General features: G+C 39.7%; 7 protein-coding genes and 1 non-coding gene across 11 annotated transcripts in view; 4 read left to right on the top strand and 4 right to left on the bottom strand.

Annotated features, from left to right (window-relative positions):
• LOC145484377 (monocarboxylate transporter 4-like) overlaps positions 1-6,656 on the top strand; it is a 19,847-nt gene extending 13,191 nt beyond the window's left edge. Inside the window, exons 2-4 of the mRNA XM_081462993.1 lie at positions 2,712-3,334; positions 4,222-4,591; positions 6,460-6,656. Of these exons, the coding sequence (XP_081319119.1) occupies positions 2,712-3,334; positions 4,222-4,591; positions 6,460-6,656 (1,190 nt within the window). The remainder of the gene's footprint in view (positions 1-2,711; positions 3,335-4,221; positions 4,592-6,459) is intronic.
• Positions 6,657-12,289: 5,633 nt separating this feature from the next.
• LOC145483312 (BTB and MATH domain-containing protein 42-like) lies at positions 12,290-13,502 on the bottom strand. Its single transcript, XM_081461803.1, has one exon. It carries the CDS (start codon positions 13,500-13,502, stop codon positions 12,738-12,740), a length of 765 nt encoding a protein of 254 aa, XP_081317929.1. The 3' UTR covers positions 12,290-12,737.
• Positions 13,503-13,912: 410 nt separating this feature from the next.
• On the top strand, positions 13,913-18,242 carry LOC145483309 (monocarboxylate transporter 4-like). Of its 2 annotated transcripts, XM_081461801.1 has the most exons (5): positions 13,913-14,250; positions 15,655-16,271; positions 17,022-17,085; positions 17,263-17,391; positions 18,052-18,242. In XM_081461801.1, the coding sequence occupies exons 1-5, from the start codon at positions 13,929-13,931 to the stop codon at positions 18,240-18,242; spliced, it is 1,323 nt and encodes a 440-aa protein (XP_081317927.1). In that variant the 5' UTR covers positions 13,913-13,928. The 2 variants fall into 2 exon arrangements, with proteins under 2 accessions (XP_081317927.1, XP_081317926.1); XM_081461800.1 differs by having other exon boundaries at positions 17,022-17,391.
• Positions 18,243-18,266: 24 nt separating this feature from the next.
• Positions 18,267-25,403, bottom strand: LOC145483311 (monocarboxylate transporter 10-like). Its single transcript, XM_081461802.1, has 5 exons — positions 24,471-25,403; positions 23,420-23,606; positions 21,917-22,548; positions 20,940-21,309; positions 18,267-20,104 (listed from the first exon to the last, which is right to left on the bottom strand). The coding sequence occupies exons 2-5, from the start codon at positions 23,595-23,597 to the stop codon at positions 19,812-19,814; spliced, it is 1,473 nt and encodes a 490-aa protein (XP_081317928.1). The 5' UTR covers positions 23,598-23,606; positions 24,471-25,403; the 3' UTR covers positions 18,267-19,811.
• A 138-nt stretch (positions 25,404-25,541) lies between these two features.
• Positions 25,542-32,911, top strand: LOC145483313 (uncharacterized). Of its 3 annotated transcripts, none has more exons than XM_081461807.1 (3): positions 25,542-25,832; positions 27,495-27,870; positions 28,682-32,911. In XM_081461807.1, exons 2-3 carry the CDS (start codon positions 27,646-27,648, stop codon positions 30,212-30,214), a joined length of 1,758 nt encoding a protein of 585 aa, XP_081317933.1. In that variant the 5' UTR covers positions 25,542-25,832; positions 27,495-27,645; the 3' UTR covers positions 30,215-32,911. The 3 variants fall into 3 exon arrangements, with proteins under 3 accessions (XP_081317933.1, XP_081317930.1, XP_081317932.1); XM_081461804.1 differs by having other exon boundaries at positions 27,640-27,870; XM_081461806.1 differs by lacking the exon at positions 25,542-25,832 and having other exon boundaries at positions 26,366-27,870.
• Positions 32,912-42,956: 10,045 nt separating this feature from the next.
• LOC145483314 (uncharacterized) lies at positions 42,957-44,901 on the top strand. Its single transcript, XM_081461808.1, has 2 exons — positions 42,957-44,402; positions 44,855-44,901. Exon 1 carries the CDS (start codon positions 43,032-43,034, stop codon positions 44,379-44,381), a length of 1,350 nt encoding a protein of 449 aa, XP_081317934.1. The 5' UTR covers positions 42,957-43,031; the 3' UTR covers positions 44,382-44,402; positions 44,855-44,901.
• A 15,287-nt stretch (positions 44,902-60,188) lies between these two features.
• Trnaw-cca (transfer RNA tryptophan (anticodon CCA)) lies at positions 60,189-60,260 on the bottom strand. The gene has a single exon. It is a non-coding gene; the product is annotated as a tRNA-Trp (tRNA).
• Positions 60,261-70,148: 9,888 nt separating this feature from the next.
• Positions 70,149-71,267, bottom strand: part of LOC145485291 (uncharacterized) — a 3,680-nt gene continuing 2,561 nt past the window's right edge. Inside the window, exon 2 of the mRNA XM_081463977.1 lies at positions 70,149-71,267. This exon is cut by the window's right edge and continues 112 nt beyond it. Within this exon, the coding sequence (XP_081320103.1) occupies positions 71,060-71,267 (208 nt within the window). The 3' untranslated portion in view covers positions 70,149-71,059.

The raw sequence follows: 71,267 nt of genomic DNA on the forward strand, positions 1-71,267 counted from the left end.
ATCGCTCTGTGCACCTTTTTCAAACACATCCCTTGTTTGAGATAAAACTGCAGGTTCCTCTAGTGGACCACGTAATTTGTTTTGTCCTCCAGCGTCAGCACTATCTTCTCGCCTTTCGGCGGGTCTAAATTCAAGTCTTCCATCAAACACTTTTGGTAAACCGACATCAACTCCTTTTCGATGATCTTTTTCCCCGGCGCAAGTGGGTAGCTCTTATATTCTTCGTGCAGCTCTTTAGGGTACTCCAGGTCCACCTATAGTATCTATCACTTCTTTGAATTTTCTTTCATTTTCATTTTTTCTTCTTCTTTGAGCATTACACGCTTCCACTTGAAACAGCTTTTTGGCGGTGGCAAGCTCATAGCCCAGCCGTAAAAGTTATTCGCGTCTAAGAAAGTTGTATGATTTATTGGTTTGCCCAGGTCATATCCTTAAACCAGCCTGTTGTTCGCCTTTACATGAATGAATGAATGAATGAATGAATGAATGAATGAATGAATGAATGAATGAATGAATGAATGAATGAATGACAACTGTATTTAAGTCGCAGTCTCAGTAGCTGAGCACAAGTGCTCTACTAATTGGGGAGACTAAAATATAACTCTTGCTCACCATTGAGATGCCTCCTCTGATTTCTCTCTCGATGAAAAGGTCCATTTCTTGATCTGCCAAGAGCTCAAGCTCCATGCCCGTCTTTTTCAGAAGAGCATTCCAGCTCAAGCCCGGCGAACTGTAATAATGCGCCGGATCCAGCCCGTATTTTTCCATACATACCTTTCTAAAGTTTTCGAAAACACCTGCTAACAGAAACACGTCTGTTGTTACGTACAAATCGTGAAAGTCACCAAGGTTTTTGCACCCGAATACTTCCCAAACTTTCTGCGCGTGCTCATACTCTTCTTCCGTAATGCTCTTGTCATTTAGCTTTGAGTAAAACGCTTCTTTTGCAGACAGCTTTGCCTCACTAAACCTTTCAAAGGAATTCATGTATTGGTGCGGGTAAATTCCTTTTTTTAAGAGCAGCCTTTTTTTCTTCGTCTTTGTACCTTTTCTGTTATTTTGAAAGACTTGGGGGTCACTGCCTTTTACAAGAGAATCCAGACTGCTAAGCAAGAAATTCACACTATCGGTGAATCTAAGATTTCTCAGTGAGAATGAAACGTAATTTTCCGTGTTGTTTGGTATGCATTTTATTTCTCCATGCACTCTCGACATTGCCTGCATCAAAAGGTTATGAAATACAACTGGGATTGGCACCGTTTGTTCATTATGCGCGGCCCCGCGGTATTTTGCTGTAATGCGGAAATGATCCTTCACTGAGTCTTTGTGGTTCGCAACAACAAAGGCTCCGCCCAGAACAAACTGAACATGTTTCCAGGCTGTTTGCAATCCATTGGTCAATTTGATCTCTTACTTTTCTCTCTCCTTGTGAGCCACTGATTGTCTCTGTTTTGGATGTTAATGATTGCTTTATTATTTTGCAATTTTTTTGGGACAGCAAAATAGCTTCCTCCACGAAGTGGTTCGTATTGAGAAACAGTAACAAATGCAGCCAAAATACCTTCCATCAAATTTGCATATCCACGCTGCGCCGAGATTCTAACCCCACACATATATAATGAGGGCTTCTGTTGCATTTTGTGAGAGCTTTAATTTTACGAAATAAGACTCTCAGTTATTAAATAATTTAAGAAAATTGTTTCATACCTGAGAGTCTTATTTCGTAAAATTAAAGCTCTCACAAAATGTCTCAGAACCCTCATTATATATGTGTGTACAATTCGTATCTATTTTGTAGAAGCCGTCATAATTATCTCTTCCCTCCCCTAGTGCTACACCATTTTCTCCCACCACAGACCAGTTACAAACCGGTTTTACCGGCTTAATCCGAGTTTAATCGAAGGATAGTTAATCGAAGATTAAATCTGTTTTCAGGAACATCATTTTATCCACCGATTAGTTATCCCAGGAATAAGAAATTTAATCGCGGAATAACCGCTAACCTCGGGTTATCTTAATCGGCTTTAATTTCGAACAACCGGGGCCATGCGAAGAATATGTATGAAAGAAGAAAAGGATTAACGTTAGTCAAGGAAGTGGCACGAACTCGGACCGCTCGATCCAGAGGGTGCAGTAACCATGAGGCCATTGCGCCTCTTATTTTTAGAATGTTGAGTGTTTGTTAATAAGAAAAGCACTTGATCATGCATGACTGTGTAGAGTCTAAAGGTGTACTGACTAAAGACATCTACGGTCGAGTGTCGATAGACACCCTTGATCCCAACACTCAATCGACATCTCAATCAACACTCTATCTTGATTAATACTCGGTAGACATCTCGGTCAACGCCTGATTGACACTTATCAACAGTCGGTCAATAGTCGGTTAAGTGTCGACCAACTCATATGTATCGACAATCAATGGTATGTCTGCGAAAATTAGTCGACTCTCGATCGACTATTGAGTGAGTGTCAACGGAGGTTTCGATCAAGTCTCGATCGAGTGTGGATCTAGGGTATCGATCAAGTGTAGCGATCGACATTCCACCGTTGATGCTTTTAGTACACATGATCCTAGATACTTAAAGACTCCGTCCTCTCCTCCCCAAATGGACACAACCACCACCCAGCCCCTCATGCTTTTACTGAACAGAAACTGGGGATATGAATCAATTTGAACTTCTAACGCACCACAATTTTCTATTCCTCAGCTTGGGTTGGTTCGGTGCAAATAGCTTTTATATTTGTTCTTGGCCCTTTGACCAGTGCATCGGTGAATCGACTTGGTTGCCGCTTAACTGCAATCATAGGTGGATTATCGTGTGTCAGTAGCCTCTTACTCTCATCTCTTGCGTCAAGTATCTACATCATGTACATAACTTACAGTGTTTTGTTTGGGTTTGGTAGCAGCTGCCTTTTTGTTTCCTCCTATGTCATAATATCACAGTACTTTGAAAAGTATCGATCTATAGCAACTGGAATTTTAGCATCTGGAACGGGACTGGGTATTATTATTGTTGCACCAATCCTACAAGCCTTGCTGGACTCCTTTGACTGGAGAAAGACTTACCGCATAACTGCTGGGATCATTTCAGTTGTTTGTGTTTTGTGCTCGACATTTGATCCAACTGTAACAAATTCGAAGAGAGGAAAAAACCAAACCCTCAACGAGGAAGATGTAGACTTAGAAAATCAAGATGAGCAGGAAGAAGGAACTACAGAAAAACCAAACGAGTGGATAGACTTCTCTGTGTTTACGGAGAAGGTGTATGTCATTTTGACCCTCTCATTTACATTGGCCTCGTTAGGACACCTTGTTCCAAGGTTGCACTTGGTAAGATTCTGCTATACGTAGAAGTAAGCTGTTTACACTACCATCATCCAGTGGCAGATCTAGGGGATGGGCCCAAGGTACCTGGGCCACCCCTTTTGGCAAAATACTTATCAAAATTTTGGAACCCCATTTTGCAAGGGGTCCTCATGTAATAAAGACGTCTGGGCCTCTTTATATGAGCCCGATGATCTGAGCGGGCTGGCGTGGTTACCGAGATAAATTTTGTTGTCTGTTTGAGATATATGGGAAATTTTAGCCTGGTCAACTTGAATGAACTCCAGAAACAAAACCTAAATGGTGCAACATAAAGTTGCATTGTTCGCAGTTAGCCTATCATGGGGGAGCAGGGGTGACGCAGTGATGAGAGCGCTTGCCTCCCACCAATGTGGCCCGGGTTCAAATCCTGGACCCGGTGTCATATGTGGGTTGCGTTTGTTGTTGGCTCTCGTCCTTGCTCTGAGGGTTTTTCTCCGAGTTCTCCGGTTTTCCTCCCTCCACAAAAATCAACATTTCTAATTCCAATTTGATCGGGAATTCGAGAGCCACGGGTTTGTCAGTCGTAAGACTGTTGTGTGTTACCCTCGTTAAACAAAGCTAATTTGTTTTATTTTTCATGTTGCAACAAGGACTGATAATGATAAATATGACAAAAAGTTGACAAAAGATAAAAAAATTGCTTAGATGAAGACACTTTTGATACCTCTAATTACTCAGAATTGCAGTACATTCAGTTGTATTTTGATTTGTCGTATGGGCTTGCCAAAGTACAAAAAGGCTCTAGAAATATTTAGTATCATAACCACTATTTGCCGCTAAGACATCATGGTATTTCAATGTATTAATTTTTAAATTAATATATAAAAATTCTCTCATTTTCTTCACGGCAGGTAAAATTTGCAGAAGGCCTCCACGTGTCAGCTGATGCAGCTTCAAGGCTTTTCATTTATATCGGTATCACCACATTTATTGGCCGATTGCTCGGCGGTTTCTTGTGTAGCATGAGCCGTGTAAATCCCTTGTATGTGTTCATGGTTGGTCTCATTCTAGATGGCTCGTCTGCAATCTTTCTTTCTCAAGCTAAACACTATGGACAGCTTATTGCATTTGCCTTTCCCTATGGATTAGCAGATGGTCTTGTAATAGGCACTTTTAATATTACCATACTCTACTGTGTGGAGCCAAGTAAGAGAGCATCAGCATTTGGTTTAGCTGCTCTTTTCTATGGAACAACAACTGCCACTGGCCCTCCTTTGGCAGGTAAATTATTACTGTGAATATGGGCAGACTAGATAGTGTTATATCTACAGCAATGCTCTGTGAAGTAATATATCAAACACTAGATACAGTGTTTCATCAGGATATCCAAACAACCAGAAGAGAGTTGAAAATAAGACGAGTAGCGGAGTATTTTTGAAGAAATTTGATGAGGTGCTTGGATAGCCGATCAAACATTGTCTTGAGTGTTTGATATATCTTCTCCATTAAAACAAAAAGTAAGGAGTAAACGGAGAAGTGAAATCGTCAAAATCTATGCTAGTTAAGACTAGGTATCCAAACCTCCTCCACGGTTGTGATTTTCTTTGTTTGAATGCGTTAATTTGAGAACAGATATTAGATAATTTTTGCCACTTTTATCAGATTAGATTTCCATACTCTAGTGGGAAATGTAGGTGGCCAGACTCGAACTGAGCCACGAGTAAAATCTTGTCACGGAAACTTGTTCCCACCACTATACCACCGAGGAAAATGACCCAGTCTTTGTCACTATTTTGGATTTATTTCCTTGATTTAATAACGACGAGGTCGACTGAAATTACAATTACATAAAGCTACATTACTAACAGCGGGTAAGTGGTTCTACACGCGAAACGAGAAAGACAAACTAGCTATGTACAATAATGGAAAACAAACATAACTGAACAAGCTGAAATTAAATGCTGATGAAATAGACTTACTCACCAACGTTTCCGGGTTAAATCCTATCTTATGTCTTGACAAGTTCTTTAGCGATTTCTGATTCTTCGATCACGGGCGTTACTGATCTCATTCTATAGTCCTATTAACTGGTTCTTATAACAAAATATATCCCACGTAATACTCTGGAAATCACGGAAGGAAACTTGATGGTCGATACTTAGCTGCGCCTATATTGCAGCGGTTACAGAAAAGAAGCAGCTAACAATGATTTGGGATACAGTAATCAGAGCGTTTTAAAAATGAACCAAACATGGATGTATTGACTCCGTTTAAGTTATCAAATTAAAAATCTAACAGTTGTTCCACGCATAATAGCACATGGAAGAATATTTCGTGGATAACTAAGGCATTTGACATAGAGTAAGACTAACCATCTCACATCCAACAAGTGCATAACTGTTTCATACAACTAGGAAAGTACATGCAGATCAAATAAATCTTGCTAATTTTGTGGCTGATGTCCACACTGCTTAGCCACTTAAATTATCCAGACCCAGCTCTTATTGCAGTGAAACTTATATTAATCAGTACCCTCAATAATAGCAAACGTTTCTTCCTAGCAGATACTAACAGGGATCTAGGGGGTGCAGTGTTCCAGATAAGTAGAGGCTCTCAGGTAAAAAAAAAAACCCTGCAGGGTCAGCCACATGACCCAACAAATTAATATTTGGTGGAGGCAGTGGGAATTCCTTGTTGTCACCCTACATTGAAAACCTATCTGGAACCTTGGGGTGTCCCCTTAGTACAGGATACTTTGTTACGATCATACTATTTAAGATGATAATTTCTTTATCAAATCTATCAATTTCTTCACGATATTTATCAACTCTTTGCTATAAATATCACCTATGATTTGTTAGACTCCTAATTGAGAGGTTTGCCATCAAGCAGGCTACAACAATAGACTAATTTCGATATATTAAACTTCAGCCTAACACAATAGACCTCAGTACGAGGCTCTGGGGAATAAACCCCACAAACTCTGTAGTTATTCGTCGGAGCCTCGTACTGGGGTTTATTGTTTTAAGCTGAATTTTGATGTATCAAAATTGGTCTATTGTGTTCAAAGTATCTCTGGTTGGTTATCAGAGGCGAGTGAAAATACAAGGTTAGCTTCTCAATAATCAAGACTTCTATTTCTTCTGTAGGTTTTATAACAGATCGTCTCCATACATATGTTCCATCTTTCATCATGGTTGCTGCAACAGAATATACAGCAGCAGCATTGCTTCTAATCCTTGTCTGCGACAAAAAGAAGACGCAGAATTACAAACCTTCAGACTCTTTAGAAAGCACAATGCACAATGACCATACAAGTGTAATGCTGTGGGAGACCCAGGTGTAAATCTCACTAAAAAAGAGCCTCCAACCATTTAATCAGCAGTTCAAATGCCTTAGCGGTCCAAAAGAATTGAGGGCTCTGACAGGCAGTCATAATTTTTAAGACAACTTTATTCTTGTGCTTGAATTACATTAATACAATAAAATTGGCTGCTTGTTCATTCATACTACAAGGTTATAAGACTCGCACGCAAAGTTTACATGCCATTTGAAACTGAGGTAAGCAACGTAAAAATTCCAAAGACAGGAAGAAACTTCATGTGCATTTGACAAGAGTAGTAATACATTTACTAAACAAATCAAAAGGCTCTTAGAGCCAGCTCATTCACGAAATGAGCAAGTGCATTGTGCTCCTTGATTATGAAATATTGATACAGTTGTATCCGGTTAATTGGAACCTTTAAGGGAACCAACAGTTTGAAACAGCAGGAATTAAGTTCAAATAGATATCATTACTCTTGGGAAAATATCCATATTCCTCATTGAGATTGGAAACCAGACAGTCCTCTCTGTGAGGGGAATAGGCATTATCTGGGATCACACATTGTTGATCCATTTCCATGAACACAATACCTCACAAATCATTTTAAACTAATTGCAGTTGACAGAAACTTTGGGAAGATTAAAGGTCAGCCTTTGGCACTAGGAGCTTTGGGATGGATTGGGTAAACCATGTGAGCTATGATTGGTCGATGGTTGCCCTTGGTAACCATTGATCAATCATAGCTCACATTTTGTATCTGAACCATCACAGTAATGGTGAAGGTCAAGTCTGCATATGAGCCACAAGGGCCTATTAGGCCAGAGCTTATCCCAGTTTCTTTGGCATGAAGCAACTAGGACTATTTCTACTCTCCCCTGGATGAGATGCTAGTCCATTGCAGGGTTACCCCCCCCCCCCCCCAGCATTAAGTTCACTGGTACCAATTTATACACCTGGGTTGAGGGAGGCACTGTGAGAGTAAAGTTTCTTGCTCAAGAACACAACAAAATGTCCCTAGTCAAGGCTCGAACCTAAGACTGCTCAATCCAGAGACAAGCACACTAACCATGAGGCCACTGCACCTCCCACCATCCCAATGCTAGTGCTAGTGCCAAAATGCTAGTGTTAATGCTAGTGCCAAAAGCTGGCACTCACTCCAATAGGTAATAGGTTGCTTAAGAGTAACAAAATATGATGTACTTGGTGAAATGTTAAGGATATCTAGTTAAATGACTATTATGCTGTTAAATAATAGTACCTATCTATTAATTTTTATAGCATTTATTTACATACACTTATCAATACCGCTTTACAATAAATTCATTGAAGACTAAATATAGACAAATATATACTGGTAAAGCTATTAATACATGGGGAAATAAAAAAGAAATACATTAAAAATACATTAAAATGCTGACACTTTAAGTGGTGTGACATCACACAGGTCAGCCGGGAGGCTGTTCCATATAGCCGGTAGAGCAAAAGTAAAAGACCTGCTGCCAGTTGTTGGGGACATTGTCCATTGTCTCCTGTGAAACGTTTATTGGTAGGCTATTATTAGAGTGTAACAAGTATGAGCTCTTTTGCTAAACTTTTATGAAGTCACTAAGATAAGATGATGCTAGTCCATAAATTGATTTTAAGGTAAGTTTACGAATCAAACTCTTAATTTGATAAGCAATGGGTAGCCAGAGAAGTTCCTACAGAGCTGGCATTATATGCGAGTAATTGGGTATGTTCAAATTACGTAGATAACAGCTACATTTTGGACATGCTGTAGCTTGGAAACCCTAAATCTTAATTTGATAAGCAATGGGTAGCCAGAGAAGTTCCTGCAGAGCTGGCATTAAGTCCGAGTAATTGGGTATGTTCAAATTAAGTAGATAACAGCTGCATTTTGGACATGCTGTAGCTTGGAAATTTGCACATTGGGAACTCCATACATTAAGCTGCAGTAGCTCAGTTGAGAACTAATAAAGGCACGGTAAATTGTACACAAACTCTTCTCAGATAAATATTTCTTAATTTTTCTAATTTTATGTAAATGAAAGAATACACTCTTGCATGTTCAGCCATGGACATTTTTTCACCGAGCCAGACTCCTACATATCAAGCTCAGGCGGCAACAGAGTAATATCATTATCACCAATGTGTAAACAAATGTTGCGATTTAACTTATCTAGCTGAAACCATGTTCCAATAAAATTATAAATGTTTATTAATAACACCTCGGTTTTGTCATAATTAAGTAAGAGTCTGTAATCAATCATCCAGCTTCAAATATCTGCAATACACCTTCCCAAAGCCCTCACTCCAACATCTTGACTGCCTTGGCCGTCTGGCTTGAAGCTTAAAATGAAGATAAGTGTTGTTAGTAAAGCAATGCACACGTGGTAGGTGTTTTTCTACTGACATCGAACAACTGGGATGAGTAAATAAAATTATAAATAGTAGAGGTCCTAAACAAGAGCCTTGAGGTACCCGGCAATCCAGGTTGAAGCATCTAGAAAGTGTTCTGCTGACTTCTATTAGACAACTCATGCTTTGAACCAATTCAGGACTGTCCCTTGTAACATGACTTTGTTTTGTAGTGCAGCACTGAAACTGTTTTTGAAACATGCTAAAATTGTTAAAAAGTCGCTATATCAACCGCACTTACTAGAAGCACTTTTCAATTTTCTAGGATATCTACATGTAGTCAAGACTTAGTCAGACTGGTAATGTCCTTGTTTCAGGGTAACCATGAGGTTTGGCTTTTAATAATGGAGTGTCAGCCTTGTCATAGTTGTTTGTTAAAGAAATAAAAAATAGCTTTTGTAAATAGAACATACTTTAATAAAAACCACATTTCAAACATTTAACTACCAGATCACAAAACAAGGTATATTTTCTCCTTCTTTCAAAATTCTTGAACTTGCCAAGGCTAATGAAGTCACACGCGTGTAAGACTATATTCCGTTAAATGTTTGTTTACAAGCAAGTTTTCTACAAACTGACAACAGTAGCCATAATTGTTGTATCTTCAACTAACGGCTTATAAATGCACATTATAATTTTAACCTTAGGAGAAAAAACTTCCAAAACAGAAAACAATGGGTGTTAGGTTCTTCTTGGAACATTGGCAACATTTTTTTCCCTTGCCGAGGATGATGATGTCACATTTTTCCTTTTCATTATAATTTAAACTTCCAAACCAGCTTCGTCGTTATGTACCCGATAGCACTGCCTGTCGTTGACCTAATGTGTCAAGCAACTGTTTTTAAGAGATTGTTTTCTGCTATGTTGATTGCTGATATTTTTTAGGCAGATCGTAAGGCAGTTTGTTCGAGCGAACCTCCAAAGTCTCGAAATTGGAGCTCGAAAAATGGTTTGGTGAGACTTCAGTATCTTAGCCTCGATTACCAGCCGCTGTTCGGGAAAGGAGCCCGCGCTCCTCCCCGAGGAGGAACACCGGACTTGAGAAAGCGGCGGAAATCGAGCCCACAGCATCTTGGCCGCTATGATTGAGGATTACTTACCAATACGAAGCAAATGTGTGGCTGCCTCCTCGTGGTAGCGTTTTAAAATAACCCATTTAGGGTCCCCGAAGTGTGAACATTCGGCCTCAATCCATATTGCGATTTTCAGAGGTTGAGAAATCGTCACTTGACGTTAAAATTTATTTATTACACCATACAAACATTTTTTATTCTTTGCACTTGTTTATTGCAGCGACATCGAAGTTTATTTGGACTTTTATTGAGCCGAAGTGGGGGAGAGGTGGTGAGGACAGTTTCACTTCCGTCTACGGTCCACATTTTCCGCCCACAAATATCTGTCTACGGCCCACAACTTCCGTCGACATTTGGTCCCTCGCAATACTCATTCAATGCTTGCGCATCAATGAGCTAAAAAAAAAAAATAAGAAAAACACCAGAGGACCGCGTAATTGATCTCATTACATTGACATTACTGAAAATTTTAAGTTTGTATGTCATCAAAAAAAAGGGTTATTTTTATTTCTTCAGAAGGTATATATTGCTGTTTGTAACGTGATACAATGAAGTAAATACATGTATATTTTTGCACTCTTTTACAGTTGTTTTCCTAAATTTCTTTGGCATTTTTGAGCACACAAGAAATACTGTCTCTGGAATTTTGCTCAAAACCTTGTCTTTTGCTTTGCTTTCATCAGAGCCTGCGGCCCACAATAGAACAGTCTACCAACTACAACACCCCTTGGGGGTAACGGATCACTTCCAGAAAAATCAGGTGGGGGTGTGCGTCCCGCTTCTGAAAAACGTTACCCTATTTAAGACCAAAATCTGCACTTTTCCCTACTCCATTTAATACCTGACCCTTAAAACCCTGTTTCAGACCTGCATTATAGTTCAAACCAATGTTAAAGGCATTGTGAAGGGCTAAGGGGGAGTGGAATAAAGCCCTCTTGGAGAATGTTAGGGTAACCAGCATTGAAATACCTCCCAACAAGCGATACAGTATAGTCTCATCTTCATCATTGGCCAAAAAGAACTAGTAGTAAATTATTACTAGTTCTTTTGAGGCAATAACTAAAACCAGAGTAAACTGTGAAAATTATGGGTAGGTATTTCAATCCTGGCTACCTCAAAATTTTCCACAAGTCACTTAGGGCTTTATTCTATGCACCCCTACAATAATATTGTCTTTAAGATCAATAATGATGAAAGAGTAGCTTTTCTAAAAAAACATACCCAATTCAAACCTAAAGTGTAAAAACTATACCCTATTCAAGACCAACATGGCCAAAATCCGTAAATTTCTGACCAAAATGGCTTAAAAAAACCATAACCTTTGGGGCCACACATAGCTATGTAACCCATGTAAGGGAGTACCCTCCCTGATACCACACAATCTGTTCTGCAATTAACGAATAAATTGACGTCAGTTTTTCATGCATCTGTGCTGTTATTGATCATGAATTTATTTTAGTATTGTATGTAATGTTAATATGGTAAGTTATGTGTCTTTCAAATAAATTTAAAAAAAGATCATGAATTTATTGATCATGAATTCCTGTTATTGATCCTGTTATTGAACATGATTTTATCATAACATTGATAAGGTAGCTGTGGACCCATGAGGCGATAGCCAAGTGGATCTGCAGACTACTTTGACAATGTGAAGGTGAATTAATCGACATGACACGAGCATGGAGAGCAAGGTCATGTTAAATGACCTTGCTCTCCATGAGTTCTCGTAGCTCAGTGGATAGAGTGCCCACCCGGTGTTCGGGAGGTCATGGGTTCAATTCCCGATGGGGGACTCAGAATTTTTCTTTGTCCCACGCTCGTGTCATGTTGATTAATTCACCTTCACATTTCATTACCGAGCTTAAAATTCACCATCTTTATTCACTTATCACTACTCACGATGAATTTGATAGCATTGATCCTAGCAGTATGCAGGACACCTATCATATATGAACTCAGTTAAATGACCTTGCTCTCCATGAGTTCTTGTAGCTCAGTGGATAGAGCACCCGCCCGGTGTTCAGGAGGTCATGGGTTCGATTCCTGTTGGGGACTCAGAATTTTTTCCTTGTCCCACGCTCATGTCATGTTGATTAATTCACCTTCACATTTCATTACCGAGCTTAAAATTCACCATCTTTATTAACTTATCACTACTTTGACAATGTTATGATGAATTTCATTGTCAATAACAAGACAGATGCATGAAAAGCTGACATCAATTTGTTTTTTCAATAACAAACTGTCAAATTGTCTGCTCACACTCATTGACACATTGCATTAATTATAAAATATCACATGCCTGTCCGTGACAATGAAAATTGGTCAATGAGCACGTGAGAATTTCTGCTGTTATCGTAAAACATACTTTCTCTGAATGAGCACAGTTGATATACAACCAGCCTGAGGAAAAGAGATCTACTTCAGACAAAAGACATTGACATTGGAGTATAGAGCAATGGGGAAGCAGGTGCCCCGGGAAATGGGAATTTGACAAACCGGAAATTTCTAAATGTCAAATGCCCCCAAGGAGTAGGGGATCACAAAATAACACAACACAAGCTAAAAGAATGCCAGGTAGCATAAACAGAGACTGCGAGATGCCTGTTATTCAACGAACCCTTCTGCTCTTGAAACCAGTTTTAACTGAGGCAGGGGTCAAACGTGCTCCACAGTTGCAAGTGTCCAAACGGTTCTCTAAGAATTTCACTCTTTCTTCCATTATCCTTAACCTGTTCTGCGCCTCAAGCTGTGAGTAAAACGCATTTGTCTCCATGCTGTCCCAACGCGATAGCTGTGATACGAAGGTCGTGATGCAACGCTGAACAACTTCCTCGCTCAGTTGATGTCGCTGGGACACTACTACAAACTGCAAAGCTTCCTCGCGTAATGTTTGTGCCGCAGATGAATGGTGATGCCGTGTAATAGTCGTGATTGGTTTGTATGTGTCGAGCACGAATTTCTCGCACCGTTTCTTCAGTTCATCCATTTGATATTCAGAAGATAATTCGAGCAACGAACAACAATTTTGACGAGAAATGGCACGCTCGCAGTAAGGGTAAATAGCTCGAAGCAGGTCTTCTATCTCCTCCACTTTCTTCCCTGGAAGTGGAATTTCCTTCGCGTTCTTCTCTTTAAAGTTAGACGACATCATTGTCTCAAAGACGGGAGAAGAAATCGCCAAAATGGCTTTGTGAACGTGGAGTTTTCGTTCCTCTACCAACAGCACCAAGTCACTCATCTTCCAAGGTTTAGAGAAATCTAGAGTCGATTGGTTACATTCTGCCGGTCTTTTCTTCACTGGAGTTGTTGAGATCTCAGGGACCTCGTCGCAATCAGAAGAGGAGGACGCGAAATATTCTCTTCTTGCCGCCATTTTCAAAAGTCAACCTCGGCTGAAGATAGAGGTACTTGGGAACGAGGGTCGGGAACGAGATTGTTTCGCGTCCCGTTCCTGGAGTCCGCGTTACCATTTGGTTGATTTATACCGCCATTAAGCGTCTTTTTAACAACATTTTTAACATTTACTTGTAGTCTAAAAGACGCTACGCAGTTTCTTCAATACTATTGACTTCTTGTCACTTCTTCTCGTTACCCTTGTCCAGTGGGACAGGAAATTTCCCCTCCCCCCGAACGTGGGGGGAAAGGAAGATTGCGTGACGAGCCCAAACAGTGTCTTCGTCTGCGTGTGCTCAACCAGCCCTGAATAATTTTTCCGGAGATAAATATTTTTTTGAGTGGGTTTTGTTTGGTTGCTCGTGGTTTTCTTTTTTCTGTTCAATTTTAATTATAACATACAGTGATGTATTATTATTTTTCATTGCATAAGCTTCATTTCCGGTATGTGTCAAATAGGAGAACGTTGTCTGATGCTCAATGTCACACCACGACAAATTTTGCTCCGCTTGGAAGCTTGGAAGGTCTTGGAATGGCATGCTGTTATCTTTGTTCGTCGAGTGCAGCTGCAAAATGCAGATGCGGGAAAGATCTTGACAGTCCCTGGTCGTGGCTAGTTTGTTTCTCTGCCACATTTATCATTGTGCTAACGCTCGGCATCTCGCTCAACTTTGGAGTTCTGTTCCCAGTGTTAATGGTCTATTTTCAAGAATCACGGGAACGTATAGGTAAGTTTATAGAGCGGTTTTCAATTGAGTGTCGTAAAACCAAAACCAAACCAGTTTCATACCAATTAGACTACTCAGCCAATCTCAAACCGTAGTAAAACCAAAACCAAAACTAAAGTAATTGTCTAATTACTTTCGACACTCAAATGAAAACCGCCCTAGTTCATCGTCCATTGATAATCTCATTCAACATACATTCGACAGTAATCATAAAACGAACACAGGGTAACTATTTTTTTTGTCAGTTTGCCAGAACGTCATTATTTAATCAGGGGCGGACAAGAATTAAAAAACATTTGACGTTAAATTTGAAGTACAGGAGGAGAATATGTATGTAGGAACAAAAGGAAATGCTAGCCAAAGAATTTGCCTCATAGAATTTCCCTGACCCTGGGGGAAATCAGACGTTAATTTCACCCTTTTTGTTAGTCAGCCTACGCATTAATAAATCCCTTGACATAAAATCACACTTAAACCCCCTGCAGTATATACGCTATTCATAGCATATAGTAAAGCACGCTGTTAATTAGAATTAACTAACTTAGTTAATTAGAGTGTTTAATAGTAAATCACTTGACTGTGTAGATACTAAGGGTGCACTGAAGGCATTCACGGTAGTGTGGATCAAAATCCTTGATCCACCCATGATCATCACTTGATCAACATCTCAATCAACACTCTATGGATATCTTGATGGATACTCGATCGACATCTCCATCAACACCTGATTGACACTTGATCGGCATTCAGTCAATGGTCAACCAAGTGTCAACCAACTCATATGTATCAATCGACACTCAATAGCATGTCTGCGAAAATTAGTTGACTCTCGATCAACTGTTGACCGAGATGTTGATCATGTGTCAACAGAGGTGTCGATCAAGTATTGATCGAGTGTTGATCAAGGGTATCCTTCAAGGGTACAGATCGACACTCCACCATGGATGCCTTTAGTACACATGATCCTAGATACTTAGCCTGTGAGCAGGCTGTCATCATTGGCGTCACAAGCATAGCTGTCAGCGAGCGAAGTGAGCTGGTGAGCAGCTTGGCATGAGTCAGGTGACCATGCCAATTCAAGTCAGATCTCAAGTCAGGGGACTCATGCCATTAGCGAGGAGACTGGCACGAGAAATGAGAGCTCTTATTCTCACCTGCTTACTTCCACTCACTGACTCCTGCCAGTACCCTCAAGAGCTCACTCCATTTGCCGATTCACCAGCTCACTTCACTCGCAGATGGCTTTGCTCATGCCACTAACAATGAGAGCCTGCTCGCAGGCTACTAGATACTTAAAGACCCCTTCCTCTCCACCACCTAGCGCACCATGATTCTACTGTAGAGGAATTAGGGATATGAAATTCAATTTGAACTTCTAACCCACCACAATTTTTTATTTCCCAGCTTGGGTTGGTTCAGTGCAAATAGCTTTTATATTTGCCCTTGGCCCTTTGACCAGTGCATTGGTGAATCGACTTGGTTGCCGCTTAACTGCAATCATAGGTGGATTATCATGTGTCGGTGGCCTCTTACTCTCATCTCTTGCTTCAAGTGTCTACATCATGTATATGACTTACAGTGTTTTGTTTGGATTTGGTGGCAGCTGCCTCTATCTTTCATCTTATGTAATAACCTCACAATACTTTGACAAGAACCATTCTATAGCAACTGGTATTACAGCATCAGGAAGTGGACTCGGTGTGCTTTCTGTTGCACCAATGCTACAATCCTTGCTGGACTCCTTTGATTGGAGAAAGACTTATCGCATAACTGCTGGGATCATTTCAGTTGTTTGTGCTCTCTGTTTGACATTTGATCCCACTATAGCTGAGAGAGGAGAAAGCACTATTGATGACAGGAAATGCGAGGAACAGGAAATGTCACATGAGCAGGGTGAGCAAGTCCTACAGGAGAGGAAAAAGTGGTTTGACCTTTCTGTATTTAAGGAGAAGGTGTTTGTTGTGTTGACTCTTTGTAACACCATGGCCAGCATAGGACACAACACTCCAAGGTTACACCTGGTAAGATTGTCCACAGATTCTAGTTATTTCTACTTTTGAGGGGGACCAGAGGTCTCATCCTTGATGCAAAAGACTCCAGATATCCCACACTTCAGGGTTTCAGGCCATGATACCAAAGGCCAGGATATGGTTGTCAGTTGACTCCTGGCAATCACAGAACCTCTTTGCTGAAGAATATAAAATGGTACCAGTTAGTTAGTGGCAAGTTATGTTTGGAAAACCTGATAAAATGTTGGGCATAACCTGGCATGTGATGGACTGATATCCTCCCAGGAATCAAGCAGCAAACCTTCTGGCTGCTAATTGCTTGGTACTACAAAAATCAAAAGCTTGATACCTTGCTACTAATAATAAATATTCACTCAAGTTATAATGATACGTGACCCATAGAAGCCCTGGCAGTCTAATGGTGAATACGCTGGACTTCAGTCCAAGTATTTTGGGATCAAGTCCTGGCCAGGGTCATTGTGTTGTGTTCCAAGGCAAGACACTTTACTCTCACAGTATTTCTCTCTATCCAGGAGTATAATGGATACCAGCAAATTCTTGGGCCAACCTGACACAATGATGGGGTGTTAATCTCCAATATGCAGACTAGCATCTTATCCAGGGGGATTAGCATAATGCCTCATGCCATAAAAATGGGAGTTAATACCTTGGCCTTAATCTGTATTATCCTCTGGTTTGCACAAAAAGTCTTCAGCACAGTCATGTGCATTCAGAGCATTCACAAATATTTCCATCTTTCAGGTAAGATTCTCAGAAGACCTCCACGTGTCAGCTGATGCAGCATCCAGGCTTTTCATTTATATTGGTATCTCCACATTCATTGGCCGATTGCTCAGTGGATTCTTGTGCAACATGCGCTTTGTAAATCCCATCTTTGTGCTCATGTTTAGTCTTGTTCTAGATGGCTCATCTAACATCTTCCTTTCTCAAAGTAAAACCTATGAACAGCTTACTGCATTTTCCTTTTTCTATGGTTTGGCAGATGGTCTGGAGATAGGCACTTTCAACATCACCATGCTCAACTGTGTGGAGCCAAGTAAGAGGGCATCAGCATTTGGTTTATCTGCTCTTTTCTATGGGACAACAATTGCCACTGGCCCTCCTTTGGCAGGTACATTTATTTTACTACTAACCATAAATATGGACAGACTGGATAATAATATTTAAACAAGCCCTCTTGGCAGCATGTCTTTGATCAGATGATGTTAACTAAGATAAATCTTGCCATTTACCTGGTACTAGACTCTCATACTCTAGTGGGAATGAGGGCAGCTAGCAATGATTTGGGATAATCAGGGTATTTCAAAATGAGCCAAAAATTTATTTTCCCATCACTGATGCACTGAGCTGCATCTAGTTATCAAACTTCGTTGTCCTGATTGTACTTGAAGTACATCTCTCTCTAAAGTCTTCAGGATGGGAACCAGGAGTATTGGGTCTCTCTCTCTCTCTCATTCCAGGGAGTGGAATGAAGAGAAAACTCAGGGAACAATGTTGTATATGGGGCAGGAGGTGGGAGAAAAAAGGGTGGGGAAAGGGACTTCCAAGGCAGTGGGAACGAGGACAAAAGCATGCAAAATTTTACACCATTGTATGATACTTCAACATTAACAAAGCACCAAGGTATGGAGCCACAAAGTAGGTGCCACAACCTGGAGTGCAAGGTATATGAAGGAGGAAATTCAGATTCTCCCTGACCATCCATTTCACTCGTCACACTGATAAAGTTTCCAGATGGGAAGTTTTGACAATGTCCTCATTTTCTTCACAGGTTTTATGACAGATCGTCTCCATACATATGGGCCATCCTTTATCCTGGCTGCTGTGACAGAATTTGCAGCAGCATCACTGCTTCTAATTCTTATTTGCAGCAAAAAGCACATACATAATCGTGAACCTTTAGAGTCTGGAGAGGATCATGACTTTCAACATAGTGCATGTATATGGGAAACAAATGTGTAAAGATTAAACCTTTCACTGCGTGACTGATGCAAATATCTATACTGGGCTGTCTGTCATAGTATATACATGTAGTAAATGATTTTGGCACCAAATAGAAATGATCTAAATGATATCAGTGAAATATAAAAATTGCTTCTATACCAGTGAGTGTGCTCATAGTCTTTACTACCTGTCTGTGAGGCAGTGTCAATGATTCTTTGGTTGAATTGTTTAGTATTCACTGCTCACTTTTTTCCCCTCTTGTTGGAACAGCAGTGGATGGATAGATGGGCAATAGAATGGTCAATAAAATTCTTTAAAGTGTATATGACATGAAAAATAATTTCTGCTTATTTGAAAGGCCTTCCACAATACAGAAGAATGGCATTTTTCTTTTTGAAATATCTTTTTTGTTGTAGAGATATTGATGTTTTTCTATTATGCAAATTAGAGCAGGATGACATCATATTGTTTGCAACTAAAAAATGGTAAAATACAGAATAAACAATATCTCTAGAAATATTGAAGCAGTGTTCTTGAAACTTGGCACCACAAAGGTGCATCACAAAAGAAAAGAATGACACCCTTATTGCTGTTGCCATAGCAACTCTTTCGGCTCCAGTCTCTTTCTGTAAAAAAAAAAAACAAATATCCCCATTTGCAACCTCTAAAGTGAGACAAAGGGTTCTACTTGGAACAGACATAGTTCCCATATTGTCTTGGCTCCCATCATTAGATTGGGTGGGGTAGATGGTTCTTGGTTTAAGACAAAACTGGGAATTGTGTTGTTATTAAGACAACACCAGCAGCAACACTGTTGTCATGGCAACAGCACTAAGGGTGTCATTTTGTTTCTTTTGTGATACACATTTGTGGTGCCAAGTTTCTTGAAGAACACTGCTTCAATATTTCCAGAGATATCGTTTATTCAATATTTTACCATGTTTCAGTTGCAAACCTTATGACATCATCGCTGATCTAATTTACATAATAGCAAAACATCAATATCTCTAAAACGAAAAAAGATATTTCAAAAAGAAAAAATTAATGCCATTCTTCTGTATTTTGAAAGGCCTTTCTAGTAAGCAGAAATTATTGTTCATGTCATATACACTTTAAAATTTATAACAACAAATAGATTTCACATGCATTTCTACCCCAAGTATCAGGATTTATAAACCTTGCATTCTACAGTCTACTCTCTTGCAGGAACAGAAATTATATATTCATTTATGTAAACCTGCTTTCATATGATCTTCACTCTTGTAGGTATTTTTCATGCAAACCTTCGAACTCTCTACCTGAGAACATTTAGAATAGAGCCTCATGAGCATGATTACTGATCACTTATACACTAGGCTTTATAACATACTTTTTTTAATAATGGAGTCAAACATTATTATAGTTAATAGTAGTTCTTGTTGTTTTTTATAATTTCATGTTGTTTCTCTTGAAGATATTAACTTCTTGGCTACTCAGTAAATTTAAGATGAAATAAAATCATGTATGTATGTATGTATGTATTTAAGAAAAGTGTAAAAGAATGTACCATAATTTATTAGACAACACTAAAGGTATCAAAACGGTGACCTAAAGCAATTGCATACTTTCCACAGAAGCACTAATTTTCCACTTCTTTCTCAAAGTAGAATCAATGTAAAGTCCTGACAGATATTCTTTATGGTCATTTTCCTTGTATTGACTTTTTTCACTCATTTCTTCTGAATCTGTAACCATTCTTGCATTAAGTTCTACCCTTTTAGTTCCACTTGCTGTCGACTTCAAGCAGAATAGAAAAAACTGTACAGTTCCACTGAGAAGCATCATGGAGCCAGCTGTGTAAAATGCAAACTCATATGAAGCAAGTTTGTCGGCAATAAGACCTGGAGAAGAAATTTTAGAAATTGCATTGTGACCTGAGTACAATGACTTTCACGTGGATCTTAATATTGAATTTTCTTTACATAAAGATGCTTCTGATTTTACTTAGTATATATATTTCTCTACTCACTATCTCTTCTGTTGTAGATAGTGAGTACCTATAGCCTGGCAGTGCGCGAAAAGCCTGCACATGATGTTAGAAGTGTTTACTTCTTTTAGTACCACTTTACGAAAAATAATAATAATAATAATTAAATTTATATAGCGCTAATTATATAAAATATTCATAAGCGCTTTACATTTTAAAATATAAAAATATAAAATATACATATTTATAAAAATTTAAAATACAAAAAGTAGCATTACAAATAACAAAATAGATAAATGTAATAAAATTTATCACTGAATGTTATAGGCTTCTCTGAACAAATAATGAAATATCATTAATTTCAATGGCATAGAAAATGGTGGGGGCCAACTAGGGTCCTTTAAGAGCTACAGAGTTTCTGTCATGGAAGTTCATGTGTTATTTTCTCATTAATTTATCTCTCTGTCTTTTTTTTTTTCTTTTTTTTTTTTTGGTGCAAAGTAAAGGATTGTTCCATATGATCACCACAATCGCTGCAAAAAAGTTGTTATTGTTGTAGTCATATGAAAACTACAAAACAGTGATCAAGGCAATCACTACAACATGGGGCAAAAATCACTGAAATAGAGATCCTAGCAATCACTTGGAAACAAGTAGTCGTTACAATCACTGAACTATTTGGTTACCATAGCAATCACAGAAATCGCAGAAATCGCACCCATCATAAATTATGGAAACTTAATACTCACCTGCTAAGGGTGGACCACCAGCCAGTGCGAAAGAACACAACAGGCATCCAAATCCAAATGCGGTATCCCGTCTGTCAGGCCCAACAATACCAAGAAGAATCACATTTTGTGATGTTATGAAAGCTCCATCTGAGAACCCAAACACAGCAGTGTATAATGCAAGAAACACATAACTTTTAGCAAGAGGTAGAAGCAAGGTAGCCAGGCCAGCAAAAGTAATTCCCAGCTGATTTATGTAGCGTATATTGACCCATTTGACATCACACAATCTACCAATCAGGAGTCTGGCTGCACCCGAAGAGATTCCCAGGAACATGTAAAAATGAGAAGCTTTATCAGCTGGGATGTTTAGTTCTTCACTGTACTTGACCTGGGAAAAAAAGCAAGACATCATCATGCACTATTATATAGTGATGTTTCACTTATTGACATTATTGTTGTTATTGTCATTCTTGCTGGTGTTGTTGGTATCCTTGTTGCCATTACTGTGCATGCACCTTAGTTGGGTGCAGAGATTAAAGTAGTAGAGTAAAGCTGCTAGAATAATTTAATATTCTCCCAACTTGATACTTAAATTTGGAAAGATATTGGATGTAAATCACTTGTGAACTAAAATCCTGCTAAGACATCTTGACACTTCACTTTTCTGTTATTGATGGTCTTTGCCTTACCTTCCCCCTCCCCACCCCTAACACGATAGACCTTTTTGCTGATTTGGTGGCCATTTTGAATTCCATTGTTTCAAAATATAGCTATTATGGGATGCTTCGGGGGTAAACACATAGAAATCTTAATATGGCCTATTATGCCACACATGGATTCAACCTGAACACCCACTGTACTAGGGGAAATGAATTTTAGAAAATTGAATAAATTGACGCTCACTTTTCATTTCAAGACTTTTTGACTGTTTGATATATTGTCAGGGATCCCAAGGATTTTTGGTTATTTAGCTGACCTGTAATGTAATCACTTACCAGGTGGACACTGGGAATGAAGCGGCACATGAACATTAGCGTGAAAGAAGCAACAAGGATGCAGTATTGGGGAATCTTCCACACCGAAAAATCAAGAATCTTGAACTTTTTATTTCCTGTTTGAATCTTTGTACTACCATCATTGTCATCCTGATCATTTGGCTCGGTCATTTCATCACAGGTATCTTCTGACATCTTATCCTTCTCCTCTATATTAGGATTAAAGGGGATGGCTAAAAGCAAGATCAAGGTGCAGGAAAGTGCCATGACTCTAAAAGTGTCTCTCCAGCCAACAGAGTCAAGAAGCACTTGAGTCACAGGGCCCCAAATAAACATCCCTAATGAGGGGCCCATGGTAACACTCCCCGTAGCAAAGGAACGTTTCTTGTTGAAGTATTTTGCCACCATCAGAAAGCAAGAGGTACGACAAAAACTTGCTCCGAGTCCAGTGAGAACACTGAAGGTGAAGAACATGATCTTGATATCATTCACAAATGATGTTGCCGTAAGTCCTGCTATGAACAAAAGTCCTCCAATGATAACTCCAAAGCGACAACTCAACTTCTGAGAAAGACGTCCCACCAACGGTGCAGCAAATAGTGATAGTGATAAGGCAAAGGAACCTATCCATGCTGAAAATGATAAATTATGTGAAACACATGGTGTTAAGTGTAGGTTCAGTTCCATAATTTTACAGTTAAACCCCCTCCTCAAAATGATGCTTTTTTGACTTTCTTTCTGATTTCAAGGTGGTTGTCCTGGTGTGGTGCTTGGCAGGGAGCAATAAATTAGACAAATTAACCAACTAATCCTTTGAAGCAGGGCTGTCATTAAGGGCCGTAACCCATAACACCAGTTATAGCCAAGTATGCTTCATATATTTTCCCTTGATGCTAAGGGTGAAATTGCCTGTTGTTGATATAATTCAACCACAAAGTAACAAGTGTGGAGAACGAGGTCACAGGTGACTCAAAACTTAATGACAGCCCTGTGAAGGGTCAATTTTTGAAAACTGATTGTGTGGGAAAGGGTACTTGGTTATTACTATCATCATAGCTGGTCAAACACAACAGAATACATGCCAGAGCTTTGCTGGGTACCAGGTATTGTTGACAGGACTGAAAAAGTAGCTGCTTTTTCAAGGATGCAGTGAATAATATAATTTGATCTAAAAGCATATTATATAAAACAAATAGATTCCATGTGGCCGTGCGCCTGTTCAGTAGTTCACAGACGATGTCAAAATGTAGTAAGAACATCAGTGACATACTTGGCTGTTGCCTCATGGGTAATTGTGAAGAAAAGCTCCCCCCAAAAAACCGGTTGGCCATCTGTTGGCTGACTGTTTGCCATTTTGAGTTTTAGAAAACTGTTGGTAACCTGTCAGTAGCCTACTCAGGCAGCTTGTTGGTAACCTGTTGGTAACTGCTCACCAACAGAAGGCCAAAAGGTTTTTTGTTTTGGAAGCTCTTCCTCACAATTACCACCTCAGTTGTCACTTGCCTGTCCTCTCTCTGCTGGTTTCAAAGTCTGCCATTAAGACAGGGAACAGCACTCCAAAACTGCGCAAAATTCCCATGAAGAGAACTTGACAAATTGTCGCACAGATGCACACAACTACCGACCACTGAGAGTCCTGCTGGTGTGTTGCTTTGACACAACAGTGAAATATGCTGAACATATTGCAAACCTGCAATAAATGTAACAAAAAAGGCATATTTGTAACATTGGTAAATAAAAAAAATTTAACAGAAAACTTTATTCTCAGGTCATCATATACGATTCATACAGCTGAACCTCACTACATTGTACCTCAAACATTTAATTGTTGGAGGTTCGAGACAGTAGCTAGGTGACTGAAAAAGTTATCCAAGAACCCAGGGGGTAGGACTGCCATATTAAAATGATGGGGGGGTGCTCGTCGTACCTTTTAGGGGTTAAAAAAGCGGTTTTGGTACCTCTCAGGGCGTTTAGCCTCCTCTACAGTGGAAGCTTTTGCAGAACCGTTTAGGGTATTGAGTGAAAAAAATATCACAGGAGGTAATGCGTTGTTCCAGAATTGGTACCTCTTAATATCTAGGGGTGAAAAAAAAATTCAAGCCATGCCCACAAAGCAGGATCTCGGTACCTCTGAGGGGTTCTTTTCAAAATTTCCGACGAGCACCCCCCGGTCCAAGACATCCAAAGGAAAATGATTTGATTTCGTGTTAGCTTGGAGTTCGAGATAAAACCCAGTTTTAGATAGCGAAGTTCTACTATTTATATAGCAACAAAGGAACCTTCCACATTATAAGCACCTGATGAGTTATTAAGCTTATTTTATTGCCTTGTGACCTGGAATCACAGCTGGACTCCGATCTGCACAGTTCTGAACGAGTCAACCCGGCGAACGACCTCTAGCGCTGCTTCTAGCTCTTCTTCTGGCTGTATTTGCATGGAGATTAGATTTCCAACCCTAGCTCAAGACAACAAACTTTTTCTACAATGGGGTTTGACCGCTCAAAGAAATGGTTTGTCGGTTTAATAGATAGTAGTGGACTACATGCAAGCTCACCTGTCAGACTTTTCTCTTGGTAGTAATTAATTCTCCCCCTTTCGTTCTATTCTTCACTGGCCTTTTCCCTTTTGTAAAGCAGCTTGTTCACTCTTAGACTGTCTGTGGATCTAGCCTGCGAGCGAAACTCAAACACTAGGGTGTGCTCGCAAAATACGGCACCGGATCAGACAAAGGTTATAACTTCTGCTCCTCTGCATGATTACGCAAGATTTTTCCGACAGGATAATGCTAAATTCAGTGGCTGGCCGCTGACTCGTTTAAAATTGAAGAGGATCTCGTTCATTCTCCCTCTTTTGAATTTTTGCTCTTTCTCTCTGTTTTTCCCTTGCCTTTTTACTTGCGAAAAGCTCATTCAGCTTCTTCACTGTTATGGCTGCTTAAGATTTTAAAAATACTCCAAGGTGTTCTTCCATAAAACCCGTGACGGTCATGGATCCGAGGAAAAATTCTAAACGACAAAGTACTCGTTCCCAGGGTCTCTCTAAAGTCCGGCGACAGTTAAAAAGCTTCTTTCTCAGTTCTTTTTCTCAGTTTGATGTAAGTACAAACAAAAAAAAAAACAGCAGAAAACCGCTGTCATCGATCAAAGGCAACTCTAGGCAGCCAAGAGATTATGATCCTGTATTCTCTTGCGGCAGCCCAGGAGGGTCCGCCAACCGATTTTTGTTTTTACTTTGTTTTTGCAATATTGCTCCTGTTGCTCCAGCTCCAGGGCTTGTCATTGATTTTTCAGACATTTCCCGATGATATTCGTTTTGTTGTTTTATTGCACCATCATTGAGTCATCATTAAAAATTCAGATTTGAAACTGGAAGATGTTCAACCTCCGACTTGAAAAAAATTCTTTCTACTTGACACGGATAGTTTCCAGAACAGTTTCCAATGCAAATTTTGGCTAAAAGTATAGCGCTCCAGGATACGATATTGCGGTTTCACAAAACTGGGAAAACACTAACTTTCAGTATATTGCAGTGTCACTGTACTTTTTCTGGACGGACAACAGACTGTTTTCGTAGCTACGGTTTTCATGTGGTTTTCAACACATAGATATAACTGTGCAATATGACATTCGTGAGTTCTGATCTGCCCAAAAAATCCAACAAGTCGATTTTAAAACCAGACAAAGGTGTTGAAAAGCGTGCGCGGACTTTTCTTAACGTGTTGAAATCAAAGGAATCGATATACTGTCAACACTTTATGCATGAGTACGTCATTAATCTCATGCAATGCAGTGACAACAGACAGTTAACTTCCGCATCGAAAGTACAACTCCATTTCGGAACAGACATTGATTACTTCGAGAAACTTTCTCATTACTCTTTCGGCGCTCGGGTGGTTAAACTAAACAAAGGAATTAAGGTAAGAGAGCTTTTTGAAGATGCAGTTTTTAACTAAACCAGTTTGGCTATTGTAACCTAGCCGGTACAGCAAATGTACGAATGCTTGAGATACTGATAGAGTTTTACTACAGAACTGCGTTACGCCTTTAGCAGTTCAGCAGCTAGGCTTACTTTTATTTGGCGTAAATCAGGATCATTGCTTGGCGGCCAACCTGTTTTCCTGATTCTAAATCAAGAAAATCGTAAATTAGATGTAATTCGGTTCTAAGTTTTGATTGTTATAGATATAAAATATTTGATTTTCAGGTCATGATTTACCCGATATTAGAGAAAACAATTCACAAATCAGAACTCTCAAACCTGAAATCGGAATTTAGAAATCAGAAATCTAAAACCAAAATTCACAAATCACAAATCACAATCGCAATCTCTGGAAATCTGAAATCAACAGTTGAGAAATCAGAAATCAAAAACTTAATTTCCAAAATGTCACTTGTGACATCAAGTTCTGACAATCACGGTTTATCTCATTTTGCGATGTCAATAGACGAATATTGAACCGGTAAAATCGTCCACATTTCCCGTCCAGGGGTGGGTAGAATGACGCAATTTCTTCCGCTGGCAATTTTTCCCCTAACCGCACCGTTATAAGGGGAAATAATCTCGCCTACTAAAACCATTTGTAGAAAAACATGTTTCAGTTTGTTTGGATTATTATTTAAGTGACTTTTTGACCGCGCGGCCATAGGCCGAGCGCGGTTCTTCTGCCAGATAGTTAACGGGACTTCGCATCACGCAACTTATGATCTTTATTCGCCAAAAGTTATTGAAACATTAATACACGGAAAATGTTACGGACATTGTTTTCTTTATTGTGTGTAAAATAAATTTTCTTTTGGTTTTATGGAAGCGTTGGATTCGAAGGGAATATTAAATCCGCTAAGAAAAGCTATTACGTCGGCCATGGAATGCGCTGACCTTGCAGCTTTCATTTTCGCTACGTTAACAAATAAGATCGCGCTTACTTTCGCCGGAAGCGACGGTCATTAATTGATTTGCAATTTTGCGAGTATTTGTTGTGGGTTTAGGCAATTGAAGAGAATTCTTTGGCTGTTTCGTGGTAGCGAGTTAAGATCGATTTGAAGGAAATTTAAATATATATATTTGCTTAGGTAAACAAGAGCTCGCCAGAACTTGCAGCGTTTATGTCAATGCTAGGGGGGAAAAAACACAACCGTTCTAAAATTAAAACGTTTAATCCATATCACACGAGAAAACAGTTTGAACGCAACTTTGGTGCTGCAATGGTCAGCAACCGTATACTACACGAGACGATTTTTAACGCAACATTGTCCGAAACGTTTGAGCCTAGGCTCCTGCTCGACCAGTATGCGGACAATGAATCCACCCTGGTGCATACTGGAACGATGTCGCTTCCTAAAGAAGAGAAAACCTACATGTATCTGAAAGAAAAAGGAATAACTTGAACTACCCTGTTGCGCTTTGAATGCAAAAACCTAAGCTCCTCCTCCTCCTACTGCCTCACAATATCGCGGAATGATCGAAAAGCGCCTTATTTAATTGTATTGGCTTTTCCTGTCCAATTAATTCCAAAGCAAGCGAAAACTAACCTTGGCAGGCAACAAGGAAGAATTGACCTGTCCTTTTAATTCAATTGGAGGGAAATGAGGAATATAACAATATAATATTCCTTTCCGGAAGACTTTCCAGTCAGGCTTGGTAAATTGTCATGGTTTGGGAAGTTTTGTTAAGTGGTAACTCAGTGGATAACATTTTGTGATCATTCTCTCTTTACTTCTTTTTAGTGAGCCATGAAACCGCTTTGTGGCAGGACCATTAAAGGTGCCATCGCGTGGGTGTCTTTTATCGGATTTGTAGGCTTCATCGCACAATTGCTTCGCAGCTTGAAAAATTTCAATGATCACTGCAGCGATGGTGAATCGGAATGTACAAAACGACTCTGGACCATAACGGGAATATCGGTTGGGGTTTTTCTGTTCTTGTGTATTGCTGTAGTGCTGATACGACAAGGCCTGGTAAGACGATTTTGAATTAACTTTAATCACAATGTACTCAACATCTTAAGCAGCAAACCCAAATGCGATGTTCTCGCTCGAAAAGAGAGATTCGGAGTCCTCAAACGCAATCGAACCCATCACTTTCCAGATGACCGGTTGGATTGCTCTACCAATTAACTAAATGATCGTGGTGAGTTACGGCTAACTCATTCAGTCCATGTTACTTTCTATAGGATAGAGTGCCACTGGTTTATCAGAAATATTTGTCATGTGTTACTCTCTATAAATAAAGTTGACTTACTCACTTACTTATAGGACCTGCATCGGGTAAGTAAAAACTGACTACAACAGACCTATAACCACAAATTATTCCAGTCACACCGACAGTCAAACTAGGTTCGATCCTGTTCAGGTCACGGCATTTCTTCTTTCTCTATGACCGTAGTATTTAGATTTGTTGCCTACATTCTTTTTCGCCTCCGAAGAGAAAGTGAGGCACGAGAGAATCCGCTAGGCTACTTAAGTTTTCTATAACCTATTTCGGCATGTATAACTATCTTTATCTATATATTGGGACGCATCAGTGTATACTATGAATTCCTAGCTCTTGTGTTATGAGTTTGGAGTAAAGTGGAACGAAAGTTCTGTTCCTTTCTCCTGCCAATTTCTTGTTTAAACGTTTATTACCTCTAACAATCACTGTGATGTATGCTTGTGACGAACTCATCAAACGTAAATTACGTTCTCTCCTTTTAATTTGTCAGTCTTATTTCCCGTTTCCTGAGACAGGAAGCTTAGACCGAGACTTAAGTGTGCTCTTTTCTTGTAGATCTTATGTTTCCCTGTTGCTTGTGGCCATAGAAGGTGTATTTTTACGGGAAGAAGCTCTAAACCGCTTCGTGATATTCTTCTAGAAGTCGACAAAGAAATTCCCAGCGAAGGAGAACTCCAAGAATACAGAGACAAATCCCTACTTTATCTTAACGACATCAAAGCCCAGTTTGAGAGTACAATGAAGACGACGACATTTCAGTTCATATTTTCTGGAAGCGCGATCGAGAGATACGGAGTCCCATTCATGATGTCATACAAGCCGAACTGTTGTGGCTGTAATGCAAGTTGTAGCATCCACGCGCTTCATACCGATCTAGACGTCATGTTCTGTTCCGTGGCAGATAGGGCTTGTTTCTCTGGTCAAGGGAACATTCTTGTTGAGCCTTTGGTGAACGAGACGGAGGGTTTCACCGGGTATGCTACTCTCTCCTCGTTAGTACCTGGCTTTGAGGGGTATTGCGTCAGCTCAAAAATAATCCGAGATCAAGCTAAAAGTGCTGTTGAAAATGCGAGTGTAGCCAATCTTCCCGGCGTCCCTTGCTGTTGTGGGAGGTCTGAATTTACTCCCAAAATTAAGCTGGATTCCAAAGGACCAGCAATGAAGATCAACATTGCACCCCTTTTCGAGGCTGACATCACTCTTTGTTTTTATTGTCCTGAGTGGCCAACCATCAGCGACTGGCCTTCTCGACAGAGGTACTGGCCTAGTTTGGCTGATGCACAAAGAATAATGTCATTAGGCTGCCACCTCGTAGCTAAGCCTGCACCAGACGACGAAGACAAGACAAGTTGGAGATTCTCCTTCTCTGTAGCAGAAGTCGAGCTGTCTAAACTTGTACCAGAAACGGCAAGGAAATGCTTCTTGGCTATGAAGATCATCCTAAAAGACCACCTTCAACCAGTTGTTCCCCAAATTGGCTCATATCACATTAAAACCGTTTTCTTTAACACCCTCGAAAAAATACCTGTCGGTTTCTGGGTGGAAGAAAACATTGAAGAATGTCTCTTGACGTTACTGACGGAACTTCGTGACTCTCTCGTGTCTATGAAGTGTCCGCATCACTGGTTCAGTTTCGTTAATTTGTACGACATTGATGAGAAGGAGCTGCAGATTCTTGCCAGAAAGATTGAGAGGATTATAAAAGACCCGGCACCATTCATCTTTGACGACGGATGCTGTTGCCTTTCACCATGTTGCTTGCGCGTACCGCAATACAAATTCACTCGCCGAAGCAGTCAGCAGTTCTTTGTCGACTATGAGGAAGTTACCATCTCTGTCGACGGAGACGTGATCCCACTGGTTCAAGATCCTGTGACTCAGCGATTCCTAGAACCTTCGACGCTTGGGGCTCGAAGTGATAGCAGTTTCCATTCAAGTGACGAAGAGAGTCTTCAAACCACTGTAACGCCTCAACAACTTGTTGTCTGCCTCCCTCCAACATGTAATATCGAACGCGAGTGCAGACATCGTCAGGCTGAACCGTTTCACGAGGAAATACCATTATCAGTATATCTCCCACTTATTTAGAACATCCAGCCTTCGTAGACGGTAAGAATGGCTCGTTGTTTTCACTTAACAATCATACCTAAGAAAACTCACCCTGAGTAGATGAGTAATGACTACTGACTCAGGCTTGATGCATATTTTCCCGCCTTAAGAGCTCCCAATTCAAATGTATATTACAATCGATGTTCGCCTGATTTGCATTTACAAGTTGATAACTGAGAGCAAAACAAAGTTTTTTCTCCCTACAAGTGCTAAGGTTTTTTGTTAGACTTAGAACGAGTCTTCTTTTAAAATTAATCTAGTCGTTCTTAGAAAGCGTCTTTATTGGGAAAACGGAATTTGGTTGAGTTTATGTTAAAGTTATGATTCGAGAACACCCTTATATTTTCACCATTTCATTTTGGTAGCTTTCAACAAATTGGTAGACGGTAAACAATAAACAATATATATTCAATGTACTTTATATATCGCGTGTCGTTTTACGATGTTCTCAGGATAACTCTGTAGAATGTCAGCAGGGGACTTTGGACTTCTAACCATTGTTAGTCGTCGTCTATAGAAGTACTCAACGCGGCTGAGGACATTGCCCAAATGAATCGTCTGCGAAGGCATTATCAGTATGGGTAGACATTCTACCCCTTCAGAACGTTCAGCCCTGTTACGAAACCATGAATGGATCTCTTTTTTTCTGTTAAGAACCATACTAAAGAGGTACCCAACCTGATTGTCTATAAGTCTTCTGTAAGATTAGATGCATGTTTCTCTTTAAATGTTCCTTACTCGAAATCAAGTTATAATCAGAGTCCACTAGGCTTGTAATTAAGTTAATAAGGGGAGCGATTTTTGTCTACCTCAGACTAGTAACATTTTTATCATTCTTAGAATGACGCTTCTTCAAGAACAGATCTATTTATAATTAGCATATACAGTCATCCCTCATCAAGCGGTCAGTTCTAAATGTCTCGAAAATTTCTCCCCTTGTTTACTGCAAATGTGACCTCTGTTAAGCGGTCACCTCTATTAAGCGGTCACGGTCACTTTTTACGTAGTCCCAACGAGAGTACTTCAGTCTACTGTTTTCATCCGTGTTAAACAATCACATTATTAAAGAAAACCATATGAATGTATATGGCTAGACTAGAGCTCAAAAGCCGTAATTTTCTTCTTTTTTTTTTTTTTTTTTTTCACAAATGAGCAGGAGACATATAAATCTCTCACAATGACCAATCTATTTTGTGTAGGGCTGTTCCAACGTTAAATTCGTAAAACGGTAACAGAAGAAACTGTCGTAAACGGTCAACCTGTATTGAGCAGTTAGTTAGCTTGAGCGTCAGTGAAACTGTTGAAGAATATTTTTGTAAATTATTGTAAAGCTTTAAGTGTTTGATTAATAATGATTGATTAACTAATATTAATCGAATTAATTAATATTAGTTGAAGTATATAATACCAAGGAACAAAGTCACCTTGTCACTTTAACTCACTCACGTAGCTAATTACTATTAGCAAACTTTCCCACGGCCGATTTGTAAAGCCAGGAAATTTGCCTAGGTATCGATATATTGCGTTGGTCTCATTTTGGCCACCGACCTTTATTATTTCCTGTTTTTTAAACCCCAATTCAAACCTGGTCTAGTTAATTGGCTTTTCTCTGAATGGTTATAAACAACTTGTGTTCGTTATTTCATTTACCTTACCAAGCTGTGTAAAAGTGTTTTCTACACAGTTTTGGTGCTTCCTCGTTAAAGTGGCATGGACTCTAAACTCTACTTGTTAGAAATGCAACTTGTGTGTTTATTTCAGTAGATTTAGGGTTTCGCTTATAGTGTAAGTTTCTTAGATTAAATGCGTGAGCGTATGATCAAAAGACTGCGTAAATCCTGGTTTCCCATACCATCGAACAATGGTACGTTCTACAGTGTAATTAGTCGTTAGCTTACCTTTGCAGAACTATTTACTCTTTTACATAATATAGCTTTCTTTTATCGCTTGCTGCTGATAAAAGGATCGCGTTCAGTTTAGGTTTAAAGGCATTTTGTCCAGCCACAACTGTGATTGGTACCAAAATCTACAATTTTTAACTTAGTTTTGGGTTAGCTATTCTCATACCCTCGATTTAACTCGTTATTTCCTTAGTTTCTAACTTAGGTTCAAGGCAGGTATTCGGCCATCAAAGAAGCCAATGTTTCCAGTGCTCTCATTCATTCTTAAGAATTCACGAATTTACCAATCACAGCTCAGTGCGTAGACGTAATGCGAGCGAACTTAAATGCTAGTTTTGGTTCGAGTTAGTGAGTTAATTGCTGGCTACAGCAGAGAGAACACCTGACAGGGTTCGTACCCTTTTTCAGAAACAAATTTCCAGGACTTTTCCAGGACTCGGATTGATTTTTCCAGGACTCTGAAATTCACATTAACCCTTTCACTGCCAAGATCTTAATGTTAATTCTCCTTACTGTCTGCTATACATTGCATATTTTTTTCACTTGAGTTTAACAGATTTCCAGAACTTTCCAGGAGCAGTAGCCCTTTTCCAGGACTTTCCAGTCCTGGAAAATGCCACAATAAAATTCCAGGACTTTCCAGGTTTTCCAGGACCCGTACGAACCCTGCTCCAATACACCAGTTGCTGAACATGTGAAGCAGTTTTCTTGAGCTACTCCCCTCGTTACATCTCTCGTGTAACAAAACTCTCAGCGATGCTGAACGCGAAAGAAAAAAAAATGCAACGACTAAAATATTTTTTATCACTCGCGTTTGTATATGATCGGCATAACTTTTCGCCTGTTTGAGGAATCCAAATTTTTTAATCAAATAAGATTCTTGCAAATAACTGTCTTAGAACGAGGATAAAAGGAAATGAAAAGACATTTGTTTTAACTGACACACCTTATTAATTTCAAAGAGAGAAATTTTATCTCTGGACTCATTCAACCGATCTAACAACGCAACTGCTATTTCGAAATTTACAGATTCAACCAAAACTTTCTTGGCTACAAAACACTGAAAGAATCTACGAGAGCTTAACTCACCCATTGCAGCCAATTCGGCTTACTGGTTAATTTCTCACTTGAACTTGAGTCGTTAAACTTCTTAAGCCCGGCCGACCGAAAATGTTTGGTCACCAAACATCAACAAACATTGTTTGTTGTCCAAACATGTTGACGTTTGAAGCCCTGGCCAAACGGTCATCAAACACGATCAAACAAGGTGGCCAAACGGTAAAATGAACCCTTCATATCAATCTACACGAAATAACAATGAAATCCCTACTGCTTCCCTATGTAACATAGATCTTAACAAGGACCTTCTGAAATCATGTTTTAAACCTTTGAAATCTGGAAAAGCAAATGGCCCAGATGATATGTCTAGTAAAGACCTGCGCCTCATTGGAGATTCATTTTTAACCTGCTTCATGCCACTTGCTCAAAGAAGTATTTCAGAATGTAAATATTTCCCAAGCCAGTGGAAACAACTGAAGTAAAAAAGAAATGTCTTGACAAAGGGGGCACCCTCGACTGTGGAAATTACAGGCCTATTTCCCTTGTCAGTAAACAAGGCAAACTATTGGAAAATGTTATCAGTCAGCAACTCGACAATTTCTTGTATGGCAACAATCTAATCTTGAATCAGTGGGGCTTCAGAAAGGGAGGTTCACCTGAACTCCTACTGCTTTCAATAGCAGAACGTTGGCGTCAAAGGGGAGATATATTTCAAAACACTGTTCAGAATGAACTGGAGACATTTGAAAACGGAGGTTTGTAGTATCAGTCAGTGTGGGCAGCGAAACTGACAAACAGAATAAAAATTTAATTTCAAAGCCCGGTGTAGTGATCAGCAATTTCAATGGTCCGCTAGCTCTCTTTCCTTGACCACTGGGTCAAAGGGAACGAAGACTGTAGGAACTCTGCTCTCTGACTGATTAATCAAATAAGTTATCAGCGAAAAGAACCAACACTTTTTTAAGCAAGACATTAGAAAATAAGCCGCACTATTGCAGACTCGTACCCAGTCGCTATTTACGAGTTTTGGGGGTCCCGCCTCTTCTCATAACTCCCCACGCGCTGCACTCAATCCAGACCGCTTTCGCTTGGAAACAGTCGTAATAGCGACTGGGTAAGGGTATGGCACTATACTGCAGGCTAGAGAGTTCATATGGGAAAATTTCATCCCGGTCACCGAAATCTCGGTCGCAAAAACCGAGATCTCGGCGACCGGGCCAGCCCGGCCTCTCATATGAACACATCGAAATTTTTGCGAAGGAAGGAGTGGCGAGGCGAGATCTCGGAAACCGAGCCAGCCCGGTTGACCGGGCTCATATGAAGAGGCCCTTAGAAACACAACAACAGATCTTTAGTTTAACAGACCTATGAGGGAACACTTTACGTTTTCAAAAAAATTTAGCATGGCAATTCCCTAGACTTCATTTATTCTAATTATTCTAATGTTGATTTCTGGATTGATTTAATAGGTAAACTGGGTATAATACAATTCTTTTGATCACTGTCGGATGCGATGCGAAGATTAAAACACTTTCATTGGGATATTTCTTCCAGTTTACTTTTGCTACGAAACGATTTAAAGTTTGTATCGAATCGACCTTAGATGTATATCGAAATGACTTTGTATCGAAACGACCGGATGCCGGTTCCACTGGAGCCAGTTCCCAATTTCCCATGGTAACGAAACTCGGCATATACAAATTTGATGGTGCTGGGACCGAATTTAGCGTTAAAAATAGTTCCCGGAACAGTTTCCAATGCAAATTTTGGCTTAAAGTATAGCGCCCCAGGATACGATATTGCGGTTTGAGAACTGGGAGAACACTAACTTTACTATATTGCAGTGTCACTGTACTTTTTCTGGACGGACAACAGACTGTTTTCGTAGCTACGGTTTTCATGTGGTTTTCAACACATAGATATAACTGTGCAATATGACATTCGTGAGTTCTGATCTGCCCAAAAAATCCAGGCAAATCGATTATAAAACCGGACAAAGGTGTTGAAAAGTGTGCACGGACAAACTAGGACTTTTCTCAACGTGTTAAAATCAAAGAGACCGATATACTGTCACCAGTTTATGCAATGCGTGAGATTACAGTCAAACCAAGAGAAGCGTACCCCTCAAGATTCCGTCAACAAATTGATTATTTGAATATTGAACCCGCTAGTCGTTTCAAGAATACAACAATGAATTGATTTTTTGAATATTGAACTCCCTAGTCATTTCAAAAATCTATATTAAATTGATTTTTTTTACCATTCTTGGAACGACTAGTGAGTTCAATTTTCCAATAATTAATTGATTATTACATTCTTGAATGCAATGGAATGGAACAACTAGCTGGTTCAATATTCAAATAACCAATTCATTAATTTAATCTAAAGGGGTACGCTTCACTTGGTTTGACTGTAGTCTCACGCAGTGCAGATACAACAGACAGTGAATTTCCGCATTGAAAGCACAACTCCATTTCGGAGCAGACATTGATTACTTCGAGAAACTTTTTAATTACTCTTTCGGCGCTGGGGTGGTTAAACTAAACAAAGGAACTAAGGTAAGAGAGCTTTTTGAAAATGCAGTTTTTAACTAAACCAGTTTGGCTATTGTAACCTATCCGGTACAGCAAATGCACGAATGCTTGAGGTACTGATAGAGTTATCTACGCTACTCTCAAATAAAATGTCAATTAAGAACGCCTCTCAAGAATTTTCACCCAAGACCATGCAAGATTAAAAAATCGAAAATTGCCAAACTTTGTCGCAAGAAAGAACTACTAAACCATTTGTAGAAAAACATGTTTCAGTTTGTTTGGATAACTATTTAAGCTTTACAGTGACTTTTTAACCGCGCGGCCACAGGCCGAGCGCGGTTCTTCTGCCAAATCGTTAGCGGGACTTATGATGTTTATTCGCCAAAAGTTGTTGAAACATTAATACACGGAAAATGTTACGGACATTGTTTTCTTTATTGTGTGTAAAATACATTTTCTTTTGGTTTTATCGAAGCGTTGGATTCCAAAGGAATATTAAATCCGCTAAGAAAAGGTATGGAATGCGCTGACGTTGCAGCTTTCACTTTCGCTCCGTGACAAATAAGATCGTGCTTACTTTCGCCAGAAGCGACGGTTATTAATTGACTTGCAATTTTGCGAGTACTTCTTGTGGGTTTAGGCAATTGAAGTGAATTCTTTGGCTGTTTCATCGAAGCGAGTTAAGATCGATTTGAAGGAAAATTAAATATTTGCTGAGGTAAACAAGTCCTTGTCCGAACTTGCAGCGTTTATTTCAATGCTAGGGAAAAAATAAAACACTACCGCTCTAAAATTAGCCAGGCTATCTTTAAAACAGGGAACGGCAAATGAGCAATGGGCAATGGGCAATGGGCAATGGGCAGTGGGCAATGGGCAACAGGGAATGTGAAATGGAAAATGAAGAATGGGGAATGGGGAATGGGGAATCTTTAAAACAGGGAATCGGGGAATCTTTAAAACGGGGAATCTTTTAAAGCGGGAGTCTTTAAAATGGGGAATCTTTAAAAGTGCGTATCTCTAAATTGGGAAATCTTTAAAATGGGGAATCTTTTAAAGCGGTAATCTTTAAAATGGGGAATCAGCTCAATAACGTGAAAATGTCTTCATTCTTTAAGATAATAACAACTAAACATACCAATCAAATAATTCAAATAAAATTTTCTCTGCAATTTATTACAATCGTGCTCATGATTATCAGGTTAGATTTTGGAAGTCGGAAAACAAGTAAAAATGGGCAGTATCGATTTACCCAAACATCGAGTAAACTGTTTCCCTTAAGATATGCTATGGTATTAATGTTTTTACAAACAAAGGTAACTAATGAACTTGCAATATGGCGCAAACAATAACAATAACAATAACAATAGTAATAGTCATCTGAAGCTTCGTATATAATTTGCCGATTTCAGATGATGTGATTCTCTCAAAGTATATTTTTTCTTTATGTATCTAACAATTATTCATTCTTTATCACTTTGATATTTTTGAAAGAAATTAAAAATTTAAGGGTACAACAGCTTTGAATTCGACGATGTTTTCGTGGCCTAGCTGTGACAACAACTTGGCGTCCTTGGCAAAAGCTTCAACGAAGTCCGTAGAGGACGAGAGCAGTTTTTCACTACGACGTCGATTGATTCGCTAGCGTTCTGGGAATATTTAGTTCCCAATACGCCCGACGTAACTAATCGAACCAAATCGAACCAAATCGAACGTTCGATGAATCGAACTCAGTCACACGATTGAGTTTGATTGAACACGGCAATCGAACACAATCGAACTCTCACAAAAGTTTTGGACCAATCGAACTATTCGAACTGTTCGACTGAGTTCGAGTAGTTCGATTAGTTTGATTGAGTTCGAATAGGTTGGATTTTGCTAGAAACAAACAGCGCTCAGATAGCATTCGACTGGAAATGGGGTAATACAAATGTCATAAGCGCAGGATTCCCGAAATAACGAATAAGTAAACCAAGAAAATTGCTTTTTTCAATTTTATCACAATCCCGATTATGTCGGGGCAATGTTTTTTGCAAGTAAACGCCGCACAGCTGGCGGTTTTGTTGGGGAGCGCGCAAGCCAGAACAGCAGACCCGTCCAGTATACGAACGGCAAAGTTGAGAGGGAAATAGACAAGTTAAATCTGCAGTAACCTTGCAGGCTACTTGGGTTGTTTTAAAAAGACCCTGCAGGGTCAGGACTAAAACATATATAATAGAATGGTTACAGTGAAGTGAGATTAATTTTCACAGGTAATTTTCTATTGCCGGTTGAACGCGGCATATTTTTGTTAGTTTTAAAGTCTGTGTATTATTTTGTTTGCAAAATGATAAAATCAATGTTACTTCCACTCCGAAAGTCTAGCTCAATCAGGATATTACAAGTTAGTTTTTAACTAAAACAGACTGTTCAAATATCTAGTGGTGTTTTGGATGAAGTTAAGATTTTTTCAATGGCGTTCGATTGAGTTGGATTAGGTTCGATTGGGTTCGAAAATCGAACGCAATCGAACTCGCACAGAAATTTTTCGGTTCGATTGTGTTCGATTATCGAACTAATCGAACCCAATCGTTCGATTAAGTTCGATAGAGTTCGATTTCCAAACAGTTCGATTAGTTACGTTGGGTAATACGGCACCAAACGAGCCTTACCCGATAACATCTTGTGTGCTTAGGTCATCTCACTGAAAATGTGGGAAACCTTGGAACCTAGCGACCTTTTTCTTTCGAAAAGTAAATGGCAGAGGGACTTTAAATTCCTCTCCACCTGACGGCATTGCGCGAAGAGAGGTCTGGATTAGCAAGGAATCACTCATTATATTGAGCAAATTCCCGCCAAAATCTCTAACTAGGACAAAGGAATTTCTCTCGAAAAAAAAACTGGCATGAAACTCCAAATTCTCCTAACCACGGACGCGACGCCTCGAATCAAAACTCCCGCGAGCAGTTGGTGATTCGCTTTCGTCAATCATGCATTCATGTGGTTTCCCAGTTCGGTCGCCATTCAGTTTTTTTGCAACTCGAAAATAATAATTATTGAAATGGAGTATGAAATTTGAAATTGTCTGTAAACGCTGTAATAAATATCGGCAAAGTTTTAAAAAAGTAAAACAACCTAGGGTTGTCAACAGCAGGCCATTTTACAGTTGTCTGCTCCGTGACCTGGCCTTTGAATGCGGCGAGGGTGGAGTTGACCTTGTTTTGATACAGACCTCTCTCCTTTTGTCATGTAAATGCACCTAATTAGCATTAGAACAACTTGATTTACACAACAAAAGTAGTGACGTCTGTATCAAAACAAGGTAAAATGTAAAATGGTCTATTGAAATTGAACGCCTCACCAGGAGTACTCAAAGAAAAGTTCGGTGGGGTGTGCGGCCCACTTCCCAAAACCCTTACCCTATTCATGACCAAAATCTGCGATCTTTGCTACCCTATTTATGACCTGGCCAAAAATTCGATACCCTATTTATGACCGTTGTGGCTGGCAAAGTTGCTTTTAAGGACGGTGCCAACTAAATACAAAGGTTTTTGCGCCGGGTTAGGACCACGCGGAAAAAGTAGATCTTTGCAAGGGCTATTGGAATCCACAAAGAAAAATTGGGGTAGCCACGCATTTTTTCCAGATAATCAGCCTTGAATCTCAAAAAAAATGCTGACATCAGCATTTTCTGAAAAAAGAAGGAAAGGATATTTCTTCACAAATTTCCTTCGAAATCTCCTTTACAAACAGAAAAGCAAACACATTTATAAAGGTCTTAAAACTACATGGTAAATGGTAACATAAAAACCATTTTTGGTTTGTTTTTGATAACAAAATCGTTGCAACAGCGCTTTTAGCGTCTCTGACAGCCTTCCTCTGGTTGAGCCAAAATACAGTCTAAATACCTTTTGGTCACAACCAGAAACTAATCACGTGTTGAATAGGCTTACCACTTCCATTTCATAACATAAAATGTGGGGGTAACCACACGTTTTTTAAAGTTATTGATCTTTGTTTTGAAAACTTTTACGGTGCCCGTTACATTTTTTCCTGTCACCTCCCCAGTAAGTAAAACATCTGCGTATTTCCCACTTGTTTTGCGCACGCACTAAGTCATCTGTAGGTACTTGTTTACAGTTGGATTTTAGTATAGTTTTAGCCAGATAACAGCTAGTTTTTCAGCTGGAAGACGTTAACAGTTAGTGGTTGGTGATATGCTGCTATTTTGGTGTTCCTGGTTTGAGTACGGGCTCATTAAACTTGATTTGGTCACAGTAGGAAAATTTTGCTTTCTTCTAGTCGTGTACTTGGTAGCATATGCGTAGTTGATTGCGTCAATGTCAACCCCAGCGCGCGCGTGGCACTTAAACCATGCCCTGCGTGATGCGCAGAAAATATGCGCGCTAACAAAAGTAGGCACCGTCCTTAACATAAGTTATGACGGTCTTATTGATAATGATGAAAAAGTAGCTTCTTCCAAGAAACATATCCAATTCAAGACTAAAGTGCTAAAACCATACCCTATTGAAGACCAAAATTGCCAGAATCGATACCCTATTCATGACCAAAACAGCTGAAAAACCCTACCCTTTGGGGCCGCACGTACCTACATAGCCCACATAAGGGTGTACCCCTCCCCCAGGGGTCGCGACATCTTGGCGAAAGTGGTCACAAAGAACAAGTCCGGATAAAATGTAGGTTAAAATTTGTTCGTGAGCGAATAACAATCCCGTTTTGTCGTTTTTCTTTCATCGTCAAGTATCGTCGAGGGGTTTTCTTATCATGGAAACTCACCGACGTATAGAACAAAGTGACAGATATATAAGCTGAGATATATAACCTGACAGATATATTCCCTGAGGAGATTAAGTTTAAACTTGACCTTTGAGTGGACGCGAAGACAACTTCTTCCTTTGAGACAGAGGATGTTTTTCAAGAGGAGCTTTTCTTTACTTTGGTGAAGGTACTGTCCAAGTAAATCGCGTTGCAACACCACCAGACACCACATAAGCTCGTCATTTAAACGATTTTTCTAAGATCTTCTAATGTGAAATGTAGCGAACAAACTTAAGTTCCTGCGGCGATCGTGAACTCCTTTCCTTCGTCTCAACGAATTGCATTTATCCACTATTTTCCCTAAGCTTAAGAGGCGAACGGCGGAAAATTTATATCCCTTCTCGTGGCGTTCAGAAACACAGCAGCTCGTAGCCTCAGCTGAATAAAACAGACCAGATCGACTTCGAAGTAAGACTTTTCTGGGTAAGCATTGTCAAAACAAAACATCAAAGCCTCACTAGACTCGCTTTGATGCGACTCGTCCTGGGCGCCGACCGAGTTGTCCGCCATATTTGCATTCGGTGTATAACACTTACTGTGGGGCAAAGTGCAGCCTAGGTTGCACTTCCCTGCCATCAAAAAACCTTTATTGACTAAGCTATGGTTTACACACAATATAACAAATAGAACGTGGCAGTGAATAAACCGAGAAGGTTCAGCAGGCGAAAGCCACCTTCTCACGAAAGGTAATTACAACTACGTGGAGGAAAAAGATGGGAAAGGACAAAGCTACCAATACAGGGAGGGAGGGAGGGAGGGAGGGAAAAGCGGACAACGGCCTACCTTGAATATTAGCTCACAACTGGGACTGGGTCAGAAACAATGGGATTTTACTAACTGGGGATTGAAGGAGTTGGGAGGGGTATAGCACGCTGAAATCACATGAGAGCATGGTGGAAAATCACTGGGAGCTTTGTCGTATGATTTCCCATATGGTAAAACTATTGGGCTGCACTGGACATTGACCTAAGGTTATTGCACAATGGCTAATATAATATTCCTTTCTGGAGACTTTCCAGTCGGGCTTGATAAATTGTCATGGTTTGGGAAGTTTCGATAAGTGGTGACTGGATAGCATTTTGTGATCATTCTCTCTTTACTTCTCTTTAGTGAGCCATGAAACCGCTTTGTGGCAGGACCATCAAAAGTGCCATCTCATGCGGCTCTATTGTCGGATTTGCAACCCTCATCGTACAATTGCTTCGTAGCTTGCAAATTTTTAGTTATAACTGCGCTGATGGTAAATCGGAATGTACAAAACCACTCTGGACCGTAGCGGGAATATCCGTTGGGGCTATTCTGTTTTTGTGTGTTGCTATTGTGCTGATACGACAAAGCCTGGTAAGACGATTTTGAATTAACTTTTATCACAATGTACTCAATATCTTAAGCAACAAATCCAAATGCGATGTTCTCACTCGAAAAGAGATAGAGTGCCACTGGCTTATCAGAAATATCTGTCATGTGTTACCCTCAATAAATAAGGTTGACTTACTCACTTACTTACTTAGGACCTTCATCGAGTAGGTAAAAGATACTACAACAGACTATAACCACAAATTATTCCAGTCACACAGACAGTCCAATATATAGGCTCGATCCTGTTGAGGTGGCGGCTTTTTCTCTTTCTCTATGACCCTGGTATTTAGATTTGTTGCCTACATTCTTTTTCGCCTCCGAAGAGAAAGTGAGGCACGAGGGCATCCACTAGGCTACTTCCGTTTTCTATAGCCTATTTCGGCATGTATAACTATCTTTAGTATCACCAAGTGGTGGACTAATGCAAATCCTGCATTTTAATTGGCTACGCTACTAGAGAACTATTAGTAATAGTCCTCGAATAGCGAAATTGGCGCAATCGAGTTTCACGCCTTCTTTCGTTTCATTTCCAAATAAAAATTTCTTCAACTTGCATTTGCTAACTTTATTATTGCCTTTTCTGTCCGATTAGTTGGCCACCGGTCAATAGCCCATTCGGCTTCGCCTCATGGGCTATTGACCCGTAGCTCTTTCGGGCTACAATTCTAGTTGGTAAGTATCTATATATTGGGACGCATCAGTGTATACTATGTATTCCTAGCTCTTGTGTTAAGAGTTGGGAGCAAAGTGGATCAAAAGTTCTGATCCTTTGTCCTGTAACTTTCTTGCTTAAACGTATTAACCCCTAACAATCACTGTGATGTACGCTTGTGACGAACTCGTCAAACGTAAATTACGTTCTCTCCTTTTAATTTGTTAGTCTTATTTCCCGTTTCCTGAGACAGGAAGCTTAGACTGAGACTTAAGTGTGCTCTTTTCTTGTAGATCTTATGTTTCCCTGTTGTTTGTGGCTACAGAGGGTGTATTTTTACGGGAAGAAGCTCTAAACCGCTTCGGGATATTCTTGTGGGAGTCGACAAAGAAATTCCCAGCGAAGGAGAACTACAAGAATTCAGAGACAAATCCCTACTTTATCTTAACGACATCAAAGCCCAGTTTGAGAGTACAATGAAAACGACAACATTTCAGTTCATATTTTCTGGAAGCGCGATTGAGAGATACGGAATCCCATTTATGATGTCGTACGAGCCGAACTGTTGTCTCTGTAATGGACATTGTAGCATCCATGCGCTTTATACCGATCTAGATGTCATGTTCTGTTCCATGGCAGATAGGGCTTGTTTTTCTGGTCAAGGGAACATTCTTGTTGAACCTTTTGTGAACGAGACGGAGGGTTTCACCGGGTATGCTACTCTCTCCTGGTTAGCACCTGGCTTAGAGGGGTGTTGCGTCAGCTCAAAAATAATCCGTGATCAAGCTAAACATGCTGTTGGAAATGCGAGTGTAGCCAATCTTCCCGGCTCCCCTGGCTGTGGTGGGAGGTGTGAAGCGACTCCCAAAATTGGGCTGGATTCCAAAGGACCAGCAATGAAGATCAACATTGCACCCCTTTTCGAGGCTGACATCACTCTTTGTTTACATTGTCCTGAGTGGCCAACCATCAGCGACTGGTCTTCTCGACAGAGGTACTGGCCTAGTTTGGCTGATGCACAAAGAATAATGTCATTAGGCTGCCATCTTGTAGCTAAGCCTGCACCAGACGACGAAGACAAGACAAGTTGGAGATTCTCCTTCTCTGTAGCAGAAGTCGAGCTGTCTAAACTTGTACCAGAAACGGCCAGGAAATGCTTCTTGGCTATGAAGATCATCCTAAAAGACCACCTTCAACCAGTTGTTCCCCAAATTGGCTCATATCACATTAAAACCGTTTTCTTAAACACCCTCGAAAAAATACCTGTCGGTTTCTGGGTGGAAGAAAACATTGAAGAATGTCTCTTGACGTTACTGACGGAACTTTGTGACTCTCTCGTGTCTATGAAGTGTCCGCATCACTGGTTCAGTTTCGTTAATTTGTACGACATTGATGGGAAGGAGCTGCAGATTCTTGCCAGAAAGACTGAGAGGATTATAAAAGACCCGGCACCATTCATCTTTGACGACGGATGCTGTTGTCTTTCACCATGTTGCTTGCGCGTACCGCAATACAACTTCACTCGCCGAAGCAGTCAGCAGTTCTTTGCGGACTATGAGGAAGTTACCATCTCTGTCGACGGAGACGTGATCCTTCAAGTTCAAGATCCTGTGACTCAGCGATTCCTAGAGACTGCGACGCTTGGGGCTCGAAGTGATAGCAGTTTCCATCCAAGAGACGAAGACAGTCTTCAAACCACTGCAACGCCTCAACAGCTTGTTGTCTGCCTCCCTCCAACATGTAATACCGAACGCGAGTGCAGACATCATCAGGCTGAACCGTTTCACGAGGAAATACCATTATCGGTATATCTCCCGCCCATTTAGAACATCAAGTCTTCGTAGACGGTAGGAATGGCTCGTTGTTTTCACTTAACAATCATACTTAAGAAGAACTCAACCTGACTAGATGTGCAATGACTACTGACTAAGGCTTGATGCATATTTTCCCGCTTTCAGAGTTCCCAATTCAAATGTAAATTACAATCGATTTTCACCTGATTTGCATTTACAAGTTGATAACTGAGAGCAAAACAAAGTTTTTTCTCCCTACAAGTGCTAAGTTTTTTTGTTAGTCTTAGCACGAGTCTTCTTTAAAAATTAATCTAGTCGTTCTTAGAAAGCGTCCTTATTGGGAAACGGAAGTTGGTTGAGTTTATGTTAGAGTTATGATTCGAGAACACCCTTATATTTTCGCCATTTCATTTTGGTAGCTTTCAACAAATTGGTAGACGGTAAACAATAAAATATATGTATTCGATGTACTTTATATATCGCTTGTCATGTTATGATGTTCTCAGGATAACCCTGTAGAATGTCAGCAGCGAACTTTGGATTTCTAACCATTTATGGAAGTACTCAACGCGGCTGAGGACATTGCCCAAATGAATCGTCTGTGAAGGCATTACCAGTATCGGTAGACATCCTACCCCTTCAGAACGTTCAGCCCTGTTACGAAACCATGAATGGATCTCCTTTTTCTGTTAAGAACCATACTAAAGAGGTACCCAACCTGATTTTCTATAAGTCTTCTGTAAGATTAGATGCATGTTTCTCTTTAAATGTTCCTTACTCGAAAGCAAATTATAATCAGAGTCCACTAGGCTTGTAATTAAGTTAATGAGGGGAGCGATTTTTGTCTGCCTCAGACTAGTAACATTTTTATTATTCTTAGAATGACGCTTCTTCAAGAATAGACCTGTTTTTATGCCGACATTTTAACTAACAACAGCAATTGCTGTAATCTTTGTAGCCAATAGAATTATTTTGATTTTTTACAATTTTATCTTGTATACAAGCCAAGATAGGATTTTCATACACATACTCATTTAGTTTTTATCATTTTTCTGTAAAAATCTAAATTTTATCAGTACTGTGTGTCTTAGGTATTGCATATTTATTAGTGTCCCCAATTAGTCTCTAGCTAAATACATTGACACTCAAAAAAAGGTTTTACTTTACTTTACTTTGCGCGAAAGAAAAAAAACCCGTAACGACTAAAATATTTTTTTATCACTCGCGTTTGTATATGCTTTTGTTTACCAATCGGCATAACTTTTCGCCTGTTTGAGGAATCCAAATTTTTTAATCAAATAAAATTCTTACAAATAACTGTATTAGAAAGAAGATAAAAGGAAATAAAAAGGCATTTTTTTAACTGACACACCTTATTAATTTCAAAGAGAGAAATTTTATCTCTGTACTCATTCAACCGATTTAACAACGCAACTGCTATTTCGAAATTTACAGATTCAACCCAAACTTTCTTGGCTACAAAACACTGAAATAACCTACAAGAGCTGTACTCACCCATTGCAGTCAATTTGGCTTACAAGTTAATTTCTCACTTGAACTTGGGTCGTTGAACTTCTTAAGCCCGGCCGACCGAAAATGTGTGATGACCAAACATCAACAAACATTGTTTGTTGTCCAGACATGTTGATATTTGAAGCCCTGGCCAAACGGTCATCAAACACGATCAAACAAGGTGGCCAAACGGTAAAATGAACCCTTCATATCAATCTACACGAAATAACAATGAAATCCCTACTGCTTCCCTATGTAACATAGATCTTAACTGACAAGGACCTTCTGAAATCATGTTTTAAACCTTTGAAATCTGGAAAAGCAAATGGCCCAGATGATATATCTAGTAAAGATCTGCGTCTCATTGAAGATTCATTTTTAAACTGCTTCATGCCACTTGCTCAAAGAAGTATTTCAGAATGTAAATATTTCCCAAGCCAGTGGAAACATGCAAAGGTGAAATGTCATGACAAAGGGGGCACCCTCGACTGTGGAAATTACAGGCCTATTTCCCTTCTCAGTAAACAAAGCAAACTATTGGAAAATGTTGTCAGTCAGCAACTCAACAATTTCTTGTATGGCAACAATCTAATCTTGAATCAGTGGGGCTTCAAAAAGGGAGGTTCACCTGAACTCCTACTGCTTTCAATAGCAAAACACTGTCCACAGTGAAGTGGAGACATTTGAAAACGCAGGTCTGTAGTATCAGTCAGTGTGGGCAGCGAAACTGACAAACAGAATAAAAATTTAATTTCAAAGCCCGGTATAGTGATCAGCAATTTCAATGGTCCGCTAGCTCTCTTTCCTTGACCACTGAGTCAAAGGGAGCGAAGACTCTAGGAACTCTGCTCTCTCACTGACTAATCAAATAAGTTATTAGCGACAAGAACCAACATTTTTTTAAGCAAGACATTAGAAAATAAGCCGCACTATAGCAGACTCGTACCCAGTCGCTATTTACGAGTTTTGGGGGCCTACTTCTTCCCATAACGCCCCACGCGCTGCACTCAATCCAGACCGTTTTCTCTTTGGAACAGTCGTAACAGCGACTGGGTACACTACAGGCTGGAGTGTTCATATGGGAAAATTTCACCCCGGTCACCGAAATCTCGGTCGCAAAAACCGAGATCTCGGTGACCGGGCCAGCCCGGCCTCTCATATTTTCACGAAGGAAAGAGTGGCGAGGCGAGATCTCAGAAACCGAGCTGGCCCGGTTGACCGGGCTCATATGAAGAGGCCCTTAGAAACACAACACCAGATCGTTAGTTTAACGGACCTATGAGGAAACTTTACGTTTTACGACTTTACGTTTTCAAAAAAACTTAGCATGGCGATTCCCTAGACTTCATTTTAGATTCCGCACGAGCTTTGTTTGTATTGCTTGATTGTTTTGAGAAAGTTTCTGGACTAAAACTTAACGTTGCGAAAACAGAAGCAATGTGGATCGGCTCCCTCCAGAACTGTGAAAATGAACCACTTGGAGTCAAATGGAAAACTTGCGTTAAGTTTTTAGGGATTTTCATTACATATGATGTACAGATACTGGGGGAGAAAAATTTTAAGCAAAGGTTAAAAAAAATCAGAAATGCAATAAATTTATGGAAGTCAAGGGGTTTGTCAATCCATGGCAAGGTTAATATTATAAAAGCAATTCTTCTTCCAAAACTAATATACCCGAGCTCGGTGATAAGTACTCCGTCTGAAGTTATAAAAGAATTTAACAACTTAGTTTTTCATTTTTTATGGAATGGGAAAGATAAAGTTATTCGAAGTTCAACGTATGCACCTTATGAGCAAGGTGGGCTCAAAATGATAGATTATGAAACCATGATAAAAGCGTTGAGGTTGAGCTGGCTAATGCGAATAACGGACGAGGACTCGTCAGGTTTCTGGAAGTCTTACCTTAATTATCTTTTGGATAATGAAGGGGGTCTTTTTCTTCTTGAGTGTAATTATGATGTAAACCAGATAAACATTTCATCCACCTTTTATCAGGATCTGTTAATGTGGTGGTCAAATATAAAGGAAATAGTAGATCCAAATAATGTTTACAAATATGTTATATGGAACAACAAAGAAATCAAAATCGATGGTAAAAGTGTTTTCTATAAGCATTACTTTAATATGAATATTAAATATACAAATGATCTGCTCTTTGACAAGTCAAATATCGAGTCTTTTAATGTTCTCAGAAGTGAGGGATTGACAACGTCCAGTTTTTTAGTCTGGACAGGCCTAAGGCTATCTATTCCTTTGAAGTTGCGTGTCAACATACCAAATTTTAAGGTGATTCTTGATTTGGAAAGTCTTAAATGTCACAACTATTATTGTTTTCTTATAAAACAAAAATTGGAAAAGCCAAGTAAATGGGTTAAGCTAAAGAACGAATTTAGCCTTGATGATAAGCAAGTTTCAGAAGCATTTCTTTTGCCAGTGAAGGTTGCTAACGAACCGTATCTACGCTCCTTTCAGTACAAAGTGTTGAATTCTGTTCTGTTTACTAATGACCGCCTGTGTAAAATAGGATACGTTTCTAATCCGAACTGCACCTTTTGTCATCAGCTAACAGAAACCATATCCCATATTTTGTTCGGTTGTTCTTTTTCAAATTCTTTTTGGCATGAGGTTAATGAAAAAATTTTGAGTAAAATCAAGAGTTGCAGAAGCCTCTCGCTTACATATTGCGATGTTATTGTTGGGTCTTTTGAGGAGGAGATGGGTCTTTTTAATTACATAGTAATTTTAGGAAAATCTTTCTTGTGAACTTGTCGATGTAAAGAAATATTTCCTTCCTTGAATCACTTTTTAAGAATTTTGGTAACTAAATATGAAACTGAAAAACATATATACTTCAAATTGAATAAAACGAATTTGTTTAAAGAAAAGTGGAAATTTTTTGAGGAAACAATTTTATCTAATTACGTTCTAATTCGCTTCGCTCAAACGAACGTAAATCATTTTACCCTTAAATTCCCGTAATACAAACAAATCACACGAGAAATATGGTAGGATGTGCAAGCGGATCCAAAACAGTTTATTATAAGATAGATAGTTACTAATACAGAGTGGACTGCAAACAAAAGAAATTACAAAGTTGTTGTTGTTGTTGTTTGTTTTTGTTTTTGTTTTTTTACACACTACTGTATGGAGAAATTAATATACGCTCGATAATGCATTACAAACCTAAATACTTAGTTACTTGTAACCTGTTTTCAAGGCTTTCTTCAACATACATATCCTTGGCAGAATCAGATTTCCATCTACCATGTATTTTAAGAAGTCTTTCTGGAATCGAGTTACTACTATTACGTACCGCAGATGTAATACCACCGGATCTTAAACTATGAAGACCATAATCACTAGGGTTGAGGCCCAGCTGACTTAAGGTATCCCTTAAGATATCTCTACAAGTAGTATAAGAAATCTTTCCACTTCTCAGGGTATAGCTAGAACTACTACGGTGAACCAGATAAATCTAAATACCGTTGTAAAACACCAACAGGACAGTACTTAGACCTGGATGCACTAATAAAGACGAAATTCCCTTCCCTATAAACATCTGTCTTACTACGAGGTACAAAGATTCTTATATAATCGCTGTGAAATTCAATATGCTTAGGAACAATATTGCATAATTCGTCGTAACGAAAAAATCCTGCAAAAGCTAAAGAGCATAACGCAGCGATACGAAGGTTCTTTAAATTAGCATCTTTCTTGTTATGAGTATCTAAAATACTCCTTATGATGTCTGTGGTAATAGGCTTCTTTTTCATAACTGGCTGTGATTTCTGGCGTTTAGCAGATTCGATAATATTCCTGCAAAATTCACTATCCAAAGGATTACGATCCAAAAGAATGTAACCATTTAAGGGCAGCATGGGCTAAAATTACGGAGGAACTAGAGGTGCAAGACTGCTGAACTTCAAATAAATATAGAGAAACAACACTAAGGGGAAAAGGTAACTGCATGTTGAAATGTCTACTTTTAGACCACTGCAAGAACTTTCTAATAACGCGAACGTAGGCTTTAGTAGTTGTATCCGCCCTGGACTTCAACATAACTTCTAAAACCTCATAAACGTTGATTGAAGAAAATTGTTGAAAGCCTTTCCAGGAATTACTTGATAAGATTACCTGGAAAGACAAGAACAAAACATATATAATAAAAGAACAAAAAAAAGAGCCGTATAAAAATCGATCATTGTTGGGGCCAGTGCCACATAAGACGATAGACTATTGAATGGACCAGTGCCCCGTAAATCAAAAACCATTGATTGGGCCAGCGCCACATAAATCAACTATACGCTGTTTAAGACAGCGCCACATGAAATGACAGACTATTAATTAGGCCAGTGCCACATAGATAAACAACATATTGCTTTGGCCAGCGCCACCAAATGTAAATAATCATTAGGCTAATGGGCACGCCGTTCAATAAATTACTCAGTAAATTTCAATCTAAAGGCAATAATATTTCCTGTGAAAAGACCAGACCCTAAGAGCGAATTAAGGTTTCTTCCGCGGGTTAGAACCTCATTCCCGATATGAATACTGTGAGCCACAAGATAACTACTATACTTGTGTGTAATTAAAGGCCAAAAATGAGCCGAAGGCCAAAGAGGTACAACGAGCGTACCAACGGCCCGCTGAGATTTCAAATAATGCAATACGCATGGGACGATACCAACTGGAGGGACTACTAGGCAATTTTCTCCTCGAAGAGACTGAAAGAAAAAATCAACACCCGAAGTTTTGGGGTTCCAAAACCTCGAAAAATATTTGGGGAGCTTGTGATTATAATAATTGGCAAAACAATCAACACTATGCGGGCCCCACCGGCCATCAAGAAAAAGAAAAAATTCTTCAGTAATTTGCCAATCATCAGTATCAATTAAACGACTTATATAATCAGCTTGCTGATTCGAAGTGCGAGGGATCCATTGCACTTCTAAATGAATCCCCGATCGAATACAAATATCAAAAATCCTTCGGGCCATCTTATGCAAACCTAATTTCATGCTGCCCACTTCAACAATCTTAGCAGCTGCTTGGCTATCAGTAAACCACTTAACGTGTGATCCTTCCAACACTGAGGCAAATGATTGCAATGAAAACTCAATAACAGACAACTCCCTCCACGTTGAACTTTGAACTCTCTCGTTCTCCGACCACATTTTGTGGCACACAAAATCATTGTTAAAGTCAATAATTGCTCCACCTCCGGTAGCACTGGCATCCGAATATACAAAATAACTAGGATCTTTACTTACAAAGCAATACCTAGAGTTGATATTAACCATATTTTCCTTCCAAAAATACAGTTCTTCCTTGCAGTAATCGTCGAGACGGAATATAGAATCCCAGTTATCTTTGCACAAAGTGGACAAGACACAATGTCTGGTCATTATCCTGTCAATGATACCAACTACAGGCCCGGTGGAAATAATTTGACCTATGAAGGAGGCCAACTGTCTGGCAGACACTTTGAAATCGGCTTCAATAATATGATCAATTGTATTGATGACCTTAAGAATTCTTCTTTTACAATTTTTAAAGTACCCAGTGCAGAATTCCAGGTTATACCCAACCAGTCCAATACTTGGGTGGGTTCCCATACCGATTTGTCTTCGTTAACGACAAAGCCCGCGTTATACAAATCCCCCCTTACAGCTATGGCCTTAGTGCGACAACTTTCTCTATCCTGAACAATCGCCCAACCATCGTCCAAGAAGATGGCCCTGTATTCTCCAATACTTTTCTAAAGGCTTCAAAACCTTTGTGAAAACGTAAGGGGCAGAGGAAAGACCAAACGGGAGCACAGTGAAAACATAAAATACTTCATTAATGGAATCAGACGCCCGCCATGAAAACCCCAGAAAAGTTTGGTGCTCTTGCGCAATATCGATATGGTGATAACCGCTTTTTAAATCAAAGGAAAACATGTACGCGTCTTTCGCAAAATAAGCCATAGCAATTTTCCAGTCCTCGTATTTAACGCTTTGCTTAATTAATGACTTATTGACATGGCGCAAATCAAGAATTAACCTCTTTTTACCGCATGGCTGTATAGAAACTGACAAGGGATTTACAACAAAAGGCTGCTCATTAACCATACGCACCCGACCAGAGTTAACAAGCTCAAGAACAGCTTGGTCCACAAAATCAGCATGAAGTCGAGCTGACTTATTATTTCTTAGCTTTACGGCCAACGGAAAACTGATGAACGGCAGCCTGTAGCCGTTTTCAATAATAGACAAAATAAAATCCGGAACACCTATAGATCTCCAGCAAGCTCGTTCGACTCGTTCTCAACTACAACCTGCCAGCCGTCCCTACTTTTATCAGCGATTTTTATCAGCTTCTGTCGCTTTCGAATACGTTGCCTGCCTTCTTGGGAAAGTTTCTTGATCTGCGACAAATTTGGCTCGATGCTTTCACTTTCGGTTTCAATGCTTACAAAAATGGCATCTAATTCGGCATTAAGCTCAAATTGTTTCTGGTTACCTTTGAACTTTAGCTGTACAACTTCTTTATCAATCTTACTCCTTTGTTCGATTTGCTTTCCTTTATCTTCTAATTTTTTCTCAAGAAAATCCTTAAACATGGAAAAGACTTGATCAACGGCTGCTGAGTTGCCTCCACTATCACCTGAAGACGTTTGGCCTACTTCAGCCGGAACGGACGAACCTTCGCTCTCTTTTTGGTCGTTGGGCATCACACGAATAGGAAAACACGAACCAGAAAGATGAATAAACTGTATGGAACCGCGAGCGTGAATGATACTCAAGAGACAGCGGAGAGTATAAATACTAATAACTGGCCAATCAGGACATCCATGCAAAACAGAATGCACAATAGTGGGTGCGGCAGGTGTGAGACGAAAACAACTGCGACTAATTACTTGGAATAACATACATTAATTAAAGTCGGAAAACGCTACCATTAAGAAAAGTCTTTAAGTTAAATAAGTATGTAGAGAAGAATTTACATTATCTATTTTCATAACTAATTCCATATGGTGTTAGTATGGGTTTGAACAATTAATGTAGAAACAATAAAAAAAAAAAACATTGTAAGTAAACGCGCTATATATTAATTAGTGTTATTGTATTGTAATAAATGTATTGGAAGTAGTGTAAGTTTTTCTTTTTTTAAGTAAGTATAGCATAAGTATATTTGTAAGTATAAACAGAGGTGCTGTAAGTAGTGTGAATGTAAATCCTGTAAATAAAATTGAATTGCAAAAAAAAAAAAAGACTGGGTACGAGTCTGGCACTATACTGCAGTATGTAACGATTCTCGCCTCTCTCTACCTCGGATATTAGTTACTATCACAATCACACATGTTAGTCTTGAGACATACGCGGCAATAATATCAACATTTTAAATTAAGCGGTTCCTTCGAGGTTGTCGCCTTCCATTTCCTGCGGTATGGTGCGGTTCCGGCGTTCAGTACAAAGGAGCATAAAAGGAATGAAAGCTCCTGCAAGGACGATTCCACCAGCGATTTGAAAAGGAAGAACATAAGAGCCCAATTTGTCTGGTAAGAGACCTTAAATGACAAAAAAAATGATAGTAATACAATAATAATAATACAATATACTTATCATAGCGCAAATTACATAAAATAATGTTCAAATGCGCTTCACAATATGAAGTAAGTAAAAAAGGTAAAAATTACACTAATGAGGTAAATTCACACAGTAAAATGGAAAACAGGAAACAATAAATAACTGGCTCAAATCACATAACTGTTTCATTTGGCCCAACCAGTTCAAGCCACACAACAGTCTCATTTGGCCCAAGAGGCTCAATTCACACAACGGTCTCATTTGGCCCAACCGGCTCAAATCACAGAACTGTCTCATTTGGTCTAACCGGCTCAAATCACACCACTGCCTCATTTGGCTCAAACAGCTCAACTCACAGAACTGGTTAGTCTCATTTGGCCTAACCAGCTCAGATAACAGCAATGTCTCATTTCACCCAACCGGCTCCAATCACACAAATGTCTCATTTGGTCTAGCCGGCTCCAATCACACAAATGTCTCATTTGGCCTAGCCGGCTCAAATGGGACAATTGTCTCATTTTAGCCTAACCAGCTCATATCAGAGAAATGTCTCATTTGGCCCAACTGGCTCAAATCACATAACTGTCTCATTTGGCCCAAGACGCTCAATTCACACAACTGTCTCATTTTGGGCCAACCGGATCAAATGACAAAACTGTCTCATCAGGCCCAACCAACTTAAATCACACAACTGTCTCATTTGGCGCAACTGGCTCAAATAACACAAATGTCTCATTTGGCTCAACCAGATCAAATTGACACAACTGTTACATTTGACCCAACCGGATTCAATGACACAACTGTCTCATTTCGCCCAACCAGCTCAATTCACACAACTGTCTCATTTGGGCCAACCAGCTCAACCGGCTTCAAACCGGCTCAAATCGCATCCTGACAGAAACATTTGGAAAGTTACATGCTACGAATATTTTTAGATGAAAACTATATTCAGTAATGAAAAAGAGGAAAGGTAAAAAAATTCAGTTGGATTACTGAGTTAAGGGAATAAATATAAGATTGCCCTGACACTTTGTGTACGGTTATGTGTAAGAACTAGTATATATAGGAATAAGGGAGCAAACGTATACTGATCATTGCACAGTCCTTATGCATTAAGGGTCCTTATACGTCAGGATATCATTCCGTATACGTTATGTATACGGACTCCACATACCACCTTATATTTGCCATTTTGCGAAGTGTGAGGTGAGGTACTTCCTGCGGCTGCAGCTGTAGTTCGTCTCCTACCGGTTAAAATGCTAAGATTCATTGTTGTTCAAAGAACCATCTCGCGTTTGTGTTTTGGTAGACGTAGAAAACAACTGCAAATCCGTTTGTAGAAACATGACGGAAACGCACATCGGCGGAAACCTGCAAGCTTAAATATGACGGAAACGTGACTTGGAATTTCCGTTCCGGAAACGTGACGGAATCACGTAGACTTGAATTTTCACGTTTCCGCAAGACGTAAACGTAACGGAAACATGGAGTTGCATGTTTCCGCCACATTTCAGAAATACGGAAACATGTGATTTCGTCCTGTGCCAGTGAGGAAGGTCAACGCAATGGCTACCGAGCCCACCCATGCTGAAAATCAAACAAATGCATTCGTTACGAGAACCCTTCCGTTCAGGAGTATCCTCCAGTGTCGTCTCATAATAACGTAAGATAATGTATAAACTTGTAGTTCAATGTTCCCGGAGTGCATGGCGCGAAGCGCGCAGTGTTCTCGCGCTCCGCGCTTCCTGGTTTGCATGCTACAGTCGAACACCTATTAAGAGGCCACCCCTATTAGGCGGCCAGTAATCAACGATCCAGATGTGGGCTTTTCAATTGCTTTTACCTCTATAAAAACTGTCCATTTCTTTGTAACCTGCGAGCAGGCTCACGTGCAGCGGAGCACAGCAGCACCTCAGTAGACTCGGCAATTTGCTACCTCTCAACTGAATTCGAGCACAAACAAAATTACCAACACTTGATGTACAATTTTGTTTCTAAAAACATGATAAATAATTCAGTTTTAACAGGCGAAGCAATCCCTGGTTAAATTTAATTAATATTTACTTATTAAGTCACACTCTAATGTAAATACAGTAAGTTTTCCAGCAGTTTGGAAACAGCCGGGAGTATTAACTTCACTGACCTGTGTTCTTTTTTTTTTTTTTTTTGTCATTTTGAAAGTTTATTCCATTACCGTGAAAACGTTCTTTGGGAAACAAATAATATGAAATAGCCAGGTACAGCAAACAAGCTAGCGTATTTCTTCTTAGGATTAAATCAGAACTGATTTACGCCAGCGGATCTAAGCTTTTTTCACTGACCTGTGGTTTCGCTGGATTCATTGAAGTAGTTCATAAACACAGGAATAAAAATACCAAAGCTGGAAAGAAAACCCAACGACGCGACCCAGGTCATCATCGTGCAAGCACAAACAAGCCAAGACCAAACACCATCCCGCTTCATCGGCCGGCTGGCGGAGAACAGCTGAAGTATAGCCATAGCATTAATTGATTGATGGTTTCTTCCCCAGTATCAAAGTATTATCCCTTACACGATCTGAAAGGCCCCAGACGTTCGAAGTTTCGAACCAAGTGGCGTGGCCAAATGAACACAATAGTTTTGCGAATGTCCTGCTCAGTTGAATCTTTAATTAGGGTGGTCTTCATTAACCCGTAGAACAAAGTGTTCTAGTTAAAGAGTGCTAGTCGAGCAAACACAAAACAAAACAAAGGAACTACAGAGTCACCACACTCCTTTTTTGTAAATATATTTTATAAGAATATCCGCAACGCTGAAATTTCGCGAAATTTTTAAAATATTTTAAGGATAAACCCGAGACTTTGGAAAGAATATAATTTTGGGTGTTAAGAATTTGTGAATACCATACATTTCCTTTCTCTAAACGGTAAAACGTGCCAAAAATCAACACTGGCCGTATGTTCGATGCTTATACCCTTAATAACCTATCTGCAAGACGTTATGTGTGGCATTTCAGGCTATATAAATCTACCTGCAGTTTTGAAAAAGGGGTCTGTTAATTGTGCAGTGAAGTTATTTTTGTTGGTAAACTTTTCAAACCAGTTTGACTTGATTAATAGTCTTTTGGATTTTCTTGTTTTCAATTTCAATTTGAGTTTGATTTTTTAGATGAAGGTAGGGGCTGTAGATCATAAACATGCAACACTGTCAAAATCAAACTGGTTTGTCATAAAGTTGAAGCCAAAGGTAAATTTAGTAAGCACAATGGGGTTGTTATAATGTACTGATCTTACCTCTCCAAGCCGACGGGCGGGTCAACCCTACATGGGCTCAGACAGTGACTTAATCTGAGTGCAAAAGGACATGTTGTTTTGCAGAAAATGCATGACCTCGAAACATAGAGCCATTACAACTGCACTTTTCCTTGAAGTTTTGGAAAACGCATACCTAATTTTACTCCGCGAGCTGTGCTGAAATCGATGCCTGCGGCATCAATTTCAGCTTAGCGTAGAACATTACTTTCCAGGGGGGGCTCCGTTACCGGAAAGTCTGGAGACATCTACAGGAGTGTGGCTAATTGTGGATACCTCTTTGGGGACCCTGGCCCTTAATCTAGGGGGGGTGGGGTCGGTCTGAACTTGTTTTCATAGTCTCGTGTCAGTCTGACAGCTGGGTATGTACTTAGCTGTCCAACGTGACACAATCCTTAAAGTGCATGGAATTTCCCAAAGCTGAGTGGGTTTATTGCCTTGGCAGAAGGTTCCATTATTGTCGTGAGGGGGGGGGGGGCTGATATGTGCGGAGTGGTACCTGACCCCCGGGGGAAGGGGGAGATTTCAAGACACTTTAGTTTGCTGTCATTAAGTTATGCTTGCAAAGAGCTTTTATCTGATACGATGACAGTTAAGCCTGAATTCACCCACAGGTGGCCCAGAGATTCTAGTGTCATTTCCTTTTTGCACTAGATGAAGTGTGGAGTGCGCAACTTGGTAAGCACTGCTTACATGACTCTATAAGGCACCAGGTGTTATTGGGCTGTTCGGACCTGGTTTTCAAAACATCACGTATAAATAATAACCTCCATTTGGCGCGGAAATATGCTCGGATATTTGTCCTTGGGCTTTATCTGTTCCGATACGTGAACAGTTTTCCGAGAGTGTAGCTCGAGGAAAACTGTGAGCGTTGAGGAACAGATAATGTCCAAGGACAAATACCCGAGCATATTTCCGCGCCAAATGAAGGCTGTTGTGTTTGTTATCCTTCAAATATATTTCGCAACACGCGCGTTTTTACAAATTGGGGAATATCATTCGGATATCCCCCAGTTTTAACTGGGGAATGTTCACTACAGCTTTTTGGCCAGCACAGGTTGGTTTAAAATAGAAACACAAAGACTTCCCAGTTTATCCCATGGGGTCAAAAGCGAGCTAGAATTAGCTCCATTTCTCTTCCGGTTGCCGTCCGCGTCTCAGAAACGTCGCTGGTTAAGTTCGCTATTCAGTCACGTGACGTTTTTAGACCAATCGCGCGCGAGCGAGAATATTTGATGGTTCAGTAAAATGGAATATTTACAAGAACATTTTCACCCCAAACTCGACAGAAAAATAAGAATATTCAGCCTTGGCCGGAAAGACAATATTCTTGTATGAAAAAAAGAGTGTAGAGGGTCAGATATCAGTGTAATACGCTTAAGTTTCTTTCAAGCTGGGTAATGAAAACTACTCTAACACGTTCTCCACTGATAGTCCTGCTGTTAAGAGCCAAAAATAACCAGAATTGTTCATTTTGTGATAAAAGCATGAAACTTCCCAGGATGACTAACCTCTATAAGGTAAACATTTTCTGATATGGAGCCATCCCAAATTTCTACCCAGAAGCACGCTACGCGCATGTCAAAAAATGACATATTAGGCCCTTACATGGGAGCGAGGCTGAGTTAAAATGTTTATTTCTAAGCCTTTTCCGGAGTACTTTGCCTAGATTTCTTGCTTTTTAATATAAAAGCAACTTATAAAGTATCTGGGAGTAGAAAAATTCGTCACGTGATTAGTTACGTGACCATCATTTTCAATAAACAATGAAAAAATACCGAATATTGCATTAATACGATTAATAATTGTTTTTCTCCTCTTCTTTCTCGTTTTTCCTTGCAAATAAAAAGAAGTAATTAGTTTGAACATTACAATATAGAGTAATAAGATATTCAGACTTAGAAACTTGTGTTTCGGCATGCGCAATGTCATATTGGGGCTTTGCATCAAATGGATTGGTTTAAATCGTATATGACTAAGTACACACAATGGTGCTCCGTTAATGGCTGTCCCTCTGACCTCACCACTCTTAAATGTGGTGTGCGACAGGGAACGATCCTTGGTCCTCTTTTATTTCTATGAATTTATATTAACCATTCGCCTAACTGTCTATCATTTAGCATACCTAGAATATATGCTGATGACACCCATATTAATTACGCTCGTTCTGATTTCCATCCGATTCAGTCTAGTCTATCTCACGACCTTGAAAAACTAAGCAAATGGCTTGTGTCTAACAGACTTACCTTGAACGCTACAAAAACGGAATTTATATTGATCGGCTCCAGGCAAAGATTCAGTACTCTATCTGATACACTCGAACTCTCCATTAATAATGTTCCGATTGAACAAGTTTCCCCTGCGAAATCACTTGGAGTAAATGTCAATGAAAATCTGACGCGGCATTCCCACATCGACTGTGTAAAAAGATCGCTTCTGCAATTGGAGCCATAAATTTAGTTAAGGTAATTCCGACCCTTGAAATTGTTCTAGTATCAAACTTTTTTTGCAACTTGGCATAATTAACATTCATGATATGAACATAAAAAAAACGCAATAAAAAAATGGGTTCACCGTGCTTGTTAACGCCTCAGCAGGCTCTTAAAATTGCGCGTTAAAAATTCGTAAGATGAATAAACAATCAAAGAAAGTCAAACTCTGTGTGATATAACACGCTGCATTGAAAAATAATCGAGCTTATTTGTTGCGCACGGAGATTACCAAAAGTCACCTAAATAACCGTATTTGTCAGCATTGTGGCGTGAAAACAAGCACGGTGACCCCCTCTTTTTACTACGTTTTTAATATCTCCTTGTCCTGTGACAACAGCATACCAAGCCTTTCATCGGAAATCTATGGCGGGTTCTTTTAATAGGGAATCACCTTAAACAATCAGTATAAGCAGGCGGGAAATCTCTACAGTCGTAGATTCAAAGTATGATAACAGGAAAAGCATTGAAGTCGTGCAACTTTGTTTTTTACCGGAGACGGCATCAAATGCTCACGAAAAAGAATTTATAATTCCAAAAACCATATCAGACTGTAAAGAGTGAAAATTAGGAAACATTTTGTGTCTCCAAGTTTCTAATTTGGCGCCAACGGCCGGTAAATCGAGTGTCGCCAGGTAGGATGATAGTTGTGTTATCCTGAACAAAATATGTAGTTCCTCATTAAGTTAAAACTAGAATTCTCAAGTTAACCATTATATAAGGCTAAAGCAATCTTTTCGTCTGGCCTAATACCTGTAGCCTTTTCAGCATAAAAGAACGCAAGCTCCCTGAGTAACTTATTCCAGCTGGTTCCGACCTCTAAAAACATTGAGCATACAGTGGGGAAAGACAGAAGCTTTCAACACAACTGCATTTTCCATCTATTTTGACGAGTAGTTTATTTTTACGCCTTTCAGTACTGCTTTTGCGTTTATCTCAATGCAAATGGCTACCAAAATAATAGCAAAAATTGAAAGCTGACCCCGACGTGATTCGAACACGCAGCCTTCTGATCTGGAGTCAGACGCGCTACCATTGCGCCACGGAGTCAAGTCTGTTTTGGAAATATACGATTTTAAATTTAAATTGTAGGAGTGGTTTAATCTGATTTATGGTAGGGATGGTGCGATAGATCATAAAATGAATGTAAGTCTAATGCGGCAAAAGTGAAACAAGTGTCTGAGAAAAGAAAACAAGGATTTTTTTAGGCAAAAATGATGCCACCGCCCCTGGAAAAGTGCTTGTATGAGTAAGTCATTAGGTTCGTCTGTTCGAGATGTTTCAAAAGGGTTTTCCCTTGCAAGGAATTCCCCTGGAGCAAGTGAGGGCCTGGAGGCTACTCCATAGAATGCACAATATGGGGAGAACTCCGCTCAAAAAGCGTGGCAGTTGTCCCTACCCTTTTCTTTACCTATATCCTTACGTTTTCGCTTTTTGAGCGGAGTCTCCCCATATTGTGCATTATATGGAGTACCCTCCAGGCCCTCATTTGCTCCAGAGGAATTCCTTGCCAAACTTCTCTGGCCCATCGTTCCAGGTGCCGTATAGGCCACTGGCTGCTTACTCAGACTAATGCGGAAGCTAACTTCATTCCCCACCCGGGTTCCGACCTCTAAGAACATTAAACATCCGGCGGAAAGACAACAGGTTTCACTGACAACGGCATTTTCCATTTTAGTCCAGCTGTTAAGGGACAAAATTGTTTGTTTTTTGGTAAAAGCATCAAACTTGGCAGGGTTACTAACCTCTACAAGACAAATATTTCCTGATATGGAGCCATGCCGTGATAATCACGTGATCATTATGTTCAATTACCAGCAAAGCAATACGCACTGATGAAATCATTACCATGTTTAGAACTACCAAGGAAATTAAAAACAAACTACTAAGTGTTCTCGAAGATGAAGATTCCTTCATCGAGTTTAGCAGGATCATTTCTAAATTAAAATGCCAGTAGCAGTAGTAAAAAAATACAACCAGCCAGCAATCAAACAAACAAACAAAAAATAATATTATCTATTAAATCACATTCTTTTCCTACTTTTCCTTTTTATTTTGTTCACTTTTCTTTCTAACTTTCTATTTTTCTCTATTTATGTTGTGAAGTTGATATGAAATAATTCATATATGAACTGCGGTTGTAGATGAAAGTGAAGAATGATCATCGCAGTTCTTCGCAGTTCTTCTTTCCAATTGCTTAAATTGGAAAATTAACTGCGATGATCATTCTTCACTTTCATCTACAACCGCAGTTCATATATGATCCACCCAAGTTACCTCGCCCTGTTTTAAGGGATTTTCTTGTTTTTGCCACTAAGAAAAGCCATTTTGTGTTTGACGGCCAGTTTTTTGATCAAATTGATGGTGTTGCCATGGGCTCCCCTTTGGGTCCTGTCTTGGCCAATATTTTTGTGTCATTTTGAGGAGAGGTAGGTGATGAATAACAGTGCTCGTCCTACCATTTGGTTCAGATACGTTGACGACGCCTTCACCTTATTTGACAATAAGGACGCTGCTGTTAAATTTCTCTCTTATCTCAACGACCGACATGTCAACATCAAATTTACCATTGAATTTGAACAGGATCACGAACTTCCATTCCTTGATGTTCTTGTCAAACGCCATAACAATTCATTCTCAACATCCATTTACCGTAAAAAAACTTTCACTGGCCTTTACACGAAATGGGACTCCTTCACACCTCGCAGGTACAAGATAAACCTCATCCGCACCCTTACTTATCGTTGTCTTCGCATCTGTTCATCGTCTTCATCATTACAGTCTGCCTTGGATGATCTCAGGAAGCTATTGTCACGCAATGGCTATCCCCGTGGTATCATCACGTACAACATGAACGATGTAGTGAATAGACATCAAAACAAACCTAAAGACCCTATCACTACAGTTCCCAAGAGAGAAATCTTCATTGTTTTACCATTTTTAGGGTTCCAAAGTAAAGTAATTACCCAGCAACTTAAATCTTGTATCTATAAGTTTTATGGTTGTTTTAACGTTAAAATAATATTCCGAAACACCCGCCGAATTAAATCTTTTTCCCCGTACAAGGACAGGTTCAGCTGTTCTCAGATGTCTAAGGTGGTTTACAAGGCAAGCTGCTGGGACTGTGATGATTTTTATATAGGAAAAACAAAGCGTCGACTACACGATAGAAAAACTGAACATTTTAAGGCCCTTGCTAAAAGCGGTCACACCTCAACCATTGCGGATCACGTTACTTCCACGGGTCATAATATTAAATGGGACAATTTTGATATCTTAGCAACTGGTAGGTCAGATATACATTGTAAAATTAAGGAAACATTGTTAATTCGTGATTTAAGGCCAGCCTTGAATGAAAACGTTGGCAGTGAAAAACTTTTTCTTTACTAGCATTTTGTATTGTTATTATTATTGTGGTAATTTTTTGGGTTTTTTGTTGTTGTTGTTGTTGTTGTTGTTTTGTTTTTGTTTTTTTCTCTCCCGCAGACTCATCTGTTTGTTATTAACTATTAGTCTTGTTACATATTATTAGATACCAGTCTTTTTCTTTTTCTTCGCGTTTAAATTTCGATTGTAATCAAGTAAACGGTCACTTCTGAAGATGTATGTTGTACATACGAAACGTCAAGGAAATTAACTTTGTTTAACATGCGTTTTGGTTCCATGTTTATCACCGCGGTTTGTGTTTTGTTTCTGGTAGAGCATCGCACCGGTATCGCGGAGGTCACGGGTTCGAATCCCGTTGAAGCCCTGATTTTTTTCAGGCTTCTTCTTTCCAATTGCTTAAATTGGAAAATTAACTGCGATGATCATTCTTCACTTTCTCTATTTATCATAGTAATAATAATAATAATAATAATAAGAGTAATAATAATAATAAATCATTTGTAACTATTGATAGACTGGCCCGCCTAGGCTAGCATAGCTATCCGCGGGCCAGTCCAACTGTAAAATGTAGGTTTTATTAAGAAATAAAATGATGACGATGAATGGTGATGATTTTTTACATACCAATTTTATTATTTGCAATGTAAACTCTATTATCTAGACTAGGAAATTCAAACCTTGAATGTATGTTTTGGATGTGCCAAACACGTAATATCGGAACTATGCATCAAATCGAGGCTGAGATACAGAGTCAATTTATATAGGTTTGATTGACATGATTTTCTTGAGTTACTTGCTTACTGTGATTGAGACACCCTTTCTATTTCGCGTTTGAAACTTCCAAATATGCCGGAATAGATCAGGTATGTCACAACACTAGCTGAACTTTTTGGTCTGATGGAAACGTTTTGAAAAACAGCTTTCATTGGCTGTAACGTTCCTAAGCCTGCTTTTAAAGACACTAGCTGAATAAATGTTCTTTTAGCTGTAATTTCCACCACAACTGCGCAAACCGGTACAGTCAAGATTAGCCTTCAAGCATATGTTAGTTTTGTAAGAGAACAAGAGTTTAGAATCACTTTGCTGCATTACTTTTCAAAGGAAATGCAGAAAAAATGTAAATAGCATTAAAATGTAAAATACATCAATCATGTCAATTTAGATAGTGCAGCCTATGAATTTGTTTAGGTTGCTTTTAAAGTACGTTCTAAACTTAAATGAAAAAACAAGGAAACTTGTAATACGACTTACTGGATGGTATATTTTATGTCAGTAAGAAATGTTATCTTTAATCTTTAATCTTTAGTCATTATTTCTATACGGTAAAAATAACATGTCTAAGATCCTAAACCTAAAATTCTAATCCTAATATCATATTAACATTCTACTTATAAACCTGATTTCCGTGATTACAGGGTAAGCCGTTCCAAAGGGTTGCGCCGCTGTAACTAAAACTATTTTTCACGTAGTTAGTTCTCGGAAAGGGAACAACAAGTTTGTTAACCGAGTTCCACAGAGCATAATTTGATTCATTTCGTGTTACAAATTTGGAAGTGAGATATTCGGGAACCAGACCGTTTAAAGACTTGAAAACCATTAGGACTTTCTGAATTTGACATTGAAATTGCAAGTCTTTCCAGCTGAGTTTGTGAATTTCTTTGGTAGTTCTAAACATGGTAAGGATTTCATCAGTGCGTATTGCTTTGCTGGTAATTGAACATAATGATCACGTGACTATCACGTGACATAATTTAAGACTCAAAGGCAATCGTTAATTTGTTGTTGTATTAAAAAGGCAAGACACTAGGCATAGTAGTCCCAGAATGCAAAAAAAAATTGGCATTTTGCATTAGCCTCGTTTCCATGTAAGGGCCTTGTATGTCATATTTTTGACATGCGCATTCCATGGTTCTGGAAGAAAATTTGGCATGGCTCCATATCAGGAAATATTTGTCTTGTAGAGGTTAGTAACCGTGCCAAGTTTGATGCTTTTATCAAAAAACACACAATTTTGTCCCTTAACAGCTGGACTATGACGGCTCGTGAGTGGTAGAATGAGTCACGGGCTGATTACGAGACCCCTCGAGGTAGGGGTGGCGAATGGTCAAAACCATGATGACCATAATGGATCTCAAAAAATTTTCGTCGAATTTCACTGATCTCGCAGTCTCCTCCAGTTTCCCGTTTTACGGCTCTGAGAGTCTTGCCGTCTCAATTTTTTTTCACCGAGCTGTCTTGGATTGATGGATTCTCGATATTTTTGGAGGGCTAAAACGTCTCGAATTCCTGATTTCTCTGTTTGAACGCCTTAGAGTCTGAATGTCTCGCACTCGCGTTTGAGACACTGAGGTTTCGGAAGTGTCTCTGGCTCGCAAAGAAAAACACTAGTCTCGCTTTCACCACCCTTCTGTTAAAAAGAATAAAGTTATTACTCTTAAGAGAAGCTGCTCGACTGCGTCAGCAGGCAAAAGAAACACGAAGCTAATGATCAGCTTGAAGAACACGAGCTGACAGAAATGCAAATGAATAAATTAGTGACGTTTGCAGCGCTGTTTACCATTTACTCTTGTCATGTTTACTGAGACCTGGGGTAACTTCCTGTATGCTGTCATTTGTATAGGTATGTGATGTGTTGTTTCAAGAGATTATCCAGATCGTTTTCTCTCGGTTGTTTGGATGAAGCTAACAATGGGTAACCCCGATCGGGGAAGGGACCGGGAGAAGAGCGGCGGTTAGGTATATACTAATGCACAAGCGAACTTAACGAGGCAGATCATTGTCAATAGTGGAAACTAGGTTCCAGGGAAAACCAATCAACACTGAAATCGATTTCAAAGCTGAGTACAGTTTATTGCAAAGTCCACAACAACTCGAGCACTTGCTTCAACTATCCTTACTTGAAGCTTTACACAAGAGACGTCCTTAAACAGCTTGTAAAATACGGACTCTACAAAGATGTAACCTAAGGTCCCTTCCACACTGATGTATTTTTGTTTCAAAACGTCTTTCCTTTTAGTTTTTGCGCCAACCTTCCGTACTGAAGCGATTGAAAACGCTGATCATTTTCATCGAGAAGGGATACATTTCAAAACACTGTCCAGAGTGGAGTAAAGACATTTGAAAACGGAGGTCTGTAGTATCAGTGCGGGCAGCGAAAACGGAGCCTTGGCATCACGAGACTGCCCATGCTAAAATCATGATTTCTCATATTGGTCGAGCGTTTTAGTGCGGACAAGAAAAATACTGCAATTCCGGTAGTGTGGACGCAAAGCTTTATTTTTATGCGTTTTAATTATAGCATGGAAAAAAAACACGCATCACTGAAAACGCGCCGTTTCGAAAACGTATTAGTGTGGAGGGGACTGAGGACTTAAATTTTAACTCGGGACTAAAAAAAAATTTTTCGGCGCTGCGTCTATCAAGCAGTCATCGCGAAAGGGCTAAAGACGTCAATGTCACGATTTGACAAGAATGATCAGCGATGCCAGAGCGCATGCCACTAACAGGATACCGCTAATGCGGAAAGTTGGACCAGCATTACAGTCGTCTTTATCACAGCAGTGAACTTCACATTCCATCGTTTTAAAAGCAGCCTGGCAAGTAGTGTTGGCTTCTGTGACACATTTCTCTTTGACAAGACATCTTTTGGCAAACGTCTCGACTTCCCCGACTTTAGTATACACCTTACCACATCGCTCAAAAGCGGGCGCACATGTCTGGCTTGATGTGGCGCAGGCTTTCCACGAGATTGTGGTCGAACAAGTGAAGCAGGTCAAACCCAACACTGGATGAATAAGAAAATTACGAGATTATTTCGACAACGAACGTACACCTACATCTCACTGCAAGAAGTCGTTGAAACAGCCACCTCCTTTCTCCCACGCAATGTGGGATAGCGTAATGTGCCTAAACCCCCCCCTCCCCCCGGGAAGGTACTCCCCGTACAAAGTCTTGTACGGGGAGGATCCGCCCCGTGGTCCAACCCCTACGTTCGATTGCTGCCGCTCTCTCGGTTCCAGCCGGGGTGAGCGCAGGCTCATTTCCCGAAACAGCGGCTGATAATCGAGCCCGGCGCCTTACCCGAGTTCTGTATACCACTTTGACAGAAAACGTCCCTCTTTCATACACCTTTTTTTGCACAAAAGGTTCCTTTTCCACGTACCAACCGTGAGAACACTGCGTCTCTTTTCTAAACCCTTGGAATGAAGTCAATGAACAATATTACCGGAGAACATCAAGCATTACCAGAAGAGATGCTAACCAAAAACAAGTATCATTTATTCAGTTCCCGTTCGCGTTATTTCTAAATGATAGATGTCCCTACCCTCTCATATACCTCAACCATGCAGGAACCTCTGTCTTAACTCATGAAACTCCTATCCTTTCATATACAAATGGTGCAAGGAACCGCAAACGAAAACGCTGCTAATTTCGGGTAGACCCCGCATAGGCCGTTATAGGGAGTATCCCGGGGGGGGGGGGGGGCTGAACTCCTTATGCAGTGCGCTTTAATGTTCTACACAGCATCACAGCATTGAAAGGTACGAGAGAGAGCGAGACAAGATTATTACGTTAGTGCCAGGTACCCGCAACAATGAGCCAGTGATTGTAGATATATAATTTGCTTTGATTTTCCTGCCCTAATTCAGAGCAACGGCATACACACACTTTTCTGTCATTTCTGCATTCCGTATTCATTGGTATTAATGTTATACAGTTGACGTCCCGGTTGAGACATATCGGGTGTTAGTCAAATATCATTTTATTATCCTGTTTTGCATATAGAATTCGCCAGAACCGTGAAAATGTTGTCCAAACACTCAGAAGCGACAACGAACACAAACTTATAAATAAAGAAATGAAACTTCGAAAATTGTGACAAAAATCTTTTGCACTTTTTGTGTTGTTTTTTTATATAATTTTCGTGGCTATATCTTTAACGTGTACGCTTTAATTAGAAACTTTGCAGAAACAACACAATCTAGAAACGTTGTATTGTAGACTGACAAGAAATGGAATAACAAAGATAACCGGTCTAGAATCGATCGTACACTAACAATTTCAGTCGACTTAGCTTTTTGAAGGAAGAAGCGGCTGAGCTTATCGCTCCTAATTTCAGTAAATATTAACGCTACTGATTTACTGCAGTCATCTAACCTGCACCTTTAGACTTAAAAGATGTCCTGACCACCTTACACTGGCAAACTTTTTCCAAAAATCGAAGAAATTACCAAAGTGGCGTGTACTAGTACACAAAAGTGTTGACTTACCTACTGGAAGTGAAAGGCAAACAAGACATGTACAAACGCTAACCAGCCACAAGTTCATCCTTAATTTCTGACGTCTGATGTTACTGAATTTCTGAGATACTTCACACGGTTCTCTGTAACCACACTACTGACAGTGGCACTGACACGAAATAAGCGCAAGGTGAACAGATGGTCAAGCAGATGGAAGCCATTTACTTGTATCATGGCGCTCTTTTAATTAACAGCCAATGAGCAGAGGCAACAGAGGCACCCAACAGATCGTCTCGGTAAATTATCTGTTCGTAAGGCTTTTCAATCCCTCCCCCTCCCCCGCCCCCGAGTTGTCACCTCGAGCTTTCATTATTTCATGCCCATTGTTTTCGCACTGACAAAAATGCATATATATGTCGTTTCGGGCGTTCCTACAACTTATGGCACTGATTGTAGGTGTACGTTCGTTGTCGGAAATACAGTCTTAAGACCTTAAGTTTTCGGGAAATGGATAAAAAGAGGTGAATAAGTTTGAGAAGACTCAAGCTGCCCTCAGTAGAATGACCGAAAAGATAATTATTTTATAACGTAGCCTAAAATTAACGTACAGAGCTTTAAAAGTACTCCAGATAACCAAGAGACCTCGATCTAGGTTACATACAGTCTCTTGCGACTGTAAAAACAGCTTTTTAAAGCATTTAATAGAAAACCGTCTTTCGGGTGCCCCTGATGCAAGGAGAATTAAATTGCCATGCTATCACACGATAATTGAAGATGACATGGGAAAATTCATTTTTCGTTGCATAAAAATAGCTGTCAACTCTGCAAACCGCATTTGCATATGAAAACTGTAGAATGAACAATTCCCTGCTGAGGATTTTTAAACCTGCAGTGATGATTTTTCACGGATAAACTCAAAATTTTCATAGCCCTCCACTGAGTAATTTTTAAACTACATATCTCCTTTTTGAGTTGTTTAGAACAAATCCTAAACCAAACTGGATCTTCGAGGAAGCACCATCTTTTAATACATTTTTAAATAATGTATACAAATGATAATGGTATGTAAATTTCTACTCAAAACGAAAATTCGGCTGAAAAGACGTTATGGAAACACAGAGAAAAAGTAGTTTGGTGTTTTAGGTGCGATTCAAGAACGTTAGAAGCTTTAATTACGTATATCGAGTCACAATATTCACTGGCCTGGCCTCGGGGTGACTGGAGTCAAAATGAAGCGAAACGAACTCATTCTGGACAGAGAAGCTCACTACTCCATGTGGCGCACGGCAAAACGGAAAAAATGAACGGACGCGAGGTTGTTAACAGAAAACACATACAGACAGAAAATGGACATGAAACAGTACGAGAAATGCATGAGGAGCGCCGGCTTAAGGACTAAAACGATTCAGGCACACCAAATCTTGGAGAGTACCCGAAAACTATTTTTCGTAGAAAAAGGACTATTTTACTGCAACCATTGTAGAAGGTACTTAGAAGCCTCGAAGACCTGACTCGTTTCCAGTCCTCTTACAACACACCTCACAGCTTTTATCCCTACCCGTCCCACCCCGCGCTCCCACATCGCCCCTTGCCGCGCGTTGTATGAAGTTGTATGACGTTGTATGAAGACGATTGAGAACGAGTCAGTGGAAGACCTCCCAGCTCTCCCAGCTCGAACCTACATGGAAGTATCAGCGAGTTTTTATTGTTGATATGGGACAACTCACTGCAGGACTGTTTTAAGAAAAGTGTCTTAATTTACAGCTGAGCTCCGCTATCTCGAGCTCTTAAGGGAAACGATAAATAGTTTCAGAAGTCGGTGGCTCGAGGTAGCTGATAGCAAGTGACTGAAAAATTATATCCAAGGGAAAATGATTTGAACTCGAGATAATAATAATAATAGCGTGGTGTTCGAGAAATAACCGAGTTCGATACAACGAGGTTCCACTGGAGAAAGTTGCGAATGGACAGGACTGGAATAGAAAAGGATCCCAAGTGTATTTTAATGGCTGACGGTTCTACGTCCAAGAAAATCAGGGCTACTTCTCCTGGATAGAATGCTAGTCCAACGCAGGTTAGTACACCCCCTCCCCCTACCCCCCTTCCATCATTCTGTCAGGTTGTCTCAACTGTTGCCCATTTCTACTCGTTGATGTAGAGAGACACTGTGAGAGAGGAGTGGCTTTCCAACAACATGACACAGTGGGTCTCGTACCCAGACTGCTCGATCTAGAGTCCCGGTGTTGACCAATACATAGTCCACCAAAGACTCAGTTACGACGAGGGGGACATTGGGGGGTGGGGCGGGGGGGGGTCTGAACACCGCAATAGCAAATACCGCAATATCACCAAAAAATCACTAAATACCGCAACACTCGATGTGATACCAATTCCACTACAGGCTGTATGTCAAGTTTACAGCATTAATTACACGGAAACAACAATTAGGAATTTGTTGATGAACGTTATGTCAGGTAATCGTTGATTTAGACAAAATAAGTAACGTCCATTGGCGTTTTGGCTAGTAATTAACAAAAACTAATTTACCCTTTTCCAATAGAAAACTGGAGAAGGCTCGGAAAACGTTCGAAGACTTAAGAATGGTTTTAAATACCGTCCAAAATGTTATAAAGCCGCATCCCGCAGGTTGGAAGAATACCACAATACCGCATTTCGAGATTAAAATTACCGAAATACCGCAAGAAAAATTGTCCAATACTGCAATGCCGCAAACCCCAATGTGCCCCTTTACGATCGAAAACACGCTTACGTAGGGGACGCCCAAAAATAAAATAAGGTTACCATGGTACGTTTAAGGAGTCTCCAAGCACTAAAGAACGTGTCCCAGGTTTCCTTTCCTCGTTTAAAACCAAGATCAAGATCAAACAGGTCACATTTCAGAGCCGCAAAGTTAAAAAATATCGCTTACAAATGTGTTGAAACTAATCAAGCACTTAAGAAATACAATGTTAAATTTTGAATGTTTTTAGTAGTCAATGCGCTTAGCTAAACCTAACTATTTCCCGGGCATGTCACTTAAACTAAAAGAAACAAATATTTCAACACTCGATTACATCTAATTTCAAGATAAGCCTATTATATTTCCACAAAATTTATTCAGGCACAGTTCTAAGTTTGTTACATCCTAAGCTTTCAGTTATTCTTTTGACCAACTCTAAACCTCAGCGTTGCATTGTTGCAGTCTTGCCAGTTGCTTTAATTTCAAGTTTCGGTTAGAGACACCAAAGATATCACAGCGCATGTCAAGAACAGGATACCGCTGATAAGAAAGAGAGGACCGGCGTTGCAGTCGTTTCCATCACAGCAGTTGACGTCACACTCAACGGCTCTTTTACACAAAGGGTTTGCCTTCTTAACACATTCAGCTTTGGGGATGCAATCTTTGTGAAAATAATCGACGTCACCGACT

Source organism: Orbicella franksi, chromosome 4, assembly GCF_964199315.1.
Source record: "Orbicella franksi chromosome 4, jaOrbFran1.1, whole genome shotgun sequence".
In the NCBI taxonomy this organism is placed as follows: domain Eukaryota; kingdom Metazoa; phylum Cnidaria; class Anthozoa; order Scleractinia; family Merulinidae; genus Orbicella; species Orbicella franksi.

Coding starts and splice junctions, on each gene's coding strand:
- LOC145483312 (XM_081461803.1), bottom strand. CDS start 13,502: ATGGCGGCAAGAAGAGAATATTTCGCGTCCTCCTCTTCTGATTGCGAC.
- LOC145483311 (XM_081461802.1), bottom strand. CDS start 23,597: ATGTTCAGCATATTTCACTGTTGTGTCAAAGCAACACACCAGCAGGAC. Junction 22,549..23,419: donor AACCAGCAGAGAGAGGACAG/GCAAGTGACAAC, acceptor TATCATTTTCAG/CATGGATAGGTTCCTTTGCC. Junction 20,105..20,939: donor TGGTGGTCCACCCTTAGCAG/GTGAGTATTAAG, acceptor TTTCTTCTCCAG/GTCTTATTGCCGACAAACTT.
- LOC145483313 (XM_081461807.1), top strand. CDS start 27,646: ATGAAACCGCTTTGTGGCAGGACCATTAAAGGTGCCATCGCGTGGGTG. Junction 27,871..28,681: donor TGCTGATACGACAAGGCCTG/GTAAGACGATTT, acceptor CTTTTCTTGTAG/ATCTTATGTTTCCCTGTTGC.
- LOC145483309 (XM_081461800.1), top strand. CDS start 13,929: ATGTATTATTATTTTTCATTGCATAAGCTTCATTTCCGGTATGTGTCA. Junction 16,272..17,021: donor ACACTCCAAGGTTACACCTG/GTAAGATTGTCC, acceptor TCCATCTTTCAG/GTAAGATTCTCAGAAGACCT. Junction 17,392..18,051: donor CACTGGCCCTCCTTTGGCAG/GTACATTTATTT, acceptor TTTTCTTCACAG/GTTTTATGACAGATCGTCTC.
- LOC145483314 (XM_081461808.1), top strand. CDS start 43,032: ATGAAAACGACAACATTTCAGTTCATATTTTCTGGAAGCGCGATTGAG.